The sequence below is a fragment of the Diadema setosum genome, chromosome 14 (assembly GCF_964275005.1).
Source record: "Diadema setosum chromosome 14, eeDiaSeto1, whole genome shotgun sequence".
NCBI classification, from domain to species: Eukaryota; Metazoa; Echinodermata; class Echinoidea; order Diadematoida; family Diadematidae; genus Diadema; species Diadema setosum.
Genome location: NC_092698.1, coordinates 34339137 through 34394761, shown reverse-complemented (window position 1 = coordinate 34394761; position 55625 = coordinate 34339137). Strand labels below are relative to the sequence as shown.

Here is a 55625-nt window from a genome sequence, read left to right as displayed (position 1 = left end):
TACCAGCTGCGGCTAATACGCACGAAAAGTGACAGTGTGAATGTTGAGAGATACACATTGTATTGTTATGTTGTTGTTGTTGTTTTTTTTCTTCTGAACAGAGTTATTTCAGAATTGAGATTTTTATGATGAAACATAGAAAACATAGAAATGTCAAATGTGTAAAAAGTGAGAAACGGATGGTGGTGACTTTTCGAAGGTCAGAATGTGTCAAAGGTGCAGACTGTTAGGAAATAAAGAAATCCTGATGTTAAATGACACGGAAATATTTCATAGGCTGTGCTGAGTTTTAGCAACTGTCATGTTTGCGAAAAATCAAGGATGTGAATTCTGATCCCAAACATGACGTGTGGAGATGTCAGTTTTAGTTGTTCTCTTCTAGAATTCGAGATAATTCTGAAGTTCATCTCTTGTCAAAGGAGTACAAAATGAAGCGATTGATATATGCACGACTTGCACAGTTTGATTGGTTTAACAGGTGGTAACAAGTGATATATTATTAGATCCATGTGTAAATACGCCAAGATCTTCCCAGCGTAAAAATGGTTTGTTTGTGTTTTAGTTGCTATAGTGTAAGTTTCAAAGAGACTCCATTTGAATAAAAATAAAGAAAAGTTTGTACGTGCATGTACGAAGATGTGACGTCATTTCCAATACTGGAGATTAAATCAATAAACTATTATTTATGATTCACTCATGGCTTTCCTATTATTTCTATATTGCGTTGCTCAACCATCAACTCTTTATGCCAAAGTACAAAGTGATATTTATGTTATTATAACGTATTGAGAAGATTTTAAAGTTGAAGTGAATCATAAAAACTAAATAGATAAGTCAGATTTTGAGAGAAATAATATAGATCTACGACATCCTATTATATGTGTAGGTTTTTAGATCAGAACATTCAGCAGAAAAAAAAAAATGATTCAAAAAAAGTCTAATAGTATGTTGGCTGGCGAACTGAATTGATATACGACAATGTTGCTATTCGTAGGGAAAGAAAATATTCAAAGGACTAACATTGCGGCAGAAATCTTTATGACGAGAAAGCGTTAACATCTGTAAAATGGAAATAGGGACAATGTTCAGGTCTTTAGAATTAATCCAAGACCACCAAATTCATAATAAACTGAATACCATCCCCCTTTTTTATGGATACATATTTCCCGTTCCTGTCAGAATAAGATGGCGCAAATCCTTTGAGTGAAAAGAGTTCAGAGGCTGGACTACAAAACTCATGGCCTTAGATTGCCCTATGATTGGCCTTCACAAAAGTCACTGTTTCTTGGAAATTTGATGCACTCACTGGGAATCCGGTTTATCATACACATTTATTGAAGGAAAAGGACCTTTATTCGTTCTTAACGTAGATCTTGGATATGATAAAAGACAAAATAATGGTGGTATAAGTTTCGAAAATATCATGGTTGCTCTGGTATTACGCTCGCCGCTCGCCACACGTGACGTGTGCATGGTTTTGAAGGGCTCTGTAGATTTGAAAGCTATGGCGCCCTCACTCTTTATATTTTCAATGCCAATGCATGGTCGATGACAAGGGTCTTTCTTAGAATCGTATTGTTTCTCGGTTATTTTCGTCAAGGGGAGAAACGTATCTATGGGTTTGTATGCCATGTGGTTTTAAATCAGTGGACTTCAAAACAATCAAAGAAAGATACAGAAAATGTTACATTATTTTGCAAACACGAGATGGAACATAAATTCCACATGTACAGAGAAGTATGTGATTCTCGCTGTGGCTGCCACGGTAAAATTAACATCACAAGTGATAATACATTTCGTAAAGAAATGGACACGGACGGTGACTTCAAGCTATGCTAACTACCATCTGAAATACACTGAAGGAAACAAGAACGAGAAAAGGGGATTTACTCATGGCGAAACTCTGATCTGCACTCATGCATGGCACTACTTCCAAATGTAGTTAAGGGAATTGAATTGAATTAGTCTTTATTGCCAAGTGTATACGCACATTTTTTTTTTTTAACAGAGCCCCTGCCAAATGGTTGTAAATTTTGCTACTGAATACTGAAGATTAACGATTTAACTATGATTCAATTTGCATATAGGGTCTATATAGGGCGCTTACATGAGTTAAAAAAAAAATCAAATCAAACAAATTTCAATAATACATGAAACAATCATACCAACTTCGTCTTTATATTTCCATAAATTAACAAGTAAGCAACAAAAATCATATTTTGAACTGTATAGAAATGAGGAATCCACAAGAAAAGCATAGCTTGTAAATTTTGTGAATTTCTCTAGAAGATAATGGCATCTCAAGATATGTCAAGGACTCCTTGTATGAAAATCTTGTCATCATGACGTCAGAAGGAAAAGACTATAACAAGGACGAGAACAAATCTAGGGGTGGTACTGGTAGGAAAGACAAATCAATTAAGAATAGGTATAAGAAAGAAAAGGAAACAAAAGGGAGTGATCTACAATTATTTTTTTTTCTTTTTAAAGATTGTCAAGGCATGGAAAACAAAAGTAGGATGACAAAAGTAATTTAGAGGCATAAGTTAAGACATTTCGGCAGGTTTCTAAAGACAAAATAACCAGGCTGGCCTCTGGTAATTACCTAGACACCGTTACATCTCTCTGCTCTTTCTCGTGAAATTACTACCGGACAATTGGGCCTTTGACAGAGACTACCATTGACTGTAGGGGTCATGAGGGGGAAAATTCCCCCCCCCCCATCACGTATCCACGAGTGACTAGACGCAACAATCGCCATTTTATTTCCCTCTAGCGTTCAACTTGGAAAAATTTTTATCGTTCCGATTACGACGCGAACTTGTTACCTGGATACCTGCTTTATGGCATAAATTGATAAGGGATTTCAGATGACAAATTCGGAGAAGAACAGGAACAGTGTCACTCGAAAGAGCAATATTCAGCCGTCCAGGGGGCCGGATATATTATTATGCGCACATTACTACTTTAAGTCGGCCAGTGTAAGGTGATGTAACCCGGTGAGTAGATTGTCTATCTGTATGTATATAAGTAATAGTACGATCATGGCGGGAATAAAAAGCATGCTCTCATGATAAAACATTCAATAATCTCCTCTTGGAATTTACCCGATGATAATCTCCATAGGATTTTTTCCCCTTGGGGTCGGGGAAGAGGGAATAGAACTTACAATGTGATATGAAATTCCTTGTTACTTTTTTTTTGGTCATCTCATCACATTCGGACCTTTGTTAGGGCATTGCTGATGTGCTCTCGGAGCACATAAGAAGCATATACGCATAGCTTGTTCATTATCCGTGTTTTGAGTATAATTTAGATTGTCAGATTTACATCTTGCTGTTTTAGCCCTTGTCAATATATGAAACGCAAATTCTTTTTAAAGTATAGAATGAAAAATAAATTGTCATTATTTGCAAACGTTACAATTACGTTCTGGTGTAAAATATGGATATAATGATTAAAAACGCATGATTATGATTAAAAGAATGAGGGAAACAGCCGCAAATGATGGATGATTTGTTTGTTTGTTTTTTCATTAAAATCACTAGCTGACATAATAGAATAGATAAACCTGCTGGAGTGGCAAGGCATATTTGCTTATGTGCTACTAAGTAAGTGTCCACATCAAAACTTCAAAAGTTTATTATAATCACGTACTATCCTATCTTCTTCTTTGTCTACTTGTCTTCTTCTCTTCTTCATTTTCCTCATTTACACACCAACCTGATCTTATTTTGCTTTTACGCGTACTCCTGAGTTCAATATTTTTCACTCAAATAGGTCTATTATACCCTTAAGAATGTAAAAAAAAAAGAATGCCATTGCTTGTGTGAGCATTATTACATGTGCTTAATGAGACGAAAATATGACGACTGCAGCAGAAATTATGAAATATTTGTTTTAAGGTATGAAATAGGAATAGTCTGTCTCTTCCTTTGTTTATTAGTTTCTTAGAAGTAAATTGAGGCAAATTGCAACACAGAAACAGAAGGTTATCCATTAGGCGCGTGTGAGGTGTGATAGTGAACACAGTGTTCTTGTCATACTTACACTATTGCATCATAAGCTTCATGTTTTCTTTTATCCGTAAGATGATATCACACGCAACGCCTAAGATCGTAAAGTATCAACGCAAAATATAATTTTTATGTATAAATCTCGGCAGATCACTATGGACCAATCAGGAAGAATCGGCAGCGCGGTGGGTCCTGTAAACTGTCTGCACCACATGAATGTTTTTAAGATCAAGGATGAACTGAATCTTCTGAAACAGAATGATGGTACGGTGTTCGAGCCTATTTTTAGGGCTGTAGCCGCAAGGATGAACGAAATAAACCGCAATTTGGAAAACCAACTTCAAATAATTGACAAACAGGAGAATGATATCAATCAAATCATCAAAGGTGTTTTTCAGCAATATAGAAACGACGTTTCTAAAGCATGCGCAGAAGAGAAAAGGAAAATACAGGCTATAAAAGCAGGGGTAACGAAGGAACAGAATAGTGTGAAGAACTTTGTGAAGGAAACAGAAAACCAATTAGCAGGAAAACTTGACAACAATCAGCTGGATCTTCTTTTTCGCAAAACTGACTCTTACAGACGGAATAGTGTGCAGATCGCCAAAAAGTATGCGGAAATTTGTGTCCAAGATGTCACGGTACAAATAAAGCAGCTTGCTGCGTTTCAACTCTCTGAGAATATTAGGAAGTTATTCATGATTTCATCTCGGAACGTTCAGCCCCTCAAACCTTTCGTGAATGAGCCTGTTTCGCCAACTCTGCCAAGACTAGGTGTGACTTCACAATCAGAAGCTCTTTCTCCACGCCCACCGCCTCCCTCTCTGACCGGAGTATCTTTCACCCTTCTAGACTGCCGACCACGCCCTCCGAACGTGAGACGTCGGAAATACTCGGCATCAGTCGACAGACTTGGAACGAACTACGCCAGTCTACCAGAGCTAACCACCTGTTCAACAGAGACCAAAGACAAATCTGCAGGACACTCTTCATGCACGCCGCGGCTCAAAATGTCCCCTGGTCATGATTGTTCCAGTGCTACTATTGAAAATCCTGTTGGGGTTGATGTTTGCGAGGATGGTACATTCGTAGTTGTTAATGGGGGAGAGTTGTCATTGTTAGCCAAAAACAGACTGATCAAGAAATTTCCTTTATGCCCTTCTGATGAAGCGACAACATGCGGATTTATGGATGTGACAGTTTTGCCAAACAATGACATAATTGTCAGCGACTCAGTTAGAAACCGGCTATTGAGGGCTCCCGAAGATGGGGAAAATTTCGAAATCTTCCTCGAGATGGGTGATGTGGTCCCATATGGTATTACAAATGCAGATGGGTTTCTCTTCGTTGTAGACGGGCGGGCTGGATGTGTGTGGAAAATCAGCATTGAGGAAAAGAACTACGTAAGGAAGATCAATCTTCCACGAGACAAAAGTGGGCTCATCACACCAAGGTACATCGACGTCAACGCCAGAAGAGACCTGCTTGTTACGGATCCTGTGATTCGTGCTGTTCATTACATTGACCATGATGATATGACGATCAAGCGATGTAGAGAGTTCCCAAAGAACATCTTCCCTACTGGCATATGTTGGCTCGATGAAACCAAGTTTGTTGTAGCTGTTCGGAGCGACACTCAGCACTATCTTCGCTTGAACGACGTCCAAAACGACAAAATCAACGTGGAATTCGGCCCCAAAACGCCAAGTTGCTGTTCTTTCGCAAATCCCGGAGGAATCGCAATCTCGGGGAATAACGTTCTCTTGTGCCAACAAACAAATAACAGCCTGGTAACTGTACCCTTGCCCGAATTGATGTCAATTGAGTCACCGCAGTAGTTGGAACAACAGACTGTGTTTATGGACGTTCTTTTCATCAGAAAGAGGACGATTGTTTTTCTTTGTGGATAATCAACTTGTTCATATTTCACAATTATTATCTGTTACATAAAGTGTATGGTACATGGAAAAAAAGATGAATGGTAGTAGGAATTTCTCTTGCCGTGAACACCGATAATTACATCCGTCTTTAGAACATTACTGTATACCTTTCGCTAACCGCAACCATCGTTATGCTTATGATTTCTTCTCTGCATTTCCAACAAGATTATTGCTATTCTTTTCTTGTTTTATGTGTGTTTACTTCCGTTCATAACAGAAATAGACATGTATGTTGATCAGCATATGTATGTGCGATGGCGACTGTACTGTACGATGGCGACCGGTTGGAATGCTCCCCAAGGAGTGAAGAGTGAGCACTGTCAGTGCTATACGTGGAAATAATGTAGGTCTAGGCCTTTACCCAGTGACCGGGCATTAATAATATACATGGGCCTTGAGCACTCCACAGAGTGGAATTGGCGCAGTATAATTCATTATTGTTATTATCATTATATGATTATTGGCAATGTCTATACCCTCGATATAGATGTGGTGACTTCGAGCTCATCATTTTCAAGGAGGTAAAGTTTAAGAAACTTACATTACACGGGGGCGCTGGAATGGAATGTGAGGAAGCGAGTGGTTGTGGTAGATCATTGTGCAGATATCTCTGGAGTACTTTAAGACGCTGTTACCACGAATATATGCCGAGACTGTATTTTAAGTTGAACTTTGAGGTTACAACAGTTGTTATGTCAGCGGATATTGTAAAGCATGAAGTAATTTTCAACTGAGTGAATGATAACCTTTAAACAGAGAGTGACAGTGGACAGTTGCTAAAGACGGTTTCGACCATTAGTGTAAACCCCATAATTGTATTTAGATTTTGAAAGGATGACAAGTTTATTATCATCGAGCAAACCACTGTCGAAATATATACACATTACATTAGATATACATTACGTTCGTTGTATACCTACGTATGTATAACGATATTCATGTCTATAAGCTTGAAATAAGAAATCTGCACAGTTGTACGTCACACCGGGTTTCTACTAATATGAAAGATCGGTGTGTTTAAAAGCTCTGAATGATTCATAAGCCTCAATAAGATCAGGACCTCTTAGGTGTTGCAACTTCACAATTTCACCGACGTTTGTGCAGCAGAACCAATTTTCTCGACATCAATAAATTAATGTCAGCGTGCAAACAACGTTACAATTCAGGTGGACTCAAGCGAGGTGACTTTTGACGGACACTAGAAAAGATGCCCCCTGCGCTTTACACACACAAAAGAAATAATATCATGGTGTCTTTTTGTTTGCGAACCAGAGACCTCCTCAGTTAGACCCCCACCACGAAAACGGAACAAATCCAAAAATGCAGATACATTGTAATCATATATCAATGCTCGACCGTTCATCTCAAAACAAGTTCAGTGTTACAAACGTGGTTTCCATAAAAGAGGGTCCCATCGCATCTCATCCAAGTTTGTAAACACGATAGAATCTACGGCTTTTCATAGCAAAACAAAGTTGAGACATTTGTTGATAATATGCGAGATTATAATGGCACCAAATCAGTATGCACTTTTTTCATGAATCTATATTGTATGAGATTATGTTGATCGTAATTATTGTAATAACCAGACACTGTTTGCTGTGCATAATCTACTACGTCGGTTCGATTATTTGCTGTGATTTTGTAAGATAGCCGTGTGTTTGAACAATGTATAGATGCGCTCTCAAAGTCGTAACATTCTGTGTTTTCACTGTACAATGTATTTTCATAATATTTCTCGGGTTTTGATGCATTACGCCATATAATCTATCAAGTAATACTTCCTTGAAGATAGCTACTTCATGTAAGAAATTGAGGGGTTTGCACGTTCTATTTTCTGTGGATAGTATTGATAATTCTCCCATTCGTCGTACTTGCTTTGAAGTTGGCTTGGAACGCTCAGAGGCGCCATAATTGTCAATGACAAAGTTTGTTATCACTTCGTGTAAACGCATCATTGCATCCATCAAGAGATTTGGCATTTCGTCACCTATAGAGCGTTGGTGCTATATTATTGTCAAGTTTTGTTCTCTCCAGAATGGTGAACTGAGACGTCCGCAGACATGATGAATGACAATATCATTGATCAACATGGTTGCCGTAATCAAACTGATTTTGGAGAAATCATAAATGTGCCACCGTGTTTTAAACAGTGCTCCAAGTAATTGCCATGTCTGTTCACTGGACGACTTTCTTGCCACGTTTAATAATGAATACTTGCTTTGCTCTGGCACTGTCAGAGGTTAATTTACCCCAAATATAAATTGAGAAGTATTCATAGAACGCATTCAGAAGTATTCATAGGACGCATCAGTGAGGATTGAGAGGGAAAATAAACCGTTTAGACGTCATAGAAATAAGATCATAAACAGAAAATATACACTTGATACCACAAAAGTTCTATTATTCTACCCTCATCATGCTCATGAGCATTTGATTTCCCTCTGTGAGAAGGAACGACATTCCTCGTAGAGGCATTATCTACCATTTGTAGATGAAACAAAAGCCCAGCTTTTGTGCTTCAAAATAGTTCTAAAATATGAGTTAGGGAAAGAAACAACTATGGTGTAAAAAAGTTAATCAATATAATCAATGTTGAATATTGTTAAATATACAATATATGTATGTATGGGAAAAATAGTTATAATAAAATAGTTTTTAGACTAAACCGTCTACAGTTATTACTTAGTGAGAAAATAGTGACATCTCCCTATATTTTAGGTTTTTCACTGCAAAATTTGAATATGGTGTAATGTTTTGTGATACAACTGACCTACAAATATTCGGATGCTGTTCGTTATTCCGAAGGTTCGTTATTCCGAAGGTTTGTTATTCCGAAGGTTCGTTAATCCGAAACACACAAATTCCCTATACCTAGAGGTACGTTAATCCGAAAATGAAAAAGGGTTCGTTAATCCGAACATTTGTGGCGTTATTCCGAAGGTTCGTTATTCCGAAGGATCTTGATCAGAAAATGAAATAGGGTTCGCTATTCCGAAGGCTCGTTTATCCGAAAATGAAATAGGGTTCGTTATTCCGAATGTTTGTTAATCCGAAAATGAAATAGGGTTCGATATTCCGAAGGTTCGTTGATCCGAAGTGAAATAGGGTCCGTAACGAACCTTCGGAATACTGCGCTGAAGTGTTCTATTATTTTTTTTTAATGTATTTTTGAAATTCGAGGAAAATATTCCTTTAGCAGTGACTTTCCCTGTAAAAATTAACATGCCACCCCCCCCCCAAAAAAAAAAAAAAAAAATACTCTTGTTCCAACACGTGGAAGAAGATATATGCCCGGCAATGCTGTGGTTACCGTGATTTTACGGTTTTGACAGTCAATGACAGTGTCTTTTGGTATAGAATTATGCTGATCGTGAAGAACATAACCTGGCCATATGAAGCAAGGCCATTTTATCATATCATTGTCACGGTCATTATCATCATGACAGCAATAGCATAAATCAGATCATGGCTTCTTTACCAGGAGTAACGTCTTCAGCGTGTTTTGAACTGTCACAGGCCTATATCTCTTTCGACTTCTTGACAGCGCTTTAAACGTAATTGCAAATATCTGTAAACTATTTATGACATAGACACACACACACACACACACACACACACACAGACAACACACAGACAGACAGACAGACAGACACAGACACACACACACAGATACACACACACACACACACACACACACACACACACACACACACACAAAGGTCCTGGAAATCAGATTCATAGGAATTATCATCAACTGTCAATCTTCCCTTAACGAGTGCTTGCTGTGGAGAAGATGCCAGAACAATGGATTTGTGTTATATAATAATATGAAAGTTCTGCGTCGGTGTGTAATAAATAGATATTAGGAGTATAAACTCAGGAGTCGAATAAAAACACCGAAGGAGCCAAAAAAAAAAAAATGGACTGATGTTTCGGTCAAAGACCTTTATCAAATTAAGTCTGAACATAAGATAGAAAATGGATGTAAGAAGCTTGAAAGTTTCTTGCATCTATTTTTAATGTTCAGACTTACTTTGATATTTGACTCGTATGTTTTTATTCTTGATGTATGTATATATATATATATATTATATATATATATATATACATGTATAGTGTCATATGCGCATATGTATATACAATTCTGCATCTCATACTATTATCATATGGTAATGTTTCAAACGCATAAGCTTGTCATCTTTCAACAAATTCGGACCTTAAAAAAAGGAATTCATTGTAGGACTATATATTTATATATATATATACATGTATGTATATATATATATATATATATATATATATATACATATATATATATATATACATATATTATATATATATATATATATATATATATATATATATATATATATATACATACATATATTCTTCCTTTTTTTCAAAGCAGTTTTCTCCGAAGTTTCTATTTAGGTCCAATGAGTAGACAATTCTACATTGGTTTTAAACACAAATTTCAAAAGTTTTAAAATTACTTCTAAGTTTTTGCGGTCTAACCCGATTGTGTAAAGTGAAATGTGTACTTGTCGCAGTTGTATCGTGTCGCAGAATTGATAATGACCTAGGGAAATTTTCAAGATATCAAAAAGGTGTGGCTTCCATTCTTTCAGGACACATTTTGGTCAATTTTCAACTCTTTTGCGCTCTGTTTGGAAACGTGTACTTATAACATGAAGGGTTTTTTTTTTTTTAGCAAGTGCGCCCCCACTGTCAAATAACAACTAAAACAATTACAAATAATTCACAACTACAATATATATCATATCTGTGTAAAAGACTCAAGACAGTTAAGATATGAACACCAAGAGTTTATTTTTGTTCTCTGCATTATGTATAATTTTCTTGCAATATTTACAATCTCAGACGTACAAAAATCACAGCATTATAGGCTCATTTTACCATATACGATAGCTAAATCATCATGAGCTTTAACACATAATTAAAATGTAAATAGAATGAATGAATTGATGCATGAACTCCCCTTGCTTATAATATGATAACTTGCAATGAATGTCACGAAATCAAGATCCAAAGCATCGCGTTTATGTGTGATTTCATTTCACTGTATAGAGTGAAGCAACCCTCTTGCTGCCCTGCCGCTGTGTGTAACAGTATAAAAATCTAAAATGATTATGATGAAAGTATTTCATTAGTCAACAGGATAATCTTAATTGTCCTAGTCAGTTTCCGCTTGTACTGTGAGAAAATAATCAGCAAAAAGTACTTAAAAAGCGTTGCTCAGATATTTCCCCAAGCATAACTGTCCATATTTCCGCATGCAGACACATTAGACACTATACGTTCAGGCCATGTTGGATTTGTGGTCGCTTAGACTGAAAAAAAAAGAGAAAGAAGATGGATACGAGATGAAATCATTGCTCTTCATATGCAACAATGATTGCAACTACGAAAGCCATCTGTTGGGAAAATATATTATGTTTTGGCAGATTTGACTTCGTTAGATGCTAGGCTTTAAATTGCTATATAATTTGCCCTCCTTCCAAAATACGGGAAGTATTTTATAAATATAAAAGTTAGAAAATTGTAAAGGTCATATTGTCGAAGTCGCTTTAAGCGCATTTTTCTTTCTTTTAGGATGTCCAACTTTATACGTGTAACGTGGTAACGCACCACATGAATCGTATACACGTTTCACACAAATCCCCGCCTGAAATAAACTGGCAAACAACGACACATGTCGAATTCATAAGCCCTAATCCGACACGGCTTTAAGCAGTTTTTAACCTTACAAGTCTTCTGAAGTTGCAAGATATGAGTGTGCTGTAACGATAATCAATGAAAATACAATTGTATCTACATTTTGTATGATTGTTCTGACCCTTTCAGCACATTCTACTATCTCTTTACAGAGTCTTCAAAATTCACTTCCAGGTTGCTTAAGTCCGCAGATGCTAATACATAGCAGAACATTATTGAGTCACTCATGATGCACTTGCAAATATCCAAGGAGAGGGGAAGATTCGTTAATGATGGTAATGGTTGTTGCATAGCCGTGAAGCCTGTGGACTAAAGCCCGTAATGTCCATAATGAAAGTAGAAAATGGCATCACTTATAGACAGTCAATACAGCCCTTCGTACGCCTTTAGCAGAGCGCCATCTTTGGTTGAAATACAATACATTCGATACCAGTCTTTCAAAAACCAGTCTAGCTCATTACCCGCTGCCCCGATCTACGGCATGACACAAACACATGTGACACGACCAGGCAGACGACCATAAGTGCTTGAAGGTTACATCAAGTCTCCAGCGAAAATGTTAAAAAAATCTTAACAGAGTTGACTCCTGACTTACGGGAAGGCTACAAGACATTGATTCGCTCATCTTATTGACATGTACATGCAATGTACGTGTATTACGAAAGTGGTGTTAATCGTTTTGATCGAGGAGAAAATTCTTATACAATAACATTAAGAATAAAATAAGTCTGCAGAACACTAATTCATAATGCACAAGTGTGGAATGTACACGAAGATTGCTGTTAGAGTAAAAGATACATAGTGCATGAAACTTACGATATGTAGGTTTTATCCTGCATCTCTAACAATGATCGGATCATTCACCAAACCACAGCACATTACAATGTGACATGTTTAGCTATGCAGTGCATGGAGAAACGTAAAATCTCATTTTCCACAGGAACATTGTTTGCATTCTCAGCTGGCAAATCAGATGCCCTTCATCCTAATGCATAATCTACAAGACATACAATGGCGAGATTTAGGTCTGCGACGCGAACGCAGAAGACGACGCTTCTTTCTGAGTGAAATGGAAACAGCTGTCTCACGCGTGTGCAGAACACCATTTTTGACTAATTAACGTCGTCTTAGGGTTCGTGTCGCAGATCTACAGCTGTAAAGCTTGCTGATGACATGAAAAGGAGGACGAAGTATTCCGTACTGTAATCGATCACCGTTTGGTTAAAATGGCTCTAAAAAAAAAACAAAAAAAAACGCGTGCGTGGATACGGATAAACATTATTAAAATACGACTGATAAATGTGCCAAATTCTTTTAAAAAAAGAACCAAAAAAAAAAAGAAGAAGAAATTAAGGCGGCAGATCAAAGCCTGGCTCCTCACGTCATTAGCATCATATGACTATTACAGGGACTACAACCATGTTCAATCATTCGAATACATAACCGTCATCAGCCATCAGTCATCATATCAACATCAGCAAAAATGTTTCATCGAATCATCTCGGAACAGTCATAAGGCTGGAAACTGAACCTCTGCAACACAAATCAAAGTACTGCAGTGTATGATACAAAGAACTCATCCATCTTGAAAACATAAACATAATTACCAAGAGTGCTTACAAAGTCAGTCACATGATCAGAAATGCTTAAGGTAAGTCGTCTGCCAGAGATCAGGAAAAAGGGTAAGAAACGTTTGTGACATTTAGTGTGCACGTCCAAGAGTAAATCTAATTAATTCAACGATATGATAATAAATGATTTGTTGTCATCTGATAGAGGTTAAGGAAGACTGACGTGTATTCGTTTAACACATTCCAAAATTCCCAATGGATACAATAGCTCTTGGCGAATGTTCCAGTATATGCCTCCATGGCTAACACAGTGGGTATGTTTTTGCTCCATGATATGCAAACAAGGGAATCCACAGAGTAATGTGAATACAAGAAACGAGCCCGTTAGACCAGTGTGCTCAATCTTTCTTCTCCGCTGAGGCTCTTTGAGCGCTTCATCAAGCCCATCCCTCTACCGTTCGAGATGTACTCTGACCTAGACACCACGTGTACTCTGTTATTTCCGATGTCGGTAACGATCACGTCACCCACCTTGTCGACGACCAAACCCTGTATGGAGGAAAACTCGCGTCTCCTGATGACCCGGATGAGTTCCATTGACCCGACATTGACGAGAAGGATCTCTTGGCTGATCTCCTCTACGATGAATGCGCATCTGTCATCCAACCAGCAGACTCCGCGAGGGACCGCCTGAACTGGCGAGGAGGAACAGCGAATGCCATTGAGTTGTCTAAACCTCATCGGGTATGCACTGATCTCGCCTGTGCGTAGGACGAGATAAAGACAACGGTTGATGATGTCACTCACCAGGATATGTCCTCCCGGGCTAATGGCAACAGACTGCGGACACACTTTCGATACCGCGGTGGATACGCCCTGGGTGAGATTGTCCAGTTCAATGCTACTGCAATGCTTGCCCGTGTGTGTGTAGACCTGGATGCACCCATTTCCCGCATCGCCGACGTAGATGCACGAGCTGTCACTGGTTATTCCCCTGGGCACCATATCGTGCGGCATCCATATTTGCTGGGGAGCAGCGTAGTTGTTGGCTTTCTGCAAAAAGATTACTTTTTTGACATTTGAATCGGTAACAGCGATATCACCAGTAGGCAGTATTGTAAGATCGAAGAGGGCATGTGCCTTTGCCTCGTCCGCGTGGCCCATAAATGGGTTGATCTGCCTCTTCATTCGTAGACTTCTAGGATATGTCAGGCGAATCAAACCAGGGCTGCGCTCTGCTATCAACAATTGACCGTCATTGGAAATCGCGATACCACACGGTGATCGGAAAGCCGGCGTAGAAGGACTCCGTGGAGGTTTGGGTGGACCAGGGATGGACGATGTGCCTGAGCTGTTGCTGTTACCTGATATGTTTGATTTGCTGCTCTCTGATCTATGAGGCGGTGAGTGATTACTTTGAGCTGTGCGTATGACCAGCGTTTCTTCGTCAGACGTGTACCGCCTCATGTCTGGCTGGCTACGATAAGGAGGTGGTCCGTTGACTGTGTTCCTTTTCACAGATGTCGTAGGACTGAATTGAGGCCGTCTCTTGGTGGACTGTTGAGGAGGGCTCGTATCATGTAATCGTTCAGCTTGCGACTTATTGTTGCGGAACCTTTGGAGAACTATATCCACCACATTTCTGACCGGATCACTTAATTTCCCCCTATCGACCCTGGGTAGGCAAGCAGTGTTGATGGCATCGGGGTTGGGTTCACTCTTACTCCTCTCCCTCTTATTGGCTGCCTCTCTGCGCCCCTTACCAACCTCCATGGTGCCAATGCGAGGACGGTGCGATCGCTTCGTAGTCTGGGCACGGACGACACCTCCGAGACTCGAATGAATGAGGCGCACCTGTTCCTTTCCCTCGACGACATCTACGTGACTCCACATGAGGAGTGAATGATCGGTGGCCATTCTACGCCCTGATCGGTTGTACTCTGCAGAATCAGTAAGGAAACTGTTCAGGTCCATCTTGTCGCGTTCTTCGTACGTCCTGCGCTCAGCTTTGCGACAGAAAGATTCAATTCTACCTTTCTCCTTGAGGATACTAGTCTGTGCATCATCGAAGTATCTCACTGAATCTGCCGTATTCATCTGAATACGTTTGATATGCTTCTCCTTCTCCTTTTCTGCATGGGCGATGACGCTGTTGTAGAGATCCTCCACGAGCAGTACCTTGTCTTTTTCTTGAACGCTAGCGCCCTTCTTCAACCTGGCAATGCTCTGCAGAAGAGGAACGTGCACAACGTCAACAAGGTGTTTCAGATTATTGACCTCTCGCCTGACGATGTCCTCCACCTCCTCGAATTTAAACTTCTGGCTCATCACTTCATGGAACTTGGGTGACTTGAGGTCGGTGACTACCTTACTGAGGGCGTAGTTGGTCGGGAAACCCGCCACGCCGTCCGGAGGTAAGTCATGGACCAGGTTGCAGAAGGGACACGTGATGCTGCCCCCTGTCGACCAGCGCTGGAGACACTTCAGGCAGAACGTGTGAAGACACGGGAGCGCTTTGGGGGTGTCGTAGTCTTCAAAGCAGACTGGACATGATATGGTGCTGTTTAACCCGTTATCCATGATGGCCAATCTCTGATTTGTTGCCTGCAACAACAAAAAAAAAAAAAATAGAGAAAAAAGACACTTCTGGTGAAAATGAGCAATGATGTACAGAAAAACGATTAATTTAATGAAACGCTTTAATATCGAGATGTGATAGCAATGATCCCTCCTTCAGATAATACATTAATATCTCTTAAGTTGCTTTGTTTCTAGCACGTAGTGGAGGTAAAATGTGTCCGAGAAAATGGCTTGTTGCATCATAACATTTCTCGTTACTAACCTGTGCAACAGATGGGAAATTGACGACAATTTTGTCAACCAACCCAGCATTATAGAAATTAATTTCTTTTGGGCGAGTGATGCACTGTGACAGTACTTTTATGAAGTGTCAATAAATTAACAAAGTTCATTTCATAGAGAAAAAACGTACGACATGAGGAAGTATGAAAGTCCTTGTTCATGTTTACTAGGAAGATCTCATTGTGTCTTGCATTCATCAATAAACAATTACGCTAGTATTTCAATAACTGACCCCAAATATAATCACAAACAATTCATAAAGAAGAATAATTGATTGTAATCTTTGCTGTAAGAGTAACAGCTTCAGCTATTGTATCTCAAATTTCGTGCTACCGTCATGAGGGACAGAGATAAGATATCTAAAACGGCTAAACATATCGACTGGAAAGGATGGCATCTCACGTAAAATTGCCATGATGCATCTCGCAGAGAACTCGGGAGTATTGTCTTTTTTTTTCTTTATATATATATATATATATATATATATATATATATATATATATATATACAAAGGATGCCCGTTGTGGGTGACGCATGTGTGCTTATATGCCAATTATACCAGACTGCCCTATTAGGGGTTCTCTGCGTTACGTGAAACATATCTAGAACTCGCTTGGAGCAACGGGTATACAACCTGGATTGCGTTCCACCTGTTTTCAGAAAGGCAAGAATTTTATACGAATAATGCTCAGTAGAAGTGCCTTAGTGGAGATGCGGTATTTACAGTGATGCATGGGATGTCTCATGGCATTGTCAATACCCGAGTGTGTGCTGCGTCTCCAATAACGCCACGCGCTCGCCTGTACATATTAGCAGAGAGCAATTGGTAATAATTATGTCACAGAAGTTATGTTGTTTTTTTACAACCGTGCAATAGCGAAAAAAAAAACACACTCGATTCATTTCAGCGCTTCCGATTTGCTATACCAGAACCAATTCCATAAAGTAGACTAACACATGGAACTGGTATTGGAGACGAATATGCATCTTGTGAGACGAAATAACTCTTTAATTCATCCCGCATGTAGAGACAAAATAGCTGAGACTCCATCAACCCTCCCCTCCTAATATGAAGCTTTCATTATTCGTCAGTCGACGAATGCTGTTAATAGAGTAAGAATTGGCATGGTGACCGGCAACAATTACATGTGACGCCTATTGTTCGGAAAGTCAAACTCTGTCTGTGGATACCTATAATGGGCGAGAACTACAGCCATGACGTCACGACATATTGTCTGGAAGAAACCTCTCTCTATTTACTGTTTCCCCATCTCAGCAGTAGGAGGCGCGTTATATAGAAAGGACTTCCGGACACATGACAAAGAATGTCATATACAACACAACAAAAAGGAGGGGTGATATCATCACCATCAGTCAACAACTAGGACATTTCCCCCTCTGGAAGTTTAAATTCTTAATAAATATTCAGACAAGCTTCAAATTACAGGCAATTGGAAGGTTCCATGACATTTGCTCCTGCGACAACTACTCCCATGAAATATCTGCACGCTAAGCCAAACATAAATTCTACCCATAAACATAACCCTGACCTTAATCCTCATCCTCACATCAAACCCAACCTAAAACTGTATCACAACCCTCACCCTAACTATAAGTCCTCGGAGAAAATACGACCGGAGCATTTGTCACAGGTGCAAAGGTCGTGTATCATAATTGGAAATGATATAATCATTCAAAGAAATATTAGATATAATGGAAGAACAATGAGCTATAAAAATATGGCGCGAACGTAAAGTGTGTGCATACTGATCGTGTTTGTTGATATGCTTGTTGGGGCGGGGCTTCCTATAATCCTAGAAACCACGACCCCCTGGAAAATATAAACTTACCAAAAAAGGTGAGCAGAAAGGATTGCTCTGAATATTCCATTGATGTTTTCATGATTTTGCTCACATCAAATATGGGCCTTAGTGTTAGTGTCGTTATCGCTGTGTGTATTATAGGATGTCCAGCGATGTTTCAAGTAATCATATACTGTAAACTGGCAAACTGGTATCAAAGTGCTTCATCAAAACTACAGAAGGTGTCAGCATGTATGTGTGTGTGTGTGTGTGTGAGCAAGATACATTGCAAAGATGTATGAGAAAAGCAAAAAGAGATACTACGGGTATCATAATCATTGTGTGCACAGTAAAATACAACAAAATCATGACCTTCAGTTCGACACCTCGTAACTGCTGCAGCTGTTTGAACTGCATTTAGCAAAAATGAAATCAAGCACAGCTTTCAGTGCTGGTCCCTTGCCTCATTCTTTTGTGTTTATTTTTTAATTGGACGTATCATCTAGCTTGCGAACCCTGACAAGATTAATGCGTCTGAATTCCTAATGAATGCGGTCAGCGGTTAACGCCCACATTTGCTTTTCTGACATCACTGAAAACAATACAAACAATGGCACGAGCAGACGTATAGAGAGAGGAGAGAAGGGGAGAGGGGAGAAAGTCGCAGTCAGCCGATGACTCATTCAAACAACGCTTTCTTTTTCATACCAGCAGCCCTACAGCTGACCTGCAATATTGCATGCGTACTATGTGTTTGTTTTGTGCCTCGTGCTCCAACCGAAGTGAAGAACACTACATGAACGGTGAGCCACACCCAAAACACCCCTGGGATTAGCAAACGGTCGTTCTCTCCCGTCTTGCAGGTTGCAATGTAGAAAATTATTATCCGAGCTCCGGGCACTCCGAGTCCTCACCAAAACGTCGAAACCAATTCAATTGTCATACGTTCATAACACATTTAGATATCAATATAGGTTCCAATACTGTAGAAACACACGGTGTGCCTCATTTCATAAGTGTAACCACGCACCTCGCACACGCCCGTTTATATTACAGTATTGCTGTTGATTTTCCTTCGTGCCAGGTGAATGGCGGAATCTCTCAGTGGCTCATGTAGGGTACGAGGCAAGTGTGGTGATGATGAAAGTGTTACGGGCGTTGCCATTGGCAACTGGTGTCGACGCAAGCAGGGATCTGCAAGAGTGGCGCCATTGTGTGATAATCTTTCCTGCTTGATTTCCCGCCAAAGTGTTGAGGACCCAATACTGAGCTGTTACGCGCCATCTTTTGTTAGTGTGAATTTATAGAGATGACATCATTCTTTTCTTTGGTCGTCCCTGGGGTTTGAAGAAATATTAATGGCATAAGAATGAATGTTTGGGTATTAGCTGAATGTTAGGCCTGTCACAAAGTCAACATTCAAAATACTACGCGACCATGTACATACCAAATTGTGGTTTGAAAACAAAGATGAATTTAAGCACCCGTACCGTCATTTGCCAAGTGAACTTGTTAATCAGACACATTTCTATCACTTTTTCATCCACGCATTTGGATTGGTTCATTCCTGTTTTGTATTAGTCTCAACAGTAATCGGCCAGGAGCTTATGTGTCCATTATATTGGCGTGTTCAAGGCAGCGTTTCGATACATGGTCCTAATCCTCAAGCACTTACTTCTTGCATCATGGTAATACATGTACCAAGGTGCGTATTTACCAAAAAAAAAAAAAATCATTTGTGAATTTCTTGCACATTGATTCACGGTCCGTGTGTGTTCGCTTGGCCTCGGTCACTGATTCAAAATCTTCTCCGAATACAAGTAAAGAGTTCGAAGGACAGCCTCTTGCTCCGCATAAAGTAGATGTCCTAGCCCGGCTTCTTTTGGGGATGTGACACGATTAGTCACCTCTTTACAACAAAAGGTCGGAGGACATTCAGTGGGACACAATGCCCACCCTTAAATATGGCGAATGCCACCTAACGCTTGAGATCCTAGGTTCACACTATTTGTCAAGCAAGTCACCAGGCCCAGGGGACTAGCACACACTCCTTGATAGGCCTTACATGGTTGTCTGTGTCGCATGGGCCATGAACAAATGGCCGACACTTACTGGTCTGCATGCACCTGCGGAAGAAAAGTGGATATTTCCAGGCTTTTTGTACATTTGCTGTTCCAATTTGATGTTATCAAAACAACCAAGGATAATGACGAAGATGAAAATTAGTGATATGTTATAGTGAGGGTGAATGACTCTATAGAAAAGCCATCCAGTCTAGGGGCTGGATAATTATACTGTCCCTGAAAATCTAAAGGACTTTTCGTTATCATTGTTATTGTTGCTGGATTAATTAATTTCATGCGTGCATGTAGTTTATAATAACACAGTGTAACTTAAGGGACCTATTACCGGAGTTAAAATAAGAGTATATTGCAGTATAATCTGATTAAGGTGAAAGAAGATGTTCATATGGAAACAAAACATAAAACACCTTAGAAGTTTTCGAGCTATCCTTCGATCTATCCTTTGTTGCAGAAGAACAGCTTTGCTGAAGCAAATTGCCGTGATTAAATAAAATAAACTGAACGCAAACTGAGATAAACGGATTCCGTTTGAAAATTAGCAGCTATATGCTAAATCTGCCTTCTTGTTTTAATATATCCATCTGTTGACATGTCCATTGAGAGAGAAGCAATCAGTAAACTTTAATCCTCATTGATTTGTGACCATGGATTCAGTAGAACAGCAAGGTACATCATTATTGTAAGATTACATTTCAGACTGATTCGATCATTACTGTCTGCTTGTTTCTAATATGAAGAACTGAAGAGTCAGAAGGCCCACATGAAGTGGAACTACCGTAAGCATCACGACGAATAAAGCACTGTCTCTGGGATCCCCGATAAGAGAAAGATGGAGAGGGGGGGGGGGGGGTGGGTTGGGTGGAGGGCGCTTGTCACCAAACCACGAAAAAGGGCAAATATTCTTTGTCAATCATTGCGTCCAATTCAGGGTCCAGGGTCAACATCAAAGCAAAGTCTTGCTTGTGCATACACTGAATTGTGTATAAACATGGTTGAAGTTGGTAGCAGAATCAACGTCTGTTGTTATTTAACGGAGTGCCTGAACAGAGTCCTTCCCCCTCCCCCCCCCCCCAAAAAAAAACCCACTGGTTATATATATGTGTGTGTTTATGAAAGAATGCACGCTGCTCGTGATTGCAAGGCCTATATAGCTCACTTAACAGCAATCAAAATAAGCCAAACTCATTAAGGCGGATTTCCGCTAGACACGTTACAGAATCCATTTCGATTGTGTAAATAACGCATATGACATTACGGTTATCAGTAGCAACCAAACACAATCCATGTAACCCGCTATTAGTTAACATTCACGCGTTTTCATTTTAGTTAGACATTGAGCTGTATAAAAAGGGCGACAATTTCATTGCTTCATGTAACTTGTATGCTCCTGGGATAACACGTATGAAGCTCTTGAAACTTTTATCATTTTTCTGTCTGAGGAAAAACATTCCAGTGTCGCTTGCTTTACATGTACCTCTCCCCATTTTCTGCATGCCCATTTTTACATTACACTATCTCGTCATAATGCTGACTCCACACTTCTAAAATCTGAGATTCGTATGTTCAGATCCAGTTGCTCAAAAGGTCGTTCGTTGTATTACACTCATGCAGAGACTCCGTATACGACGCTTCATGCGCGAAACTATTCCTTTTTCCAACACAAGGAAGACCCTGAAGTCTCTTGCACAGATTAGACATTAAATCCTGGTTTGGCTATACCCCTTTATGACAACTGAACGCATACCATCATCAGATAATAGTTTTTGTCTGACAAGCTAGAAGTTAATCCCCCATTTCTCTGAAGCCTGTACGACATCCTTCCTTTTGACTTATCACATATTTTTCACTCTAATCACATTATCATTCACCTAGATTCATTAGATTACATGCTCACCGAGCGGAGAGGAGAGAAGTAGATCTCAATATCTCCAGAGTGGTAGCAAACTGAATGCGTTGGACCCATTCTGTAAAATTTCAGAGCAGTAGACGATTAAAGCGTTTCCTCTATAAGATGCGTTGATCTACCAACACGCGATCCCTTCAGCGATGAGTTAAGTTTAGGTCTACTTTTTAAGTGTGATCATTATTTGGCGTCTTCCGGGTAATCAGGTGCTGCGCAGAATGGCTCGTCGTCTGAAGATCCCTGGCATGAATTTGTGATCGTAAAAATGCGAGTTTGCTGCTAAAGAACCATGCATGCTAAGTTGAATTCAAAGATAGGAATGTATGTGAGTCAAAGGCTTTCCCCCTTTTTTACTGGATAGATGCATCAACTGGAAGCATTATAATGATATGGAAATTCACGTCAAATAGCGCGCACTTTTGTTGCGCGAAATAAAGTGGTTTATAATGTCAATGATAATGATTCAATTCAATTTGAATTGAAATGAATTGACTTTAAAAAGAAAATTCATTTGACCTGTCAGTTTCCTACTTGTTCTAAATTCCTATACGAATACTTGATGAGAGACTCACACAAATAGAAGAGACCCCAGCTCCAGCATTCTAAAAGCCATCCCCCCTAAAAAAAAAAAAAAAAAAAAAAGACTTGTAATGTAAATGCAATGGCAACAAATGGCTTTTCTGAAAGCTAATCGTTGTTGGAATGGTAATTGCGATTTTGGTTAGTTCTGCTGCACGCCTTTTTACAACCACGCGACAAGCCACGGGCATTGGAGCATACAGACTCGTGACGCGAAGAATAAACTGACTTCAGCTGTAGTTTACAACTCGATGTTTGCTTACGAACTACTTCAGTTGTATTTCACGGGAAAGAGCTAGAGTGTCTACAGTTGTATTTACACTCGGAGTTATCGCTGGATTTTACTTTACCTATATTGACAAGAACACTAAAAGTAGCAAATGCACCATAGGTTCCAGGGTATCTCCAATCTTAGCATTTACAGTCTAAATCCTTCGAAGAAAATACATATTTACTTTATTATGTATATATGTATTTACTGTATAAAGAGCAAATGCATGTGCAAACGACACATTTACGGATCTACCATTTTTTTTTTTCTCTCTCTCTTTGGCGAACGCATGTTATTTGTTTAATTTTGTAATGGACAAATTATACTACACATTCATTCGCAAATACGTTTCAGTATACTATTCTTTATAGTCACAATAGTGGGTATTTTTGTTTGCTTGTATACTTTGTATTACGTGTAGCCTTTTGTTCGATGGAAATAAAGAAATTGAATAAACAGAAAACAAACAACCGGAAGTCCAGATAATTATGAATATACCACAACGTCTACGACAACAACAACAACAACAACTAAAAGTTATTCAAAACAAACAACAAGAGAATGATGTGGGAGATATGTGATATGTGATACTATACGGGTGAATCACGTGCCGTCTCTCTCACTGTAGCTTCCCCTGTCCGCACGTAGACATGTCCCTTTGTCAACATTGCATCTTTGTGATCATATTTACACAAGCGAAATCCAGCTCAAAGTTTGCAATATTTTATCTATGCAATAACGCCTCAGACAAGCAACAATCGCTGCTGCCGGATTTTCTTTATTGGAAAGGAACAGTAGGGTCGCCTTTCTTCTTTCTTTGGGTGAATGCGTTTTGATTTCGTTTTCTCGTATGAGGAATAAAATGGCTTCATCAAACCATGGAGCTACAACCATGTAGCTTCATAATCAAACCATGGAGGTCGGTAACTCCAGTATGATGAAACACAAGAAAGGCACGAATGGAAAGTTATTGCAGCGTACGCATTTTCATGAGTCTGAATTCACATGAGCTTGACACGTTATTAACCTGACACTTCACATTTACTATCTGTGTCATCATGAGAATCATTGGTAACACATCGCTTATGAAAATAATTTAGATGTGGTAAAATCCCAAAGTGTTTGTCTGTCGCCGTAAAATCCTCCGGTATGTACGATTGCATTTCAATAAATTCACTGAAAACATCTTGTTCTTGTTCCACCAATAAGATGCCTGTTTACGACATCAAATTTTCATGTAGAGGATAAAAAATAAGAAAGCTTCATCCAAGGCTACCAGCCATGATAGCAACATGACAGTAACACTGCCATACATATTACTCAGTATTCACCATAGAGTGACTGGCGCCTCATTAAAAACCAAATCAACGACAACAACGGCATGTAAACTGGCGTTCACTAGGTCCTTGCTGGAAAAAAAAAGTGAAAAGCAACTTCAACTTGGAGACATCATTAAACTGTCCTGTTCACAGAGCAACTGGAATATAGAGAATAATAATTATGACAAACCCCGCAATGCGCAGTATAATACTATAAAACATGACATTACTGACAAGAGGAGGGTTTGCACAGAATCAATAAAGACTACACAATAGCCATGTTATCTGAAAAAAAAAAAATCAGAAACTATTCGAGGTCTTGTAATAATGGCTCTTGGTTGCGGTTGTTTTTAAGTGTATTCGCATAAGCACATCCTGTATGCGCTGTCCCGATAGCTGTCAACATTTCCTTCAAAACATACGCAATAAAAATCAGGCGATAAAAGTCAGGCATAATGAAAGAGGGGAAAAAGCCCAACATGCTATGTCATTTTTAAATGTGTCTAAATAGTCCATCCTGAAGGTGACGTGTCATGTTTTACTGTTCGTATATAATGTTATAATGAGTTACTTCTTAATCACCTTCGCCAAGGAGGTTATCCTTTGCCGGTGTTGGTTCGTTGGTCTTTTTGTTTGTTTGTCTGTCTGTCTGTTTGCATAATAACTATGAATTTTTTCAGGAAGAGCAATTTTGTTAATTCTATGATTAAGTAGTGATCCGTGATTCTGATCACTATCTTGATCCAGGTTTTTTATCTCTTATTTTTTTTTTAAAGATTTATTGTCATTGGAAAATAGGGTCATTTTCAGCGTATTCTTTATTGTATATAACTCCACAATATATAGCCAGATTTATAGTTATCATCGCCACCACTCTTTTGTACACTATACTATGACCGTTAATGAATTCTTATGACGAAGTGGAGTATTGTAGTATGTTCAAAGGACTAGATAATAAATGGTGGAAATTACGATATGCTATGGGTGGAAATGAGCTGCTTGGGGTCTATGTTCTCCGAATGTTTTTCTAGTTTGATGTTAGCTCCAGTGACGACGACCATTTAAAGCTTATGATTTGTGAACCTCGCAAATTGGCTAAAACCGAGATACCTTCTTGTCTGTTATATGTGTTTTTGCTTTCAATGGTAGGCCTATCCTTGCGAACGTGATGGATGTGCAATGGCCATCACTTGCATTGTGTTTAATAAACATGCAGAGCTCTTTGGGCCATGCAGTCAAGGTGGTACAAGATGATTGATGTATAGGTTTAGATTTCCCCTTTCTCCTATAGTTTAAGCTTTACCATTTGCTGTAGAATGCATCTTGTGCGTCATAAAAAGGGTGACATCTCATCTTCTGTATGGCAAGAAATGACCCTTTCCATTAAGATTTGAACATTTTAATATCATTTTGAAATGCAATGGCTTTTAAGTGGTATATTTGCCTTCATACTTGACCCCACGCTCCATTTTGTTTTCTACAAGACACCTGTAACTTCAATGATTAGAGATTTGTCTTCCTGGTATAGGAAATGACTCATGATTTTCTTTTTAATGGAAAATTTTTAAATGGAACGACTTGTTGTGAGATGATGGGTTTTATGCTCTCGTTCCACACGAGAAAGCATGTCTCGCAAAGGTGAGATAGACAACACGTACACGAGTCTCTGATAATCGCTCAAAGAACCTTGTTTACCTAACGATAATACTCAATCCGCCGTGGAGTGAGAACCGCATCGACAAGAGGTGGTGGCATGCTGTGACCACGAAAATAACGGTAAACCTTTTTGTGTGGCTGTACCGAAGGTGCACATTCTGAAATCACTGCACTAAAATTTCACCATCATTTAGCCTGATATAAACAACACCGTGGCCACGCTGCAAGCAGGGAGGTGGACCACTCGATCTGTGTGTAGAAAAATCACTCTCACTCCCAGGTTTCTCAACTTCCTAAGTGGTATCCAGCAGTATCATCGTATATCCTTATACACCACACCCACCTGTATACCACTACCAGTTCGCTTCTCGCGATGCAAAAAGCACACAACGCTGCTATAATCATGTGTGTCCTCGTTCGCTGAGGAATTTAGTTCGTGCAGCACGCGCCACACAATAGGTCGGAATGTCATAAACATGTATGAGAACTGTAATCGATTTAATGCAGGGGTAGGTAGGTAAGGAAGATCACTCACCTGTTTTGCGTATAGAACAAAGCGACCAGTCGCAAGCGAATTCTCCGTTTACTTCTTCATCAGGGGTTGTTTGCGAACCCTGGTATCGTGTCAAAACGTCAACAAGTTCGCGTAACTCCCGATGATGTTGAAGATTATCAAATCCGCAGTCTCGACAGCACTACCTTTTCCAAGGTGTGCAGCAGCAGTGGGTGAATAGCTGGAATGCAGACGAAAATGTCGCTTTCCACCGATGTTTACCGTCATGAAGCGAACTGAGGCATTTCAATAACACAATGGTATGCTCGGAGGGACATGAAAAGCCGTGCTGAAATCTGTGATAGAATGACGCCTCCGCTACCTCGGGAGTCGATCGTTGTGTACATGTGTGAGTGTGTGTTGTGTGTGTGTGTGCGTATTTTTTTTTCAACTTCTTTTCAGATGGGAATAGGGATAAATAGCGGGAGCTCGTCGCACGCTTTGGGGGCAAAGGTCGATCTGAAAGAATGTTCAAGTGCGGCTATTGGATGAGTATTAGCTCACTCCTCGAGAATGTATGACCGGTATGACTCTCCGTAACACGTGTTCGATATGAGTGTGAACAAATTGCTCCCTCATGTTAAAACTTTTATTTTGTCCAGTTGATGATCAATCAAACTTGTTAATTGCAGGCAGGCCAGTTGCCCTATGGCGAGGTTCAACCTAATGCTTTCTATTTGGTCGTAAAGTTAATCTAAAACTACATAATGATAGCGGAATCGGCTGTTTGTGCATGTTGACAGAGGGTAATAGATAGTCAATGATCGCATTAGTTGTATCAGCGCTAATTTTACAAGACATAATATTATTCGGTGTGGGTTTTTTTTTCTTCAATGGAGCAGGGATGCGGTGGGGTGGAGTGGAAGAGAGGTTAGATACCTGGGACTAATTATTTATCAGTAGGAGTATGTGCAGTGTGTGTGTGTGTGTGTGTGTGTGTGTGTGTGTGTGTGTGTGGGGAAATAGGTGGGGATGGTTAGGGTTATAGGTAGATGTAGTTAGGTTAGAGTAGAGTAATGGTTAGCGGGGAAATAGGTGGGGATGGTTAGGGTTAGGTAGATGTAGTTAGGCAATGGTAGAATAATGGTTAAGGGGTCAGGCAGGAATATGGTTTGTTTTGATGATATACACATATGGTTATTTTGTGCTTGTACGGGGGGGGGGGAGGGTGGTTGATAGGTTAGATGGAAAAAAAATGATGAGTTTTGTTCGGTTAAGTAAAGAATGCTTTTTTATATGTTTTAGGAACTGCTGTATTCTCAAAAGAGTGTAAGAGAATTTATATAATGAAGTGGATATTGAGCAATCTGATCAAGTTGATCAAGATTTTTTTTCCCTTTAAGAGTTATACTTTATCTGATATATTTATGTATATAGTGCGTGCTCTGCCAAAAAAAAAAAAGAAAAAAAAAAGGAAGTTAAGTGAAAAAGTGATTGAGTAGCACACATTTCTTAGTCGGTGTGTGAGTGATAAGGCACATTCGGATTGGCTTGATTAGGCTGATCAAAATAGCTTTTTCTGAGAATTATGTAGATTTTTATGTCATTTCCCTTATAAAAACAGGGTATGATTTGGTAAAAAGAATCAAATATATTGTACTGTATGTTTGAAAAATGATTTAGCAGCACAAGAAAGAAGAATACAGCTGCTTTCTTCTTTTGTTGGTGGATGTATTAATTTTATTGTTAATATGGATTTCACATTGAATGAAACTCAAATAAAAGAATATTATTAAAAAAAAGTGTGTGTGTGTGTGTGTGCGTGCGTGTGTGTGTGTATGCAGAGAAGGGGTGTTTTATGAGTCGAATACAATGTACTCCGTTTTGACAATGTTCATCATTACATCGAATTGCTCCCAATTTTCAGCGTAAAGATTGTATTGAAAATGGATTTCATCATGGACGCAAACTGAAGCAAACGGGGTTAGATCACAGTGTCCTTATTTATTGTTGATCTATCGATAATTTACGAATCTTTTGTATACAACTAATGTCATAATCTCCCTTTGTCATTATATTTTTTCTCTCTCTATAATATTTACATTTTGTATCTCTGACACTTTCATATAATGGAACAGTGATGAGATATAAATGACAGACACGTCATATTTGTTCATAACTTACATCATCAGTATGAATTGATTTCATTGCAGTGATGGCGTTGACATATGAACTTTAATGACAAAACCGCATATTGAACATAATGCTCAGCACAAAATGGTGAGCCAGGGGAGGAGAGAAATCGGAAGGGTGGGGGGGGGGGGTCGTGTACCAAGGGTAGGGTAGGAAGCTGTGGATAGATCGTAAAGTGCTGATGGTTCACATAAGGTCAGGGAACGGGGGTGGGATGTGGTCGAAGCAATCGAGCGTGGAAAATGCGAGAGGCAATAAGAAAGGGGAAGATCGAAGAGGTTAACCGTGTATCAAGGGTGGGGCAGTCGGAAGGGCTAAGCGTTCACAAAGGGGAAGGGAGCTGGAGTACATTGAAAGGATAGAATATGCCCAAAGGAGGGGAAAGAAAGCAGGGGAAAGATGGGGGGAGGGGTGACCGTGCACCAAGGTTGGAAGAGGGATAAAAGGGTCAAGCGTGTGGAAAAAATAGGAAGAAAGGGAGGGCCTGAAGGGGTGGGGCAGGGTGGGGTGGGGTCGTGGTGTTAATCCATCAAGGTACAGGAAAATATTTTATACTGCCCCGGTGAAAGGAGATATCGAAGTATTACTACATTATTGAGAATGACTCAGACTGGTACTATACAAACATGTAATTGAATGATGCACTCCTAAAATAATTATCTCAGGAGATAGACAGAAATTGAAATTCAACGATCGGATCGTTTGATAATTTCAGTTTACCTAAAAAATGAGTGTTGATATGCACTAAACTACATTCCTGCCATGATAAGAATGTTTACAATTTGATGAATTGATTGCATTGTTGATATCAAATATCAAAAGTTCGATTCTTGTTCAACCGCAAAAAAACAAAAAAAAAACACACAAAAAAACAATGATAATGAAAGAAAATGCTGCGAAGTGGCATAATCGCTCATTGCACAGGCCCGACACAAAGTAGAAAGTAGAAAGTAAATTTCCTTGTAACGTATAGATGCTTACGTCTAACAGTTTGTTTTCCAACTCTGCTTATACATACAAATGCACAGAAGTATTCATTTACACAATAATGTACACCTTTCCCCGATTCCCGAGTATACTTGGGCAGTTGTCTATAGGAAATGCGTGTTGTAGCAAAATCAGTCCGTCCTCAACGGGTAAAAAGAATTTTACACGAAGGTACCTCCCCTTCCCCCACTGTTGTAGTCAAAATGTGCAAAATATCAATATGCAGAGTCATTAAAAAAGTATCTCTGAAATGAAAGTTTACAGGCACAGTTCATGCACGTTGCACTTTCTGCTGAAATGATTCCAAAGTCACGAAGCCAAGTTGGCTACTTCCAGATATCATGACCCCAGAATTTATCAGATGACATACAACACGCGATATACAAATTGCGACATAACGACATGTACCATCCATAACAATATCACGCCTATACATTGCCACCGATCTGTCGATTAAAGTTTCCAGCGCTGACATGACTGAAATATTTCCTGTGACTCACCGCACTACAGTGCGTACATACATGTGTGTATTCATTTATCTCATGACATCTGGACATCATGGGAAATCGGTCACAGATAAAACAATTTACCTAAAATGATATCTAATGACATATAAGGTTATTCAATTTGCAAATAATATTATTTTTTCATTGTGTTTGATATCAATGAAACATTCAGGTTTTTTTTTTCTCTCTCTCTCTCTTTGACATATCTGACTTCATTCGCTCTATAAATACCGGAGTCGTGAATTACTTTTACTTTTAACCTGCTCTATTGCTCTAAGCTTAACAAATTTCATGACCCTTGGAGTAATGTGAACCACTTCTTCTTTCTTACCTACCTTATTTCATTTCTATTACCAAATCGTAATCTGCATTTTTATTCTAAGATTAATCAATCTATCCTTCATCCTTGTGATAAATACTAGTAATCTGTCCCTCTTTTGTCAAATTACCTCAATTTTACGTATTTTATAATGACCTCATCTTCCACTCTTCCTCTTAACCAACATCCTGTAAAATAACTCTCACTCTGGCCCGTCGCTCTTGTTTTATCCTGTGCCCTAATCCACTGCTACTGTCTCATGAAGTTTATGAGAGTATACAACAGCCATGACAGCGGCGGATAAGTAAATATCGACATTCAATTTCAATCTTAGAATATCGTGAATCGCTACTTATCTTCAGAATCTAATCCTTCGCACCTTCTCGGGACCAATTCATCAGCCCTGCCGTAACCTAATTCGTAACTTCGTGTACTAATCTGATCTTAATACAATATACACACATTATATTTTTGTGCCTATATATAAACTTGATCAATTTTTACTGTACTTAAATCATCTGCCAACAACAGAGACTGTTATCATACATAGTACTGTAACACAGCAAACCAAAGAAATGTTTGAAAACAATTCCATTATTTTCTCTTTCCATGGTAATTAATGTGAACTTGTTCAATCATAAAGAATACCATTTTCATCATCGTTTTACAATCAAACGTATTAGTTGATACCATTTAGAAACACGGAAACAACAACACTGGCATAGTTGATATGACTGCACGAGTCATATTGTTGATGAACTTGCATTACATGTGGCCCTAAAGATGTTTTGTATGCCACACGCGTGATTTGCGCCATCAACGCATAAACTATTAAACACATAGTACACTAGCATCAGGATGCTTGACACTGACAGAATTGAATCATATACCATGATGATCGTCATCATTGTTTGTTGTTTGGTTGATGAGTCATGCATATAGCGTGTGCCAACTGTCATAAGTGATCGTACCATGCAACAGCATTATCCTTGACAATAAACGGGGGTTGCCGAACACCCAATGATATGGTTTTCGATCTGTATCAGGCTCACATAGGAGAATAAGAACATCATGGAATCTTTGTGTTTTCTGTCTCTCTGGTTTGATTATGTTGTGCGTATATGGTAGCACAGGTAGATGCTGGTTTTGAAACGCCAATAAACCCTGATTTCAAGCTACGCAACTTAGATAAGTGTATACACCGCACACAGAAGGAGTGCACTGTATAGAGCTGTCCAGATAACCATGCGACAGTCTTGGTGACGACTCTGAAATACTAACGAGCTAGGATTTCAGAAAAATTCCTTGATTATGAAAGGGTATGTAATGTAGAGACCATATGAGTAGCCATGGCAACAGTCAGGTATCATTTTTTTTTTTCTCTGTGGATGTGTTCGTCTTGGGGTCCGATGATCGTTCGCTATCGATACCAACACTTCTCTGCTTTCTGACCAAGGAGCCAATATGTCGTCTGCATGCCCTTACCCTGTATACGAGATCGATAAAGATGATCAAGAAGGTCATTAATTTTCATTATCAGATTTCAAATCCACGTCACTGTTCCTACAGACAACGAATTTCTTCTCGAACTTGTGGGTGTGTATTATATGTTGTGTTCATGTCGATCAGGCACGAACAAAGCAAGGGAAATAGATGTCGGAAAAACAATGTTTGCGTAAAATATATTTTGATACTTTATAAAAACGAGGTACTGTGATGATGAATTGCCTTCAACTATTCTTGAGTTTTCATCATGTGAGATTCTAAACGTGTAAATATTATACAAAGAGTTGTCAGGCAGCCTAGTTTTTCAGACAAAGCATTGACATCTCATCGAATGAAGTCAGCGAATCATAATTAGTCTCTATTTTTGTATCAGTCCAAAAATGAGAAAAAAAGAAATACCTAAAACTCTATCAGAGATTTTGTTTTAAAACTCGAAGATATCAATTTGACGTCGAATGCCGTCCATAGTGTATATAGTAGAAATTCTAAAAGGTTTTCGAATTTTTTAAGTGACATTATCTTTGAAATGTGTCAGAGGAAGATGTCTCTGCATATCCCATCAGTTTCACCCACAAAAAAAAATGTACAATTTGACAAATTCTTTTCGTGTGTTGATATATTCTGAAATCATGTAATGCAATATTAGCTCTTTTCCTGCACTCCTGCACTCCTGCATTAAAGTTAATATTGACGAAACGTCTTGCTAGAAAATATTATTGATTACATTGATTAGCATACATTGAAGCCTAGTCTGTAAACATGGGGTATATGGTAGTTCATTTACCTTCATCTCAATTTGCCCGCGAAGGGATAACTCAAAGCGACCGAAGTTGTCCAAAATGGACTTGCACGCTACACTGACGTGAATCTTCAGCGCTATAATGAAACAAAAATGAAAAGAGAAACGAGCGGAAGGAAATGAATTGGATTTCATGAGTAAGACACCGGGGTAAAAGATTTATTTTGTTATTCTTTCCCACATGTTTACACTGCCAACAGTCCTGCTCTAGTAGACACGCAAATACGGAACAATTATTGTTCCGTGAAAGAGTAATATCAACCCGTGAAAGAGTAATATCAACCCTCAGCTGCTATTATAGCAGCTGAGGGTTGATATTACTCTTTCACGGGTCTGGTCTGAAGTGTTTGTTTACATGTTAGAAATAACTCAGTTAAAGGCAGAAGGCACAGATATCGTGAATTAAAAATGAGGAAAAAAAAGAGGGAATACGGCATCTCTTGGATCGACGGAGAGATCCTTCTCACTGCATAGTTTTTATTATCAGAACTCAAAAATATTACAGCTTTGTGGTGTGGGGGAATGACAGCCTTGTCAAAGTATACCTTGAGCTTGAATTAACGCAGACATCAGCCTGAGATTTGTTGTTTAATCGACCCAATCAAGGATTATCCACCATATTAACCCGTCGCACTGACTACTTATAGGCCATTGGCATGATTACCTTCACCGGTCGACTCCATTCGAGACGCGGTGTTGACGGTGTCACCAAACAGACAGTAGCGGGGCATCTTCAGTCCGATAACTCCTGCGACACATGGACCTAGCACACAGAAGAAAAAACCTTTACATCTGTCATTCATAGAAAAGAACGAAGACATAATGTGCATCCCGACAGAGTATCAAAATATCTAACGGATAACTAGATTTTTAGGTATTATACCTAGATATCGGATAACTTGAAACAAGATTCCTAGTACTGATCATGTGTTACTACAATGTATATGTTACAAGAAATATACTATTACTTTGACGCTTTGTGGTATCAATGTATATTGTTTGGAAATGAAAATAAAAGAGAAATTGAATTGATATTAAATTGAATCAATTACTTGAACGATATTCAAGTAATCAATTCAAATAGTATAGGTATATATAGTATTATATCATGATACTCCATCACACACTTGTTCATTCATTTAGTTGCATACTTTATGTAGACTTGATTATCTATTTGACAACTTTTTCATTTATCAATAATCATTTTATTTTTTGGAATAACAAAACTAACTGCTGTAAAATATTGAGCGGAACATACCTGAGTGAATTCCTGCTCGCAGTTTGAGTTTCTCGTCGGGCCGGTGACGAATCTTGAAGGACTTGACCGCCGCCAAGAGGGCCAGTGCCATTTCCGCGATTTCCCGGGCGTGAGCTGTCCCGTTCCTGATGGGCAGTCCCGAAACCACCATGTATGCATCTCCAATCGTTTCCACCTAAAATATGATACAATGTATTAGAAGTTTTTTTTTCTTCTTTTAGATTGATAAATGTATAAGCAGAAATACGCACAAATGAAAGATGACTGAATATCTTGCTTCAATTTGGCAAGATGAACACAGAACTGGCAACTTGCTCTTCCATTCTTCTGTAACCACTAATCAAAGCTATTATTTAGAGGGCCAACCACTGCTACCTCGCACGATCATTTCTCTTCCTCCTGGAAAACTCCATCTACTGATACTGCGATACTGACGTTGATTTTGGTTGTGATGTTGCACTGAGATGTTGCCACCACTGTCTGCCAAGTGTTAACGAACAATGATACAATGATTCCTGTTGTCATTATTATTATTATTATTATCATTATTATTATTATCATTATTATTATTATTATTATTATTATTATTATTATCATCATCATCATTATCATCATCACCATTGTCGTCATCATCATTATCATCATCATAATCATTATCATTGCTATCAACAAGTGGATGGCATCATAAAGACGCGGGAAATGCACCATGGAAATCGAGAGATGAAGCTTTGCGATGAAGCAGAGCCCACGCCCTTAGCCCACGCCCTTTAGAGTATCCCCGCCTCTGGTGGTTTCCTGCACAGACAAACCTTGTAAACGTCAAAGTTTGAGATGATCCCATCAAAGCACGTGTACAGATCGTTCAGCAGCGCCACAACCTGGATTTAACATGGTGCAAAGTGGTAGAAGGTCATGATGATACAAACTGCCATTATCCGCTTAACAGGATATACATAAAAGGAAATTTTACGAGTGGGCCTAATTCTCCAATAAATATCACAGTAGTCAGATGGTGTCAGATCGAAGTCGTTTCAATGATTCAGAGTGGAGCAATGAAAGAGAGAGAGGGAACAATGATTATGCTGTTATAGCGTTTGATCTATGTAGATTCATTATGATTATGCAGAAGATACATGTAATCTTAAAAGAAATCAAGCGTGCACCGAAATGTTCCTGCTAGCGCAACTTTTGCAACCACAGAATCACAGAGCAATTCTATAAAACGACGCAGGCGGAGAAAATAATTTCTTTCGTCTCTCACGTCGAATGAAATGATGCATGATTGATCAGTAAGTGTTCATAGGAATGATGCAGGAAACCCGAAGAACAGTGCGTTGTTGCTGATAATGCATTGCAAGTACCGAGAGGTACATTATACTCTGTACATTTACTCTGTACTCTGTACATGTACAGCATTGTCCTCTATACGGACTAAACAGAAATAAAATAGGGGAAAAAGTTTGATGACGACGACACGCTATGTCATAATGGTGATAAATTGCCTGACACACTTTTTTTCTTGGGGGGGGGGGGGGGTCAAAATAAACAATTCATATCCTCTGCTTGACGAACCGTGGGCAATGACGACTTCTCTCCCCGTGAGCATGGTTACGTCGAACTCCTCTAAAGGGACTAGATTGTTCTAGTTGCAAATTTTAGGTAATATCAGCGAAATGAACAGTATCGGCACCATGCCAGCCAACAAACATTCTAGTTCATTCACTTATGTAGTCCATGACATGTATCGCCTACAGAAAATGAACAAGACAACGAAGATGGCGAAGAGAAATGAAAAGACATATAGAAAGCAAATAACACAAAGAGTTGGAGAATGAAGAAGAAAAAAAAAGCAGAAGAACGAGGAGAAGAAGAAAAGAATAAGTGTGAATAACAATCAGGAGAAGGAAAGCAGGAAGAAGAAGAAGAATAAACGCAGGAGGACAAGAGAATGGTGTTAATAAGGAAGAAGAAGAAAGAAAAGAAGGAGATGGACTGATGATGAGGATAATGATGACGAGGACGAACCTCCATAGGGGTGCTCTGTGCCGACAGCGAGGTGAAGCCAACGATGTCGCTGAAGAAGATGGTGGTACTTTCGTACGACTCCGGATCCACCGACAACCCTTGCTTTAGTTGCTCAGCGACAGACCTGTCAACCAATAGAGATACTACAGTTAGATACAAACTCATCATTGAAAAACGGAGAGAATTACTGACAGAGATTTCGAAACAAACACAATGGACTCTTATAATTTTTTGTTAACATCTTTAGCATAATCCGCTTTTATTTCAATGATTATACTATTTTGGTGAAGATGGAAAAAAAAACACATTAAGATGTTCCCTATCTTAGACATGACGCGTTTTACTTATCACTTCCAGGAAAATGCCTCCGACTTATCGCAAAATCCTAACTTAATATGCATAAGGTCCCACTAGCGTCATGCAAAGTCAAGGTTTGATTCACCTTTACACACACATACACACACACACACACACATACATACACATACACACACAAAAATCGTTCAATTGTCACTATGTTAGTTAGTATAAATCTTAATCATTGTTTTATAGTAACATGAAATGGCGTCATTTGCACTTGATTTTCATCACGTCATGTATCGTACATTCGTGCTAGTAGCTATCAGAATACAATTGTGGTCTTCTTCAGGTGGATTGGTAGTTCCATACCAGGTACTTAAACGTGAAGTAGCCAATTCAAGAAGATGTATAGATGTATACTTAATTAATCAGCTTATCAGACAGGTCGTAATCCTTAACAACACGTATAAGGGTGGGGTAGGAACTTTATATAATTTGCAATCGGCAAAGCAATTTAACCCGAGTCCTCGACATTTAAATGATCGTCAGTTACTCTGGGAATGAACCTTGAACAATCCATGCTCTGGTCACAAGCAAACTTCTCTGACTGCTACCCGAATCATGTGAGAAAGGAAACCGCAAACCCTAGCACCACAAAACCACCCAAGTCGATATTGCGGACGACAATATTTTCCCCCTTTGAGCACAATATTCCTGTGAGAGCACAGTGTCAGTGTAAGCATGGTAAGCAAAGAAACGTTCAATGCCATTGTGTCCCTCCAGTCTCTCAGAGCGCGACAATCGCTTTGCTTTCAAGCTGCCGACGAACCTCCACCGGAACAAACAGCCATTATAACATGTTACTTCGTTTCAATTGTGGTACATTTTTCCCGCTCCCTTCAGACTTTGTCAGAATATGATGGCGGAGAATTTATCAGGTTGTATGAAGTCTTCTTTCAAAAAGCGCAAGCACCATAAAGTTTACTGGAAGTAGAAATGTTTGGACAGACTTTCATGGGATGAAACATCAAACACAGACGTGTCATTGTGTACGATTACTTATATAGATACCCAAGATGATACTTTTCATTCGTTGCGGAGTGGTAGATCAAGTGGTAGCATGCAAAGACTGCACATGTGGATGAACTAAGGCAACTTAACTTACCATCTATGCTCCTGTCACTAACTCTTAAAGTTGAATAATAATCAATACTATTATTATTTGAACAATGTTTAAGGAGGAGAAGGAAGAGGGAAAGATGGGGAAAAAGAAGAAGAAAAGGAAGAAGGGACCAGATCTGCTATGAGAAAAATGAATGGATGAAGAAGTGGTATTCAAGGAATCATTCTGAATATCTTCATTTAAAAGAGTCTAATTGGGCGTACTATACCGTATCGTCGGGGAAAATACGTACCAACAATCCTGCAACACATTTTAAAGTTGTGTATATTTCTTGTGAGTGCGATTGTGAAAAAAAAAAACAAAAAACTTTCAAGTACCAATCCTGAGGTTCTCCTGTCACCATGAAGACTTGAAAGCCGTCATAAAAAAAAAAGAAAGATTTTTTCGTTGGGAACCATAATTGCGTAAGTTGCTCGTAGTGCACGTACCCTATACTGTACCTGTCGTGAGGGAAATCTCTGACCACTGATGAACCATTGTATTTTCAACAAAGACAGTTGCTTCCTTTCAAAAGATGCTGAATTAAGACTCTTAAGACTATTACCAGGGCTTAGAGTGAAATGCCACTCCCATGTAGGAAGAACAAGTGTTAACTGTCATTTTTACATCCTACTCCAATTCTTCTGATGAAGGAAGGATGTAAATGTGACGTAATCGCACCTTGGTAGCACCTCGTAGAGGAGCGTCTCCGACCGCTTCTTCTCCTCGAGGAACGCGGCGGTCCGCTCCTCCACCAGCGCCTCTAGGTTGGTGGCATACTGCTCCATGCGGTCCAACAGGTTGTCTAAAAAGTTGCCGCCGGAAGACGCACACCTAGACAATAAAAACAAACAAACAAACAACAACTCCAGAAAGAACAGGAACACAACATGAAAGCGAGGATCAAGAACACAAGATCATAAAGACAGTCACACACAGGTTACGGCGACTGACAATGCTTGTTATTCGTTTCGGAGACACTTCTGTCGCTTAAGTCCTTTTATGATACCACCACACACTTAGGTTTCTTTTTGTCTCGTTAATCCTTGTTAATCTTGAATTCATCTCATGTGAATTGTGGTGAATTATGAGCCGCGGTCACACTGACAAAACTTCGGGATCTTAAAGATCGCGATTTTAAACTTCTCGATCTTTTGCCAGTGTGATTACGGCTATTGAGTTTCGCTGAATGAAAATTCAACTGAACTATACAATAATGAATTTTCATTTCAAACGTTTCGAATGTGTAACATGATAATTCTGTGTATGTGTGTGTATGTGCGTGTGTGTGTGTGTGCGTGTGTGTGAAATCTTCGTATCATATAAGGCAAAGACCTACTATGCTTTACCTCTTTCGCGATTATCTTCAGTCTTTAAATTATTGACTTAATTCTTCAAAGAAAGTAATTCAATATTGTGCCTGTAACTTTGTGTGGCATGTTTGTGCGGGTGAAGTGTGTTAGAGTGTTTCTGTGTGTGTGTGCCTGTGTGTTTATGTGTGATGATATAAAGTAACACCAAATTGACTGTTGTTGTTTTACATTATTTGAAGTAAATGAATATTATTGATAAAAGTGTATATCATTGTAAAATTATGAACTTGTTGATACCAGTTCTTACTTGGATTTTTTAAAGGCAGTCATCAGTGAGTGAATGGTTGGTCTGTCTGCTGGGCTCTCCTCCCAGCACTTCGCCATCAGGCTCTTGTATTCCGGGCTCCGCACTGTCTCCGGCAGGATCGGACGAAAAGGCTGCTGCTGAGATGACTGGGCCCTCAAGCGCTTCAAGATGTCTGAATCACGCCAAAAGTACAGAATTGTACATCTTAATCTTTTAATATATCGACAAGCAGCAATAACAGATGCATCATAAATACTGTAACTGCTAATACAGCACTGCTTCTATTACTACTACTACTACTACTACTACTACTACTGCTGCTGCTACTACTACTACTACTACTATTACTATACTACTACTACTACTGCTACTGCTACCACTACTACTACTACTACTACTACTACTACTACTACTACTACTACTACTATCGCTTCTAGGTGCAATAGATAGTAGGCACAGTGAATTTTTGTTACCATTACAGCATAACCTGTCTTAGGTCGTTGTTGTTGCACAAACAGTGGTAACAATGATGATAGATGAATCTGTCGTAAAGCGGTCGCAGTGCGGGGAGGTCGTGATGGACTGTCTAGCCATAGTACAATGTTCTGAGTTGCAATTAGTGCATGTCTGCTTTACCACCACCCCAAAATATATATATAATGATACGGTATATTAAATATTACATGTATATAATTACATCTTGTCAAACAATTGTCAAAGGTCGACAAATTACCTCTGTCTTGTTTTCTTGCCCCAAAAAGTAACAATTAGATATCCAGTTCAGCATATCCTTATTGCATATTTTCCTGTTCCATTGTGGTGACGCGGGGTCCGTATCATGAAGTCATAACGTGAAAGTCTTTTTATAAATCTCAGAATGGCCAAAGTCGCTCATAATCTTACTGTAGCTATATATGAGAGACTTTCAAAGACATGTAAAATCCATTTCATGAAGTCTCTCATAAGTGTGTCTTATGAGCGAAAAGTCTCTCATGAGACTTTCATCTAACGGACCCCTGGATAGCCATACTTACCTTCCGTGTCCATGTATTTGCGTTCCTCTTCGAACGGGCCTGACCGTGTAGCAAGCTCCAACATAATGATTCCCAGACTGTAAACGTCGCCCTCTTTCGACGGTGGCTCATTAGGATAGCGGAGATGCTCCGGAGCTTGCCACAAAAGCCCTGCGAGATGACACAGACGGAATAGAGAAAGAGAGAGACAAAAATGACTTGAAATTGTAAAAGAGAAAGACAAGACAGAGAGAGAGCGGGGAAGGGGGTAAAAGTGCGGATAAGAAAGAATATGGAAAGTGTGAAGAGTGAGAAAGTTTTGCTGCTTGTAATACGGTATAACACATGTTTGTTTGGGGGTTTTTTCATCACAAAATGTTTAAAAATTACTATCTTTAGTTTACTTTGGTTGACAGCACATTCGGTTTTGTTTGTTTGTTTGGGTTTTTTTTTTAAACGTAATCATGAAAATGGTATTGCAGTCTCGTTTTAGTGAGGAGAAGATTTCCTTGATTAGGAATGATACATGTTTTTAAGTGTTTGTGGATAAGTATTGGATTTCGTTCACCCTCTCTCCTGTCGCATTGATATTGAAAACGATGATAGTGCATGTAATTATAACAATAATGACATTGATAGTAGCAGGGATAGTGGTAATATTTTATTATGATACCAACTCTCATAGTGACGATGCTGATAGTGATAGTTATAGTGATAATGATACTAGGACAAATTATAATTATAATCACGGTAATAAAAGCAGAAATGAAATAATGGCATATTATGTTGAATCTGACGTATCTTTCATTGAGAAATAGGAAAATGAATTGAACTGAAAAGGAATGAAAGGAAACGGTGTTTACTGTAGTTGTTGTCGTTCATCCGGGGTGTGTCTCGCAGGGACGGGATGCCGAAATCCGTTACCTTCAGCACGAATCGGCCGTCGACCACGCAGTTTGACGAGGTCAGTCTACCGTGGACGCCTATCACACTATCGTGGAGATATTTGATGCCCTGCAGGTGGGACGAAAGGTCGACAACAGTTACAGACATGACTCCTATCAAAGAGGTTGACGGATGGCGTGGTAGGGGTTGAGTTAGGAGTGGAGTTACCAGACGACCCAAATCGTCCTTTCCGCTTGTTGCTGTTGTTGTGGTTGAGTTTTTTTTTTTTTTTAATCAAAAACTACATCAATAACGTCATATACATCATGTTTCCTATTACCTCTCTACATTTGGACCTATAAGTTGTAATTTTAATAAAAAGATGTGTTTCACCTTAAACTTAGTAATACACGAGACGGATAAAGGAGAAATCACTAAACTTCAGTGCAAACCTAGGACAGATTGATGTAAAACTCACTACACTAGTCAAGAAGCAAAATTAGCGTTTGATTGGACTATTGAATGAGGGAATGATCCATCCAATGAACTGATATGTAAACATTAAATGAGCAAAGGAACCATATGAAACTAACTATTATTGCATGGAAAACAAAAGATTAACTTCCAGTTTTATCCTTCCAAATGGAAAAAGAAAAGACTTAGCATGATGTAACACTTACTCGGATAGCGTCCATGAGAAGGGAATGTCTAAACATCCAGTCAAGCTTTAAGTGGTCATTCTCCAGAATATCCTTTCAACGGGGAAAAATGACAGCATGTAACTTATTAGAAATGACTTCACGTGGCACATTTGAATTTAATTTATGACAGAAATTATCCTTATTTACATGTAAGTAACCCTAATATGCCAAAAAACTCTGTTAAACGTAATAGTGGATAATGCAACAGACACTAGTGGTTACATATCTCGTTTATTTACAGAGTATTGACTATGGATCATTCAACAAAAGTACTGGATATGCTTAGAACTTAAGTCGAACAAAAACTACCGTCGTGGTTTAAGTGTGCATGAGAACAGTGAAAACAAATTTGGTAACGTCTTTTGTCACCCCTGGAAAAGTGACAAGTAATGATTAATTGTGACCATTACTGAATTTCTCATTACACAAAATGTGGTGTGACCTACTCTTCAGGAATTGTATTGTCACATTAATCATTTTGTCTGCAGATGAATGTACACGGATTATCAGTATCAAAATAAAAATAAGATGCATCTCCGAAAAGACACGCTGACCGTAATCAACCATTTATCGGAGACCCAGTTTCTTTTCAGCATAAGAAGAATGAATTTAACATCGGCTATAAACATATAAATTAATGAATCAATTTTTGTTTATAAAACATATTACAAGGACTTTCTTCTACAAGAATATCTATTATAAAAATAAACTATATCTCTTTATTGTTTATATAATGTGCGCAGCAACATTACAGGCAAACATTATGAGTGCACTTTATTGGTCGAACTCTAGATTGACATCTGTGGAGACTGCATGTTGTGATTTAATGCTGTCAAACTTTAGACCTGGGAATCTAATTTCCGCCTCAATCACATCTGGGACAATAAAAAGTCTTACGACTGCGCTTTCATCTATTTTCTCTATATTGCTTTGCCACCCAGAGGATTTACATTCACCTTCTGTTTTTCCTTCACGAAAAGAGCACTGTCGCAACGAAATATAATTATATAAATCGCTTCTCTGTTGCAAGGGATTCCCCAAACAAATAATAAGGCAGCAGTAGTGCGTACGCTGAAATGACATGAGATGAACGGAGCTTCTCTCACCTGTAAGCTGCCCCGCGGACAGTAATCCGTGAGGATAGCCTGGTTGGGTGGATCAAGGCACGCACCGACGAAACGAACAACGTTGCTGTGTTCCACATTCCTCATCTGTATTTTATTATGTTTTTGTTGTTGTTGTTGCATTTTTTAACCCCATCGAGGCAGCAAGCCGTGAGGTAAGCGTGAAAAAAAAAAGCAGAGGAAAGAGATAGAACATGTTCTTTGCAAAGATGAGGCTGACGATGTAGTTGTTTCAGGGACCCAGAGCACCGAGCAAAGTTAAAGTTAATATTCCAGCGAAGTTTCAAGGAATGATTTTGTATGCTGCCATCTGGAGAACGGTTTGATTATTGTTATTTTAACTCTCGACAGTGAAAATTTGAGTCAAAATTCAGGCATCTACAACTAGGGTGCCGGTCATCAGCTTTAGATAAAATTTGAGGATGGACACGGAAAAGATGGACACCATTATTATGGTAATTTAGAGAGACGGGGGACAGATGCATTCAAAACCTAAGACTACTATGACCAAGGCGTGTATGTGTATGCGCGTGTGTGTGTGCGTGTGTGCGTGCGTGCGTGCGTGCGTGCGTGTGTGTGTGTGTGTGTGTGTGTGTGTGTGTGAGTGTGTGTGTGTGTGACACATCTAAACGTGGAGTCACACCACACACACACAAACGGCACTGCCCAGACGGGCTGACCACTCAACATCTCGAACGTAACCCAGGCAACAGACATTAATGGCGGCATCGGATCGAATTGAATGCGTCTGAGTACCAATAAAGACAATTTATCATCGACTCCACTAGACATTATTTTCTCTCATTTCGAAGGAACGGATAATGCACAGATCATGAGCAACTCACATTTCTCAATTCCATGAGCACGCTGCGCGTAAGTTCAATCTTGCCTTTCACAATGCGCTTTACCATCACAAGTCGACCCTGTGTAAGAAAAGAGAGTACATCATGAAAACTATCATCGCAAACTTGCTTTTATTATCATCTCTATGAAGAAGAGCAATTAAAACAGTTATTAGCCAACCATGAACAAAGATGTTTCTTTACCTGACGTCAAGGGGCAGAAGGCATATTTTACATCTGCTCAAAATGCACCGAAATGCCATTGATATAACTACTATTCACTAATTTCGATACCTCTTATCGACATCATTGTTTTCTCTCTTCCTCTATACGGCGTATATGCATACACACATTGTACCTCGCTGGCGTAGATCCATGAGAATTAGGGTGAACAAGTGAAGGGACAACGGATTATAGGGAGTCAAAAATGTCGGACGTTTTATGTATAATTATTCTATATGTAATCATAGATATGCATGTGTGTGTATGTGTGTGTGTAAACAATGTAGTTGTGTGACATACTTAGCTGTACTCTCCCAACCTTAACGCTGTCCACTGATAATTAATGATGTAACATAATTTGTATTTAGCTAGGTACTAAATTCTGTTGGTGAAACAGTTGGTTACGTTATAGAAAAACACACTTTTAGAAGATTGCTTGTAACCCGAGCAGGGTATTAGTAATCAAACGTCCGGGAGATGGGACATTCAAGCACAAACATATAACCATACTTTAGTGAAATCGAAATCATTCTTGGATTTCGAAAGTCGAACAAAATGTTGATAAGATATCAAAGTTTATAATTTGGTAAGAAAGGGTAATTTTTATACATTTCATTTAAATCATAGTTTTCGTGGCTTTAGGCTAGGGATAACGTTGAATCAACACGTGATCATACCTTATATCTTGCCACCGATGCAAACAGCTGGCCAGCGTCCCGGCGCTCATGAATCGAGTTGAATATTCCCTGAAAGAAAATCGACGTAATTACGTCACATTTCAGACCACATCGTCAGCAGAATGAAAATTATTGGAGGTATGAAAGTGTGAGATTCTTTGCGGATCAGCCAACTGGACCTTATCCATACTTCAGTCTTTCAAGCAGTTCAAAAGACATCTCAAGAGTCACAACTTCTCTCTCACCTTTGTATCGTACAGTATGTAGTAATAAAACTTATAATGTATTATAGAAGAGAGATTGAACGCTTTTGACATGACGTCTGGAGTTACTGTAACCGGGAGGGCTAAAAGCATTTCTGTCTGCAGGGGCATTGTCTCTCTACTTTGTACAGCTTTACAGCTTTTTATAACCTTCTAAGCTTGTAGATAGTTAATTGTTTTCCATTGGTATTTATTTACTTTTTTGTCATCCTTGCTAAGTATACATTGTTTCTCTCATTCATTCATACATATGTTTTGTATTACACCTAATGACGTGTACCTCCTACAAATTGTAAAAACAATATACTTTATCAAATGAATACTTTGTATTCTTCATTCCCTGTTGTTGGATGGACATAGAATATAACTGAATTAGATTGAATGGAAATAGCGTGCAGATGGGAAATTATTATACTCATCAACTGAATTTCTGCTCAAGTCCTGTGTTTTTCTTTTCTCTGCTAAAAAAAAAAATGACAGAGGATTATGAACAACATATATATTTTATTATCATTATTCGACATGATACACATTTTGGGTTAAATTATGCGAATGTATGCCCATGTGTAAGCTGATACAGCCTTCACAAGAGAAAATTGATACTTATATTCCCTTTTGTGTTAAGGTACATTACTTGTGAGATTGTGCATAAAGGCATTATATAGATGACACACAGGAATGCAACCCTACCCCGGTGAGACCAGAAGCAGTGAGTCGTGAGCCAGACGTTGCCGTGACAACGGATTTGCCGACATCTTCAAAAATCAGGTCCTCCCACTTGACTCGCCAGGACATTCTCATCAACTCAGCATCTAGACGCAGCTTCCTTCGAGTGAGAGGTTGGACGGTTGGACGAGAGGAGGATAGGAGTCCGGGAGTGGCAAGACATGAGCATATCATATAATCACAACTCCCTTGAAGCAGGAACGCCCACATTTAATGTAGATAGTTACCGATCAAGAAGAATTATGATGACACGTTATCCTCAATCCTCAAGTTATGTTTTGCCAAATATGAAATTCCATACTCGAAGCTACTAAAGAGGAGCGAAAATAGCATCTCATGTCAGCATCATTATGTTATTATTATCATCATTATGTTTTGTATTGTTGCTAATGAAATAAACAGAAATGAAATCACAGTGCACATATATATTCTAAATTTCATTCTCTCCGATTGCATTCAGAGCAGGAAATATCGAAGAAGTACAAGTCAACAAATTATTTTTTTTTCTTAAGGAATAATAAAGGTAGAATCGCCCCATTATTAAAGTGATGTGATATGCATATAATCATGCCTAAAATATGTTGGTATTGTTTCCAAGGGGGCGGGTGATGAAATATTTAACCAAAGAATCAATAACACGGAAGCATATTCATAATACAAACGCATAATATATACATAATAATAAGAATCGCATGTCACTTGATGAGCATAGAGTGGCATTGTTCTCATCTCACTTGTAAACTATGACCAGTACACACAATGCCGCCACGATGACCACGGCCGCTGTTATTCCGATAATCCCAAGCACGGGTAGGCCTGTATATATTACAAGCACAAAATGATGGCGATAATAACAGTAGTATAGGTGGTGGTAGTAGTAATATCAGTAGCAGTGATGTTGAAAATGATATTTTGCTACCATACTTTGCACTGTTACTCTTAGTATTAATTTCTGGTTATCAACTTCCGATCATAGTTCCTAGCGGACCTTTCTTAAGGGATTAATGTAAGGTAGTTAGGTACAAGGTACATTGCAACAGTTATGATGAAATCCTTTTGTTACTACTTGTATTCTATCATCATCACAGCGATCAATATATGACCCTAATCATTCTTTAAAATATCATCATATAATAGTAGTAATAATACTAATGATGATGATGATGATGATAATAATAATAAGAAGAAGAACGACAATAATAATTATAATAATAATAAATAATAATTATAATAAAAATAATAATAATAACAATAATAGTAAAAATAATAATAATAATATTAATAATAATAATTATCATTATTATTATTATTATTATTATTATTATTATACATAATTTACAGAGTTTATTCCCATGATATGGGGATAGCGAGAAGGGCACACATACCCGGTTGACAGAGCTCGTTGTCGTAGCCACACGGAGGGGTGTCTTTAGGTGGCCCCGTGGCTCCTCCGGGCCATTTCGGCTCCACGTCCGTGGTCTCAAATACACCTGTCGCTCCGTAGTAATTAGCAATGACCTGATGTACAAGTGTTTAAATATGAAAAGTAAGATCGTAATCACCTGATATAGATCTCTATAGGAAATGGACAGATCGTATAGAAGACAGAGACAAATATATGAAGAACGAAGCAATGTTCGAAGAAAAGGGTTCAGGTAAAATGTAAAAAACTCGTGGCAGTAGATGTCAGTGAAATAAGTCTCTGCAAGAAATTTATTTGAAACTAACATGACGGTGTGTCTTTTGATTTGGCTAGTGACAATTACTCATCCAGTGAAATCTAATAATGACCATTATAGTAAAGTGATTATTACAATCACATACAATTTACAGGCATATGTACAACACAAACATGCTACTCTGTGCGACATTCAATATACAAAATACGTTGAAAACATTGTTGAAAGCTCTCCGCTTGCCTTCATCGATGCATTTCTATTTCATCTATAGGTCTACGTCTATAATCAAGAGTAGGATACATTGCTGGGAGCATTCCATTCATTATGACAGTACATTATGGACACGACAATGCTCTGCAAACACAACTCGAAATGAACAAACACAGATAAACTAGAGGCACAATCAAATTTTCTTTCAATGTGATATGCCCAGCGTTCCATGAAAGTTTCTGAGTCATGTTTTCCCAACTCATGAATAGTAATGTCAACAGCTTAATAGACTGTTTCCGGGCTATAGGCATGTAGCTTACTCACTATTTTAATGAGATAACGAATCCTCAAAGAAACAAAATAAAGGCAGTCATAAAGGAACCAACCTGAAACGTCCCATTCTCAGTGTCCGTCATATCCCACAAGGAGTAATCAGCATCCCTATCCCCGTTACTATTGATCGTCACCTTGCCAGAAATTCCTGTAACATCGACAAACGCCGTTAGCTTTACTCTCGTCAAAACATGAATAGAGCAAATTATGTCAGCTGGAATCATTTACCTCTATTCATGGGTGCTACATAATATTCATTTATTTTATGGACACTACAAATTGTAGTTTCATTATCATCAATATGTTCAGATTCCAATTTGTTATGATTTCGTTTAATGTAGAACAGGCGCGGTCATTGCCGGTATAAAAAAAGAAATTTTGACAATTTTGGCAAGTGCGGGGAAAGGCTACGTCACCGGATGTCGCAATGCCCTGAATTTTTCTCTTTATATGTATATATATACAAAACTTTGAGCAAAAAAATGGGTTTTCATCGGGATTCGAACTCGAGACCTCCGGATTACTAGACCGATGCTCTACCGACTGAGCTATTGAAAGCCCTAGATCGGTGTTCGTCCCAAACCCTTAACTCTCTTTGCTCGTGTGGAAAACCCATTTTCTTTGCTCAAAGTTTTCACTATTTATTATTTGTTTCTGGTCAGTTTTCCCTTTCTTGTTTCAATATATATATATATATATATATATATATATATACACATATAACGACATAACAAAGGAAGAGAAAGAGAGAAAGTGAAAGATTCAAATTCAGTTAGGCATAAACTTGTTTCTGGAGTTTATGAGAGGTGTTTCTTTAACATGTCATATATATGATTGGTCTTGAGATATATAATCTTCATTTGTCATGGATAGTTCTCCGAGGAATTTCAATTAGAAACATTACCATCAAACGTGCGATTCCACATCTTCCTCGTAATCGCGTAGCCATCCTTGATGTCGCCGCCCTCGGCCAGGGTTTCGTTGACGGCCAGGGAGTAGAGAATGACAGCATCGTGGAACGCACTGGCAAAATAATTGTTCTGGCGCGACCCGGAAAAAAAAATTGCAGTGGTGAAAAAATGAAAAACCATGCAGAATTATATAATTTTAAGCATTCGACATTTTTAAATGATTGTAAACCTTTTTAAAGTTATTGAGAACGAAGTTGGCAAATGCCGCAGTGGTTCAGAACATAGTTCCTTTTAGTGACCTGTCAATGAGTGTAATGTCTCGACCCAGTGAAATTATTTATCTTTTAGGCATATTAAAATCTGTAGGCCTACACCCATGGTCCGATGTCTGTCATCCCCCTCTGCTTTCTGTTTTACCTATTCCTTTGAAGTAGTTCACACGGTGGTCATCGTAAAAGATCGATGATATCGGGACAAAGAGGTTGAAAATTAATTGAACTTTTGAATGAATAATCTCATTATTTTGTGTGATTACTCAAACGTCGTCTAACCGGACATCATCCTACTCGCAGTGCGAAGCAGCTATCCGTACTTATAATACTGAGCTCTCTGAGCCTACAGACTCACGTGGTCGGGAGTGGGTCTGGTCCAGTTGTAGTCCCGCAGTTCACGACGTTCAAGTTCTTTTTGGAACTCACGGTACTCAGGCGTGGTGGGTTCATAAAGTCTGATGGTAAGCAAGGCTTCGTAGGCTTTCTTTGCATCCTCGTCTCTGCCATCATTCTAAGTAACAAATACAAAATACACTGGATGGATTATGTGATTAAGATCATGCAGAACGCCACCTTTTTTTTTTTTTGCGGGGGGGGGGAGGTCGGCATGCGCATGTGCGTTCTACAAGGGTTGTTTGTGTATGTGTGTGTGTGTGTATGTGTGAAGTGCGTTCTTGAGTCTGTCTGTGTCTGCTTGTCTTTGTCTGTTCTAATGTTAGTGTGTGTTTGCAGTGATATACACAGAGCATGATGAGTGTAAACGTGGCCATGTAAGCGTTCATGAAGGTATTGATAAGAGTGTTAGTGTATGTGCTTGTGTATGTTTGTCTAATACTGATTGTAATGTACAAATCTAAGGACACAGCAACAAGCGTCATCTCTCTTACTAAAGTGAAACTATAGCACACATACGAAACGTAACAAACACAAAGATATTACGTAGATAACGGATTTGTAAAGTTCATTTATTCACTTGTACTTTCATTCATTTTTACTTAGTGTTCTGCTTAAAATGACATATACCAGGCGTCATGAACGAATTGTTATTCATAATTTCAAATACCAGTATCCAAGTCGTTTTTTTTTTTTTTTTGTTTTTTTGTTTTTTTTTTTGTTTTTTTTTTGATTGAGAAATGCAATGTCTTTATAAAGGCACCAGGCAGCATAATATATTTTGGCACAGAAAGATTTCGTAAAATGTAATTATATTAAACAAAATCATTTAACAAAAACAAACACATTTTGGATAATTCAACAACGATACAGTAAGTGCTTAAATGGTGTAGGATTATATTCTATTACGATAAAAGAATATCAAATCACAATCAATCAAAACAGCAGGACAGAATTGTATTCTCACATTTTATTTCGTTTTGGACACGGCATGTCTGTAGCTGTATAATTCAAAGTAGTCTTTAATTGTGCGGATTCTAACGTGCATGGGAACCGGGGCTTGCGTTTCAAAAATGAAAACCAAAGTTCACGGAATCATTTAGAGTTGTGACACTGATGAAGACAAATGAAGATTTAGGATGACTTTTGGGTTCATTTATCTCACTCAAATGCCGCCTTGTTTACCTCTGGCTTCTTCCTTTCGCGCGTTTGCAACCATGACAGCGAAATTATGATTCATTGTCTGGAGACATTCGACAGTCAAAACTGGAAGTAATACATGATTGATGAGCTCTTCGTCCATACGTACTCTTGATTGTACCACTTGAAACTGGGGCAGATCATTTCTGAAGCGCCACTGGAAATTGATACAAAATCAGTAGCAATCGACGAAGGCATATTTTGTTCGGTTCGTTATGTCCTTTTGTTAAACATACATGGTTTCAATCAAAGTTGCAACCCGGTTTTACTGTATACAGTTTGTTACTGAATTTCCTCTTTCATGTCAGTCCCGGAAGTTTGAAATATGTTTGAATGGTTTGGTTGCCATAGAAACATACTTGCCATTTTCATGTTAACAATCTGCCTCAGCGGTCGGTCCTACTTTTACTTGCAATGAATAGAAATAGATTTGGGCAGGAAAGGGTCGAATGAAAATGATACATGAAGAAGCATTTGGAGATGCTTTTGATTTAGGCAACAACTGAGCCAGCATAAATGTGGGAAAGAAAATGCTCTTTTGAGAATCTACTTGATGAAATGCACATTTTGAGTTGATGGAATAACATGTAAGTGGTCCGGCAATGCTGCACACATTATTTGCTTCTAAACGAATTATCATTATCATCATTATTATTGTATTATTATTATTATTATTATTATTATTATTATTATTATTGTCATTATTATTATTATTATTATTACCATCATCATCATCATTGTTTTATTAAGTTAGTTGCAGTATTAATTCTGATTTGTTTTTCATTCTTGATCACGTTGTTATAGAAATGTTTGTGACGGCATTCTGATTTACTTACATGTTTACTATTGCAATTTAAGATTTATTGAAATTGAATTCAAATACTAGTTATAAGTTTATGCATAATATCATATGATTATATGATATATGATATAATTGTACTATATAATCATGTACTTTATACAATCATAATATGAAGAGCTTGATGGCAAACGGATTAAGCGCCGTAGCTGAGTATTTTTAAGTAAAGCAAAATAAACACTTTTCATTGATACTTTCTTTGCTGTATAACAAGCAATGCTTTTGAAGTTATGATAAGAATGTTCCAGATTTTCTTCTTTCTTTGTTTTAAGCAGGTTTCATCGCAAATATGTCAACTTAACAAGAATGGAGTTAACTTGTTATGCAATCAAACTTTTCATATATATCTTTTGTAAAGTATTTAGAAATTTTCGTGTTACTCGCAATGAATAATTACGTAATTAATTTATAATTACTATTGTTATATTATCATTATGATTGCTTGTTTGAATAACAGCCACGTGTTGCTGTCATTCCCTTGGGGAGAACTAGCAAAGATTGAAATCTTTAACATTTTTAATTAACGGTACCTGGTGTAAATACGTCAGGTCCTCCAGTGTGGCTAATAGGCTTTTATACATGACTATCAACGTACGTGCTGAAACAAAAGAAAATCTTACACAGGTGCTTGTAGTTTAGCATTAATGCATTGATCAGAATGACAATAAGCATGGCTTTCTTCGCCTTAGAACAATAATGATTAGAACTATTTCTTTTTTAAGTCTATAAATCAAGCATTTTCCATTTTTACCTCATTCTGAACTTTTGAATGTAAGAACGAAAATCATGTACCGTTCAAACCCCTGCTTGTACAAAACTATCATTGATATGACATCGTAATTTTGTACTATTTAGGATTTGAAAAACAAAATGAAATGAATTGTGCTCAATTAGAGGAAACTCATCCAAGACGGAAAACTATTTTGATGATTTCAAAAACAAATACTATTATTCGTTTATTTTGTTTTAATCCAGACTTGGATTGTGGCGAATAAGATGCTGTTAAATTTTGAAAAGACAGGTCGTCATTTATATAGGAAGTAGCCTCCTCCAAGCGCAATCTAAGATTTACTTTGATCAACAAATGCCACGGATTTAACTTGTCATGGATTAAATGTCATGGATAGCGTGTAAGTTCTCAGCGATGTTAATCAAGCCTATTTTTTATTTCGTTTTGAATCAAATGTAATATCTAAATCGTCTTCAGGAAAATTAAATCATCTAATGACTCTTGGTATGTTTGTGTGTGTGTCTGTGTGTGTGTGTCTCTCTCTCTTCTTGAAGTGGTAAAGCTATTTATATACATTAACCTGTTTCCATGAATCGTCTCCAAAGACCAAGGTGTTGCTGAAAGGCTCGATGCTGATGAAGGCGTAGTCACCGTTGATGAGACCCATGTCGTAGGCTAGCAGCATGGTTTCCCGAACCACCTCACCCCTGGCTGCGATGATGATTACTGCATAATTGTAATAAGGCGAGGAAAGACAAGGTAGAAACAGATACAGGTAACTTCTTCAGTGGTCTGTGTCTTGAAAAAAAGAAGAAGATAAGATTAAAAAGAATCTAAGGAAGTCAAAACATAGACAGATAGTCAGGTGTAAAGTAAGTTTCTACAAGATATGAAATTGGACAAACTAACGAATTAACAATTGATCGTTTGACTAATTTTGTCACAATATGGTAAAGTACAATATCGTATTCATTTTCCACGACACAATTCAAAAAATGGATGGATTGCCCATATTCAGCTTTGTCACCATGACAAAGTTGGTCTTCCACGGGGTCCATACAAATAATATCAACATATAACAAACATTATAAACAAAACCAAAACATGCAGCACATCAATCGAAGTAAAAACAAAAATAGTCATAAAGGGTTAATTACAGCTGAAGCATTACCATCTGTTCACATACACCCCATACACCGTTAAACGCAAATGAAATACATCTATATCAATATTTAAAAAGACCAAGATTTCAAAGGGGATATAATTTTCCACGTATCCTTTCAGCAAGAGATGAGCAAAATAATCCCCTGCTGTCCACTCGATACACGCACCTCTCACAAACTTTCACACACTCATCAAATACATGAACCTTTAATATAGCTTCTTCTTCTTTTGAAGATTTTTTGAAGATTACGTTCTTTCCTTGAATTACATGAGATACTCAAATGAACAAGATAAAAAAAAACACAGATTCTAAATCATTCTATAACGTAACTAAATTCTTTCCCCCAATGAATGTATGAAGACTGGTAATCAAGCAGAAGTACAATTACGTTGCAGAAGGGGGATAGTATCATGAAGGTATCAAAACCAATATACATGACGTGATAATAAGCCAGTCGGCATAGCTATCAGCGGAGGAGATAGGGAAGGATTTTACATTGTAACAGTTTAATAGTCAGTGGTTTTCCTCATTTCTGGGCTCTGCCGAGGGGATCCTTATGGAAGGTTGAATCAAGGATACAAGGGTACTTCCTTCGCTGAATGTTGAATCACAGCTTATTACATCTTTCCCTATACTATTAATAATCAAGAAAATGCAACTTCATTCTACTTCTGAGGAAAGAACGAGAATGGTTGCCTTGGGAGTTACTAAAGTAAGATCTCGTACTTGTTGCAAACTCGCTTTGCTTTCCGATAATTTCAGGAATATCGCTCAACTTGTCAAACAACCAAAGTGAAGTAACGTTAAGGTCGGGCACTTCTTTCAGGAATAGCTGTGCTCCATAAGCAAAATAGAAGTCGGTGTTTTCCGCCATGATGGCGATTTTCATCCAGCCGAACTGTCTGAGCGTTGCAATTAAGACCTCAAGCTCAAGATCCACCTGCGTTACCGTTGGGTATCGAGTTTTGTCTTCGACGTCCGGGCATGGGTAACCGGTGACAACTGGGAGATTCCAGAAGGCGGCGAGTTCGCTTACTCTCATCATATCGATAGCACATGGCGAGCCCAGAAAACCGTCCAGTAGGTAGTCCCTGTGAAGATTTGCTGCCAAACCAGTAGCTGTCGTGATTGTGGTTCCACCACAGATGGGACCGGTTTCGCGGAGCACATATGCCATGGTAAAATTAAAGTATTTCCCAAGTGCCTCGGCGCCGTTGACTTTGTCCATTGCGATGTCAACGGCGGGCAAAAAATGAATATAGCTCATCTTGTTAGGAATGCTGGGGAGCAAAAACCCAAGCAGAATAGAAATCATGTTCAAACCTTTTAAGTATATTAAGCACAACAGTAATGGCAACAAACTAGGAAATGGTAATGATCAAGTTTTCTTCGCTACTTGCTTTGCTGCAGTATTCGCAGCAGTGAACGTTTGACGAGGAGAGGCCAAAGAAACGAAGAGAGGTGTAATGATTTTTATGAATTTTACGCATATGCCTATCTCCCCTCACATTTTTTTTTCAAGAGTGCAGTTTGTATGTCGGAGCATAAATGAAAAAAAAAGAAGAAAAGAAACCTGAATAAATGTACCCCCCCCCCCAAAAAAAAAAAAAAGCCTTATCCACCCTTTCTTGCCCTTGTTTTAACTATCCTTATCTGGAAATGGGAAGTAACGATAGTGACTGATATTGAATCAGAAATGTAGAGCAAATAAAGCAAACCGACTTGCGAGACATGAATTACTAACAACACTCGAACGGAAAACGTGCCGGACAATTTTCATTTGGTCACGTACAAGGTGATGTTGATAATGTTCGTCTTGTTGGTTAGTTGTAGCTGTAACTACGGAAACCGTGCGCTTCTTTCTCTTTTAAAGATTTATGTCACTCAGGTTTGGTCTGGCGCATAGAAGGTTTCGTTAATCAGTTAAAACGACAAAACCTAGTTACAGTGCCAGGGATTGAAACCTGTACTAATATTATTCCACACTTGCTAATGGCATTAGAAATGCGCTCTTTATACTTCACGCGTCAGAGATGTGTTGGCGCATATAGACATGACTAATTCAGCAGTATTTCCAAGAACAAACAAAAAGAAGATAATTCAATAACCATATTGGCATTTCAATAACAACAAATGTTCCTATGACGTACAGGGGTAAGACCTTGTAATCTACTACTGTAATTTTCTTGTGTTTTTAGAAAATCGAAAAAATGTCAATATTATAGGATTATACCTATATTCATCCACACAATCATGTCATACGCATAGGGTTGTATACATCCCTTTCTTGTGTTGTTAAATATAGGAAGAAAAAAAAGAATATCCACCGTTGCAAACAATCAGTCTCCCATGTAGACCATTTGACACTCGTTAGTCATGATATCTAAGTCTGGTAAACCATGAAAATCTGTGAAATTATAACAAATGAAACAGAGAAATGAGTTTTTAAAATCTCATGTGTTCGATACACACACAAAAGTATTGCTGAAGGTTAGATCGATGAATTTGTC

At 38.5% G+C, this 55625-nt stretch overlaps 2 protein-coding genes across 2 annotated transcripts; both read right to left on the bottom strand.

Annotated features, from left to right (window-relative positions):
• Positions 1 to 13596: 13596 nt before the first annotated feature.
• On the bottom strand, positions 13597 to 26629 carry LOC140237748 (uncharacterized). The gene is made up of 2 exons (XM_072317678.1): positions 26278 to 26629; positions 13597 to 15870 (listed from the first exon to the last, which is right to left on the bottom strand). Exon 2 carries the CDS (start codon positions 15844 to 15846, stop codon positions 13651 to 13653), a length of 2196 nt encoding a protein of 731 aa, XP_072173779.1. The 5' UTR covers positions 15847 to 15870; positions 26278 to 26629; the 3' UTR covers positions 13597 to 13650.
• Positions 26630 to 31644: 5015 nt separating this feature from the next.
• On the bottom strand, positions 31645 to 52668 carry LOC140237561 (atrial natriuretic peptide receptor 1-like). The gene is made up of 21 exons (XM_072317496.1): positions 52531 to 52668; positions 49124 to 49279; positions 48490 to 48625; positions 47639 to 47733; positions 46743 to 46881; positions 46098 to 46179; positions 45328 to 45463; positions 44375 to 44419; positions 43479 to 43556; positions 42616 to 42720; positions 41489 to 41560; positions 40778 to 40937; positions 39945 to 40094; positions 38911 to 39082; positions 37972 to 38124; positions 35829 to 35952; positions 34613 to 34681; positions 33804 to 33978; positions 33210 to 33308; positions 32531 to 32622; positions 31645 to 31726 (listed from the first exon to the last, which is right to left on the bottom strand). The coding sequence occupies exons 1-21, from the start codon at positions 52633 to 52635 to the stop codon at positions 31661 to 31663; spliced, it is 2409 nt and encodes an 802-aa protein (XP_072173597.1). The 5' UTR covers positions 52636 to 52668; the 3' UTR covers positions 31645 to 31660.
• Positions 52669 to 55625: the final 2957 nt, after the last annotated feature.

What these genes read in the sequence shown, in the direction of transcription:
- LOC140237748 (XM_072317678.1), bottom strand. Translation starts at nt 15,846, where the DNA reads ATGGATAACGGGTTAAACAGCACCATATCATGTCCAGTCTGCTTTGAA.
- LOC140237561 (XM_072317496.1), bottom strand. Translation starts at nt 52,635, where the DNA reads ATGCTGCTAGCCTACGACATGGGTCTCATCAACGGTGACTACGCCTTC. An exon ending in GTACTGGTCATAGTTTACAA is followed by an intron (nt 45,464 to 46,097) that starts GTGAGATGAGAA and finishes TCTCACTCGAAG; the next exon opens with GAAGCTGCGTCTAGATGCTG. An exon ending in AATGGAGTCGACCGGTGAAG is followed by an intron (nt 32,623 to 33,209) that starts GTAATCATGCCA and finishes GTTTCATTATAG; the next exon opens with CGCTGAAGATTCACGTCAGT.